At 38.6% G+C, this 72,089-nt stretch overlaps 1 protein-coding gene across 2 annotated transcripts; it reads left to right on the top strand.

The window, feature by feature from the left end:
- The first annotated feature begins 17,201 nt into the window (after positions 1–17,201).
- znhit6.S (zinc finger, HIT-type containing 6 S homeolog) lies at positions 17,202–39,949 on the top strand. Of its 2 annotated transcripts, none has more exons than XM_018260680.2 (10): positions 17,202–17,359; positions 19,330–19,395; positions 19,483–19,589; positions 21,359–21,444; positions 22,322–22,425; positions 31,055–31,123; positions 31,915–31,995; positions 34,322–34,399; positions 38,374–38,498; positions 39,705–39,949. In XM_018260680.2, the coding sequence occupies exons 1-10, from the start codon at positions 17,274–17,276 to the stop codon at positions 39,776–39,778; spliced, it is 876 nt and encodes a 291-aa protein (XP_018116169.1). In that variant the 5' UTR covers positions 17,202–17,273; the 3' UTR covers positions 39,779–39,949. The 2 variants fall into 2 exon arrangements, with proteins under 2 accessions (XP_018116169.1, XP_041417210.1); XM_041561276.1 differs by lacking the exon at positions 17,202–17,359 and adding an exon at positions 17,397–17,446.
- The last annotated feature ends 32,140 nt before the right edge of the window (positions 39,950–72,089 follow it).

Raw genomic sequence — 72,089 nt, forward strand, 5'->3', positions numbered from 1 at the left:
CAGAACAATGGGAAGGTAACCAGATAACAGCTCCCTAACATAAGATAACAGCTGCCTGGTAGATCTAAGAACAACAATAAATAATAAAATCCAGGTCCCTCTGAGACACATTCAGTTACATTTAATATGAGAAACAACAGCCTGCCAGAAAGCAGTTCCATCCTAAAGTGCTGGCTCTTTTTGAAAGCACATAACATAACCAGGCAAAATGACCTGAGATGGCTGCCTACACACCAATATTATAGATAAAAAAAATACGCTTGCTGGTTCAGGTATTACATTTTATAATGTAGAGTGAATTATTTGCAGTTTAAACAGTGTAATTTAGAAATAAAAAATACATCATAAAAATCATAACAGAATTCCCTTTAAAGGACATTAAAAATGGGTAGTTCACCTTTAACTTAACCTGTAGAATGATGAAAACAGTGATATTCAGAGACAATTGGCAATTGTTCTTATTTTTTTTTCTTTTTTGTGTTTTTGAAATATTCTGATTTTTGTTCAGTAGCTCTCCATTTTGGTATTTCAGAGTTAATATAGATAATAGAGTTAATACCAACATGAGGTACATCTCTAAAGGAGCATTCGCTAATAGTAGAGTTTTTAGAGCACATGCTCCACACTCTGGGAAGTCCACAAGGTTGTGGGTTAGATTTCCACCTCTGCTGAAAACTCAGTGTGAAAACAGCGCTGGATGATTATGCTTTAACTAACTCTGGAGAGTGATGGAAAGACAAGTGCCGGAAGTCCATCATCCGCCTTACATTTGGCTGTACCATTTTTTTTATTATGCAGATTAATATGGTTAATACCAACCTGAGGTATGCCTGTAAAGGAGCATTCCCCAAAGCAGTCGGTAGAGCACATAACCCCCCAGTCTTGGAAAACCACAAGGTCATGGGCTTGATTCCCACTTCTGCTGAAAATTCAGTGCCAAAGCAGTGCTGGTTGAATGTGCTTTAACTAACTCTGGAGAGTGATGGAAAGACAAGTGCCGGAAGTCCATCATCCTCCTTCCATTTGGCTGTACCTTTTTTTTTTATTATGTAGACTAATATAGTTAATACCAACCTGAGGTACACCTCCAAAAGAGCATTCCGCAATAGCAAAGTCGGTAGAGCACATGCCCCCCATTCTGGGAGCACCACAAGATAGTGTGCTCGATTCCCACTTCTGCTGAAAACTCAGTGCCAAGGCAGCACTGGTTGGTTGTGCTTTAAATAACTCTGGAGAGTGATGGAAAGATAAGTGCCAGAAGTCCATCATCCGCCTTCCATTTGGCTGCCCCTTTTTCCAACTGGTGTTGTCCTTATAAGCTACACTGGTATGTACTTCTACTTTGGGCCAGGGCTTCCCCATCTAACACCTTGCCCTTACCTTTGCATCAACTTGGGTATTTTTTCCCTATACAGAACTCTTTTTGGGGTTTGCCTGGCATCAGCCTGAAGTTGACCATGGCAAATTGCTTAACGAGGACAGTGTTCTGTGCCAAGCTTAAAAAAAAAAGCATTTGACAAGCTGACTAGCGAGGGCAGCTTTGGTGCGATTCTGCTAAAAAGAAAGTAGAGGTCGCTCTTGAATGCAGATTGCAGAAGATGGCACAGATGAAACTTCTTGATAGAAAGCATTTGAGAAGCTGATTAGCGAAGGAAGTTTTGGTGCTTTAACAAATGTGAAATATTGGTTACTCATTAATGTAGCCTGAAGAAAAGGCACCTTTCCCTGAAATGCACCCCGGGGACTCACATGCTGGGCCCTTTGGCGAAAGAAAACAGGTGATTTGCTGCATGCACCATAGAACAGCCATGTGGGGGTGCTGATGTTGCTGTCTCCAAAGTAGCAGTCGCTCTTGAATGCAGCATGAAGAAAATGCCATTGGTGAGCCTGCACAGAATAAATGGTTCTGTACAGGCATAAAGAAAGCTGAAGAGTCACCCAACCAGGATTTGAACTCAGGCCCCCACGGGCAAAAACAGGCGCTTTAACCATTACACCACAGGAAACTAGACCTTCAGGGAAATGTTCCGGATTACTGTAATAACCCATTGTCCCCTTGTGCCTCTGCATTGACCGGCCGGGCCGGAAGCCCATCTTCTGCTTAATAAAGTCAATACCAACCTGAGGCCCCTTATTTAAACAGCCTGCCTGAAAAGCTCAGTCGGTAGCGTGCATGGCTCTGGTTGATAACCTGGTCCAATAGGTTGTGGGTTCGATTACCACATCTGCCAAAAACTCAGCTCCAGAGCAGGTCTGCTGTGCTGTAACCAGCCTGAAGAAAAGGCACCTTTCCTTGAAAGGCAGCCCGGGGACTCGCATGCTGGGCCCTTTGGGGAAAGAAAACAGGTGATTTGCAGCATGAGCCATAGAACAGCCATGTGGGGGTGCTGACCTTCTGGGAACGGTTCCGGATGACTGTAATAACCCATTGTCCTCTTGTGCCTCTGCATTGACTGGCAGGGCCGGAAGTCCATCTTCTGCCTAATAAAGTCAATACCAACCTGAGGCCTTTTCCTAAAAGAGCCTTCTTGAATAGCTCAGTCGGTAGAGCACACGGCACTCATCAATAACCTGGTCCAAGAAGTTGTGGGTTCAATTCCAGCTCAGTCGGTAGAGCACACGGCTCTCATCGATAACCTGGTCCAATAGGTTGTGGGTTCAATTCCCACCTCTACCAAAAACGCAACTCTAGAGCAGCTCTGGACCGCTGTGCTTTAACCAACTCTCGAGAGTGATGGAAGGGCAAGTGCCACAAGTCCATCATCCGCCTTCCATTTGGCTGCCCCTTTTTCCAACTGGGGTTATCCTTCTAAGCTACGCCGGTATGTACTTCTACTTCAGGCCAGGGCTTCCCCATCTAGCAACTTGCCCTTACCTTTACATCAATTTGGGTCTAGTTTTCCCCATATAGAACCCTTTTTGGGGTTTGCCTAGCCGCAGTTGTCCTTCCAAGCTACCCAGGTATCTACTTCAGGTCAGGGTTCCCCATCTAGCACCTTGCCCGTACCTTACCATCAACTTGGGCCTTTTTTCTCTATACAGAACTCTTTTTTTTAGCATCAGCCTGAAGTTAATCTTGGCAAATTGCTTAATGAGGACAGTGTTCTGTAACAAGCATAAAAAAATAAGGATTTGAAAAGCTGATTAGCAAAAGTCAGTTAATCCTTAATGTAGCCAGAGGAAAATGGCACAGATGAACCGGCAAGCTGGGGGTGAATCTACCTTGTCTGTGATGAAAGGAGGGGTCTTGCTGAAAAACAACAGGCATTTTGAGAAACCAGGCGATTTGCTGCATGCGCCATAGTACAGCCATGTGAGGATGCTGGTTTTGCCGACTCCAAAGAAGCAGTCACTATTGAATGCAGCCTGAAGAAAATGCCACTGGAGAGCCTAGAAATGCCGGGAGCCGTTCCAGATGACTGTAATAACCAATTGTCCGATTGTGCCTGTGCATTGACTGGCAGTGCTGGAAGTCCATCTTCTGCCTTATAACGTCAATACCAACCTGAGTTCCTACCCTAAAGAATCCTTCCTGAATAGCTAAGTCATTAGTGCGCATGCCTTTGGTCCAAAACCTGGTTCAAAAGGTCATGGCTTCAATTCCCACCTCAGCTAAAAATTTGGAGCCAAAGCAGCTCTGGTTGGTTGTGCATCAACCAACTCTCAAGAGTGATGGAAGGACAAGTGCCGGAAGTCCATCATCCACCTTCCGTTTGGCTACCCCTTTTTCTTACAGGGGTTGTCCTTCTAAGCTACCCCGGTATCTACTTCAGGCCAGGGTTCCCCATCTAGCACCTTCCCCATCTTGCTGTGCACTCCGCTTCAATAAATCACTGAAAACTTCATGCAGACCTGTGTGCCGTGAGGTTCTTTCTACACTACTGCTTTGGGGGGTTGCCGAGCCTCCACCCACGTGCACCAGGCATATCTTTGCTGACCTAGAAGGTGGGTGTGCTAATCCACACTACATTGCTTGCCATTCCTAAAGGAGCCTTCCTGAAGAGCTGAGTCATTAGAGTGGGCGCATTTGGTCCAAAATGTATGGGGTTCAATTCCCACCTCTGCTCATAATTTGGTGCCAAAGCAGTCTGGTCAGTTGTGCATCAATTAACTCTCAAGAGTGATGGAAGGATAAGTGACGGAAGTCCATCATTTGGCTACCCCTTTTTCTTACAGGGGTTGTACTTCTGAGCCACCCAGGTATCTACCTCAGGCCAGGGGTTCCCCATCTAGCACCTTGCCCTTACATTACCATCAACTTGGTTAGATGGCACCTGTGAACTCCGTGGACAGGACCTGCGCAGAGGGTTGAGTAACAAGTTAGGGGCATTTGCCCGGCGGGACAGGTAGGCCGGGGGGAGGAGGGAGGGGGGGCAACACAGGGGAGGGGGGGAGGGTTTTTGCGCCCAGGGAATTTCCTTCTCCTTTAAAGGACAAGGAAAGCCAATTTACTGGTCTGCTGCCCCCCCAAAAAAAACCCGAAATGTGGCCCGGCGCCCCGGCGTTCGCGCATGCTCAGAGAGAAGTTCCCATCAGAAGCACCAGTCTGCCTGTGACAGCCTGAAAAGTAGGCAGCCTGGAAGTAGCTACACAAGGAATCTTCAACATAACTCACAGCCACAATTTTGGTAGAATGCTAGTAGGCATGTATTGATCTATTATGTGGCAGACATGACATTTTATAGCCTGCTAATTTCAATTGTCTGCTGGGTTTAGTCATGGCTATTTGCTGGCTCACAAACAATCCTGCTCTTTCTCCATGATCAGCTAATTCAGAGTTTATGTAACACAAGCATCAAGCACCTGATCACATGGATATTTGATAATTTGCTCCTAGCACACAGTATAAGAGGGGCATTTGTCGCTATATGGTCTGAAGGAAATCAGAGGTTATTGTTGGAGCTTGTTGGCAAGTTTGTATGCCAAAGATTGTTTTGGCTATTCTAAGTGGGCTCATCAGGGTATACTGGGAGTTGTTGCTGGAGGAATGAAGGTTAGACATCTATGATTTATGTAATTTTGCCACCATCAATGGTGGTCCCCAGCTTCCTTCCACTCTTTACTTGTAATGCATTTGCCATGAGGCCCCCTTCCTCACAGCTGCCATTATGCTGGAATAATGGGGCAACCCGATGCATTCTGGGTAAAAACATGGCAATTTGGCAACTTGCACTTGGAACTACACTTGTGGTTGTAAATAAGCCGTATGAGAGTTTCTCCCCACCTAAAACCATGATGTAAATTTCATGCTGCTGCCCATACCCCCCCCCAACGTAGTTTTGAGAATAACATAAAAGTGTTTTAGATGGGTAAAAACATGCTGGGCAAAACACCCAGGAATTTCTCTGTGTTAACATTTAGGGAGTTATTTACTAAATTCCAAAAAAATCTGAATCATACAATTTTTTAGGATTTGATGCCCGAAAACCATGATTTTTTTTCGAATTATTGTACGAAACTCAGCGCAGATCATGATATCTTCCAATTGTAAAAGGGACATCTGCCATTGACTTCTACATGACCTTGGCAAGTTTAAGATAGAGTACTTTTTTATTCAGACTTTTAACAGCCTCAGGGTTTAATAAATCATGAAAAATTCAAGGTTTTTTTTTTCTCTGAAAAAATTGTGTTTTTCCTTTTAAAAAACCCAACCAGTAAAAATCGAACTTTAGTAAATAACCCCCTAAATCTTATTTGCATCCTCTTCTAGATTTTTTATAGGCTTTATTCCATATCTTCTTTTTTTTTACTCTAAAAATACTAATTGTATGCATCTTACAGGCAGATATGAGACCATTTAAAACACATTAAACAACAGAAGAAGAAGAAGAAAGGGAACAGTCAAAAGAAGAACATGCAGAAAAGATGTCCACCATTACATTGGAAAATGCTAACTTCAGCACTAGTCACCACTATGAATAGAAAAAGGATATAATTTTTTGATATATACAGGGACGCCATCCCCCTTCTGTTCTGCACTTAAAACTTTAGTGCCGCAAGTATGAACACTATAGCACTCAGCGTAGCCAAATTTCTGTTTTTAAAGTTACAGGAGGTGGCTTTTTGCCACTTCCTGTTCTCACCTTGCCTCATGGCAGGAGCAGCCCTGTATATATATCACTTATTCCAGCTTAAATATTTATGTGGTACCTCTCAATAAGCCTGCTAATGAAAATTTGAAAATAATATTAATAAACAGAGACAAACATTTTATATTTTACTAAGCAACCTATCAAAGAATTCCTTGAAATTGGCAAATAACAAATATTTATTTGCCATTTTACATACTGAGTCCCAATTTTGTGCTGTCCCGTGTTTCACTCACTGAATGCCTGACTGGAAAAAAATGCAGGTTCACAGGAAAAAGATGCAAAAAAAAAATGCAATGTAATGCAATGAAGAATTTTGAGTAAATAACACACCTCTGTCCATTATTTAGGTCTGCCTTAGTTTGGGAGTGAGCATGGTAGTTCAGAAAAGCCAAAGGGAAGGAAAAATAAATAATAATAATAATATATTTAATAATATCTTAAAATAGCAGCATTTCATTTGGGATAATCCATTGGTACATAAGTCATGCCATTTCCGACATTGACAAGGTGAAAACCTTGCCTTAGGAGGCATTGTGCCCTTGATAAATTTAAGAGATTAAATTAAATTTGTTTGTTGTTTTTTTCAACAGAAATTAGGCTGTCCTAGTGCCGAGAGCTCAGTTGTGCTTGGTGGGGGGCACCATGTAATGAATAAAAAACCCTGATTATCATTATCTTTTGCAGACTACAGTGGACATTTTGTGCCTTTCTTTATGTCTGACATTCACGCCCAGTAGCCAAAACCCCACATTGGAATGACCAGAAGGGCCACTGGGTTAAATATTTAGAGTATAAACTATGAGGGAGTATACTGGCAAGGAGACTAGAAGGATGTTTGCAGAATAAGAGTTTATTTAGCCAGCATAAAGTGAATGCGTTTCATAGTATCAAAATAGGCCTAAAAAAAAAAAAATACAACTTACTGGCACAGGAATTAAAAGATAACAAAAGTCCAGGGATAGGCATACACTAGCCAACCAGGAAAACAAGAATACCAACTTGGGAGCAAATCCAGAAACAGGATCAGACCGGAACTTGGAATCCGGAACATAGACCAGGTGTTCAGCAGGTATGAAAACTTCAGGCTGTCACTGCTCCATAGGGGGCCAGCAACACCATTTGATATTAAAGTGATGCTTTATCCTTTTTTTAAAAAAAGATTTGTTTATCATGTGGTACACAATAGGTTACACAGGCCTATATTCCATTTTGTATTTTTTTTCATTTAAACTGGACATATAATACATGCTGCCATATTGTTTTTCAGTACTTTGACCTGCAATGTATCAAATGATTTTCTATGCAAAAAATGTCTGCACTTAGTTAACTAAAGTTGATCTCCCAACACAGGCATCCATTGCTGCTCTAGCAAAATAAGATTGTTAGTCAAGAGTGAATTGTCAGAGGTCCAAGAGAATGCAAGCCAGCAGAAACATTTTGCTGAACAATATGAAAATCAGATAAATGAAAACAGCTGCCACTGATTGAATGGAACAGGTTGAAAAGAAGAAACAGGTTTAAAGACCATTTAGCATGGACATTAAATGTGTGGTAAATTAGTTTACTTGCTTATAAACTTTTTAATATGTACACTTTGGAAAACTTAAAAGAGAGTTAATATAGTACAAATATTCATCCATCGGGGAAAAGCTTATTTGTACTACAAAGGAAAATCATGTGCTGAATAAAGAATCTATGTCCAGAACAGAAGAATGTGGGAGAATGGTGAGTGATATAGTAAGTTTGCAAAGACTTGTGCATCCTTCAAGAAGACTCATTAAATTTATAAAGGGGATTCTCAAACAACATGATGTACAATTTGTCCACTATAAAACTGCTCCTTTTATAATTTATGTATTGGCTGGTAACACTTTAATGTATCAGTTCTACCTAAGAGCTCAAGATGAATTTATGCTATTCGAAGTCAGAAAAAATATTTTAACGTAGATCTTATGCAAAAAGGTGCTTCCTTGGTCACTGTCCTCAGAGTTCCTCCTAGGAACAGTAACACCAAAAAAATGAAAGCATTTTAAAGTAATAAAAATAGAATGCACTGTTGCCCTGCACTTATAAATGAAACTCATTTCCACCCTGCCTTACCGTCGCTTCGTTTGTGATAACTATCATATGTGTTTATGGACAACTTTCTAATAATGTTATCTTTTTAGTTTAGAGCATGTGGTTTAACCTAATTTTTAACACATTTTTAATTTTATCAGATTACAGGTATTCTGGGTTATCCAGAATGCTCGGGACCAGGGGCTTTCCGGATAATGGATCTTTCCGTGATTTGGATCTTCATACCTTAAAGCAGTGGTCCCCAACCAGTAGCTCGTGAGCAACATGTTGCTCTCCAACCCATTGGATGTTGCTCCCAGTGGCCTCAAAGCAGGAGCCTATTTTTGAATTTCCGGCTTGGAGGCAAGTTTTGGTTGTATAAAAACTAGGTCCACTGCCAAACAGAGCCTCAATGTAGGTTGACAATCCATATAGGGGCTACCAAATGGTCAATCACAGCCCTTATTTGGCACTCCAGGAACAGTTTTAATGCTAGTGTTGCTCCCAAACTCCTTTTACTTCTGAATGTTGCTCACGGGTTCAAAAGGTTGGGGATCCCTGCCTTAAAGCATAGATACAGATCCGATTGTTCAAATCCTCGAATGATCAGACTTCCCCGTCTACAGACCTGCCACTAACCTTTTAGATCAATTAAAGTAGTAAAAGTACAGATCAGCCGATGTTCTACCGCCGATCGGCAATACATGCAAAGAAATTATCGGCAGCAAAAATCTTTTAATCTGGCCAAACGACCGATCTCCATGGGACAAAAAATGTTGGAACTCTCCACACAGGGTCCGAAAAGCGTATGAATCTAGGATTCGTACGATACGATCTTTGTGTCTATGGCCATCTTAAGAAAATCATATAAACATTAAAACCCAATAGGCTGGTTTTGCTTCCAAGAAGGATTAATTATATCTTAGTTTGGATCAAGTACAATGTACTTTTTTATTATTACAGAGGAAAAGGAAATCATTTTTAAAAATTTGGAATATTTGGATAAAATAGAGTCTATGGAAGACATGCTTTCCGTAATTCTGATCTTTCTGGATAATGGGATTCCGGATAACGGATCCCATACCTGTATTTATATCATATTTATAATGCTGTCTCAAAATTAATTTCATAATACAGGTATTTTTGAACTAAGAGTGAAAGTGTTTTACAGGTACAAAGGTTACAAGAAGAAGATCTGAAGATGTTCTCATAAAAAAGAAACAAATCCTGGAAAATAAAGCCTCTAAAAATAGGAAGGTAAGCTGCAGCTATTCTGTGGGCATTGCAACAGGCTGAAGACTTTTGCAGGTCCATATAAATCAATGCACTGGGAAAACTTAAGAAAATTAACCTTGTTAATATTGGGGAGCAAGATCTAATGTGTAAAAATATCTAAAGCTCTGTTGTAGACAACACATGATAAATAATAGTTTCCCTTTTGATCCATTCCATATCATTAAGTACAAAGCTCCAATTTCCCCATTTATGAAATGGTGCATGTCAGAGTAAAGACTTAGGGGGTCATTTTCAACAAGCAGGGGAAGTGCATTGTGCCTTTTCCTGCAACTGGCAGACTGCGTTGGATGTACTAATAAATGACCATGTTGCCGTAGTCATCAATATCAAGGGGACAACGTTTTTAAAAATGCACTGCTTGAATCATATGGCAGTTTTTTCAGGAGTACTGCTCTTTGATTTTTTCCCCATTTATAACCCCAACTCATTTACACTATGGTTTTCCTATTAGAGTTTATATGTACATGCTTAAATATATATATACAATGATGCATGTTATCAGTAGTGTAACTAGAGTGGGCGGGCCCTGGTGCGTGACGCGCAGCTGGGCCCCGCCCCCTCCGTACGGCCGCATTTTCAGTGGCGAACGGGCTGCCGGGGGCTCGTGAGGGGGTGCGGGTCCTGGCCCGCTCGCACCCCCTGCTCCCACGGTAGTTCCGCCACTGCATGTTATTCTGCAGGGCGAGCCTTATCTGTCTGCATGGTTGTGTTTCTTTAAATGAGCACAAGCTATCTTTCTGGTTGCTTTACTGTGTATATTTCAACTCATTTCAAACTCGATCAAATGAAACCTTCCTTTTTTAATAGGTTAACTTGTGACAAAACCAGAAAGAATACATGTATTCACATATGATGATATACAACACCCTAGGGTTATTTGGGAATTTTGTACAGTTTTTTTTTTTTTTCTGAATATAACAGCGGTACCCAGGTTTGAGAAATGCTGAATCCAGAATTATTGCTTAGTAACTTTATTTAACTTAATTTTCAGTGCAGTCACAGCTGGGTTTTTAGATGGTATGAAAGACCCCACTTATAAAGTAGAAAATTAAATAATGATGTTAATCCTAAAATGTTTTTTGCATGGTTACATGTGGCTATGTGAAAATTTTGGCATGTGACAGGACAGGAAATACAGCTTTTTTTTTTGTAAAAGTTCAATCAGAACCCAAACTCTTTACAGGCAGTCCCCAGGTTACATACAAGATTTGGTGTGTAGGTTTGTTCTTAAATTTCTATGTAAGATGAAACATACAGTATACATTTACTAATTAAATGCAACAAGACAGATGTTTGTCTTAACATAGTAGTTTTTTGGGACAGTGCCTAATTACCTGCAATCTTCCCCATTGCCCATTAAGGCAGTCTCCTGAAAGCACTTGCCAAGTGATTATTTGAAATGGTGCAGGGTGATTTAGAAGAGCATACTTCTCCATTCAAAACATTTTTTAAATTCAGGTGAAACGATGAAGATCTATTATAAACAATGCCTTTGCTTGTACTATTTTAAGTATTATTAAACAGGCGACAAAGCAAATGGATGCTGACTTAACCAAACTTGAACATGTTCCTGGCTTATTAAAAACAGTGAATCAGATGTAGCAAGAGTGCCAGGAAAGCATCCTGGTGAGCAAAGGAAAATGTGCTAAACAATCTGAAACCATTAAAGAGCTTCAGATTCAAGTGCTCTGCTATAACTATACCTTTATTTTGCAAACCATGTTACTATACTATAACTATACCTTTATTTTGCAAAACCATGTTACACCAGAAGATGGCACTTGTGTACTCTTCTTGTATAAGTCATCTCATGTACAGTATGTGGATGGGTTTAATGATAATTTTTCAATTCTCAAAGTGCTTAGAGAGGATTAAGTTATTTACTCAAGGCCCCAAATAGTTGAGGCTACAATAGAACCCTGAACTAGAATTTTGCTAACCCTGTTTCTTCCCTCTCCAGTGTGTGCAGGCTGAGCAGTATAGCAGCTTAAATTTTAGTTTGTGAAAGCTAAAACCAAAAGATCTTTAAACAAGATTTTAACTTGTACTATGAGCTATCTTCTGTATTCCCTCACTTGCTAAAAAGCCATCCAACCCCCTTCTTAAAGCTATCTAATATATCAGCCTGTATGACTGATTTAGAGAGAGAATTCCACATTTTTACAGCTCTCACTGTAAAAAAAAACCCCTTCCGAATATTTAGATAGAACCTCCTTTCTTCTAATCAAAATGGGTGGCCTTGTGTCAGCTGGAAAGACCTACTGGTAAATAAAGTATTAGAGAGATTATATACTCTATTTATATACACAGTATGTCCAAAGAAAACATTTTAGTTTTAGTTTAGCATTCAGTTTAGCATTTGCATAATATATATATATATATATATATATATATATATATATATTTATATATATACGTATATATATATATATTTATATTATGTATGTTTACTATAAATGTGTGCTTTCAAAACCAGACTCTGAATAATAGTTGCATTTTCTCAGAACAGTTGACTTAAAGGAAAACTTAACCCTCAAAATGAATATGGCTATAAATGTCATTTTATATGCTGAACTTATTGCCCCAGTCTAAAGTTTTAGCTTGTCAATAGCAGCAACGAAACAGGACTTCAAACTTGTCACAGGGGGTCACCATCTTGGAAAGTGTCTGCAACACTCACATGCTCAGTGGGCTCTGAGCAGCTGTTGAGAAGCTAAGCTTAGGGGTTGTCACAAATCATCAAACAGAAAATGAGGTTTGTCTGTACTATAAGCTGGTGACATTTATATTCTATGTGTACTGTATATTTTGACAGCAGCACAGAGCATGTGCAGTGAATCAGCAGAAAAGCAGATGGGGAGTTACTTGGGCATCTTCAGAGACACATATCTTCCCTGCTAAAGGGCTGTGGTTGCCTTGGGCTGGTGCAGAAGCCCAAAACATAATGTACAACATTTCTAGCATACTTCTTTAGTTAGGCTTTAGTTCTCCTTTAAAGGTTTCAACTTAACCTCAATGAATCAGGCTTGTGCTAAACATACCTTTTGCATACTCTTTTAATTATGAAATATTATAGAAAACATTTGATATTAAATATCTATTGCTTTTATCTCTTGCACCAAACTGGAACATGAAACCACTTTGACAGCAACAATTATTTTAATAAAACAATAGGCAATACATTTTCCAACACAAATCCTATTAATTGAGCATGTTTATATAGGTGTATATTTTCCCTTTAAGTATATGACAGTAAGTCAGCTACCACAGCCTACTTGTATTTTGAATGTTTTATATGCCTCCAGGTGCTCCCTGTGGAGCAAGCAGGCCCAAATTCATTAAACAGGTTCATGTTTAATTAGTCTTTGGATGATGCCCCCTAATACAAGAATTTAAGGCTGTTCATACAAATAACCACAAATCTGCAGATACTGTGAGTATAGAATATTCTGTGTTAGTATTTTTAAAAGAATATAAAGTGAATTGAAAACTTGTTCTATAATTGTGTGTTTCCCCTTATTCAGAATTCAGCCCTAAAGTAAAAAAAACCCTACCCTACTTAGACCCCCTCCCTCCTCCCCCCAGCCTAAGTGTTATCCTAGGCAAATGCCCCTAACCTTTTACTTAACCCTCGGTGTAGATTCAGGCATTGGAGTTCACAGCAGCCATCTTATTCTCTACGGAAATCTTCGGAATGAGACCAGCAAGGCGGCGCATATGCAGTTGGAGCAATTTTCTGGTTTGCGACAACTGCGCATGTGCAGAAACTCACGAAAATTGCCAAAGCAACGGTCTCATTACGAAGTTTACCAAAGCGGCTGAAGATGGCACCAGTGAACTCTGATGCTTGAATCTGCACCGAGGTTTAAGGAAAACGTTAGGGGCATTTGCCTTGGGTAACATTTATGCTGTGGGGAGGAGGTCTATGTCGAGTAGGGGGATAGGGTTTTTTTAACTTTAGAATTCTCCTTTAAAGTGGACCTGTCTCCCAGACATAAAAAGCTGTATAATAAATGTAATTTTCAAATTATACATGAAACCCAAATCCTTTTTTTATTTAAGCATTCATATCTGTTATAAACTCATTTAAAAATCTCAGCTGTCAATCAAATATTGCCTACCCTTCCTCTATGCCTTAGGCATAAAGGCGGGGCAGGCAATTACTTCCACTTTCCATTCAGCCCTTACTAGATGTAACTGCACTCGCCACATTCCCCTTGTTCTCTTCACCATTTAATTATGTAGCCAGGGCATGGGGATGGACATCAGGTCCACAATTCTGGTGCACAAACACGATTCTGAGATGATGAAATGGCTCCTGCTAATAATAATTCTTTTAAACCTTTTATCATAATGCTCTCCAAACTGTTTCATAGTTAAAAAAACAGGTTTAATACACATTTGCCTCAAATGTGACAAAAATTGAGATGGGATTTGATCCCCTTGTTATCACTGCTTTACTTGAACATTAGTTAAATAGGAAGGGCTTTCTGGTTCTGGTCATTTTTACGTTTGCATTTTCTCCTCTATTTCATTCTTAGTATGACCTAATGCCGACCTAATGCCTATTTTAAAATGCAAACAGATATGCAACTACTGTATGTGTAAACAGCAACAAACACTTTGGGGCAAATTCACTAAGATCCGAAGTTGCGCCAGCGACAGCTTTGCGCACTTCGCCAGGCATAGTTTCGCCAGCGCTACGCACTAAAATGCGAAGTTGCGCTCAGGGAGGCGAACGGTAGCGAAGTTGCGCTACCGTTACTTCATCAGGCAAAGTGTAGTTATGCTAGCGATGCCTAATTTGCATACGGCACGAAGTTAAAATATAATGGACGTAAATGCTGCAGCAACTACATTACACTACACAAGCCCAGGAAACCTTTAAAAAATAAAGGTGTTCTATTGCCCTACACATGTGCCCACTGTATGATTGAGTTGCCATATGTTAGGAAATGTAGGGGGGAAGGAGGGTACCCCCAAAAAAATGTATGCTATTTTTCATAATATCACCCTTAAAAAAGTAAAAGACACCAGCATTTTTTGGGAATTTTTCAACTATTTTTGGACAAACTCCATACAATCTATTGTATTGAACTTCAACTGGTCTGACCTGGCGAAGTAAAGTCTGGCACAATAGGTAACGTTCAGCGAATTCACTCCAGCACCGGTTAGTAAATCGGCGAAGTAACGAAATGACATCAAGCTGGCGAATTTGCTCTAGCGTTAGCCACTTTGCGCTTTTGTAAATTTGCCCCTTTGGCTCCAAAAATTCCATTGGCATGATAAAATGCTTTTGTTGTAAAATAAAGCCCCTCCTGGAATAGTACCTATTTTTTACTCCAAAGAAGAGGAGATGTCCATGTGAAAGTTTTGCTCGGCCAGTAAGAGCAAGTTAGGCCAGAAGTGGTTCTTATTATGTGTTACTAGGGTGTAAGGATTCAGCGCGTATGGACGCCAATGTAGACGCACGGAATTGCACCGAATCACGCACTAATGTGAACATTTTTTTTTTTTTTTTTAAATTGTTTTTATTGAAAGTTTGTTGGCAAGCATGTCATACAACAGTGGACCAAAGAAGTCCATGTAGTAGTCATCAATGTTAAAGAAAATGCAAGCCATATAAGATATGATGCATTCAAAGAGAAAGAAAAAAAAGAAAGCAGAAACATAGAACAGAAAAGAAAATAGAAATATAAAACAAAGCTAGCATAACATTACTTTCTATGGATTTGCAGCCTGTATATATCAATATTCCGAGGTTGAACACAGATTTCCGAATTTAAAGAAACAGGTTAGGTGTATTTACCTTAAGTAAGACGTCAAAAGCCTATTAGTACGGTGGCTCCTGGGGGGTGAACTCGTGGGTGGTCTAGTTTCTTCAAGTGAGTTTTGGATATAATCATTTGTTTCTTGTAGCAAAGAATTGCCTTTCAAGATTTCCACGTCATACCATGTAGTGTTTATGAAGGTGTGAGTGGTTAAGAATCGAAGTGGTGAGGGAAGACTAGTGATGTAAGTGGTCCAAGTGGAGAAAAATTTCTCTGCATGTAAATCTTTTTTCGTCATGGCCTCTAGCCAATCCATATGAAAGATATGGTGCAGCTTCTGTTTCATAAGTGTGGTTGATGGGATTTCCGTAGACAGCCATTGGTGTAAAATTGTTTGTCGAGACGCTGCCGCCAGCCTAGCTGCCAAATGTTTCTCCCCTCTATTTAAAGTAGGGTATTGTTGAGTGATGCTAAATAGGGCCCATTCTATTGTTGGTTGGATTGGTTTGTTCGTCATTTGTATCCAATAGGAGATTATCTCCAGCCAGAAGCTTTGTATTTGAGGGCAAGACCAGAGCATGTGGAGAAGATCCGCTTTAGGGGCCGTGCATCGAGTGCAATTATCCGAGGGGGCATTTCCCATCTTATATCGTTTTTCTGGAGTGAGGTATGCGTTGTGAAGAATTTGCAGTGTCATTTCCTGGTACCTACTAGATGATAACAACTGAGTGGTGCGTGTATATGCCGCTAAAATATCCGTGATGGGGACAACAAAAATAAATTCTATTGTATTTGTTTTAGTGCAATAATAATGTAATTTTCCACCCTAATTAGTTGCGTCTCTTTGATTATGTTTGCATGTGGTATACACCAGGCAAAGGCTCTGTTAAATAGAAAATTATATTGGGGTAGACACATAAATGGAAACACCACCAAAGGACATCAGGCCTCATAAAACACACAATACAATCAGCACCTCTATGACTGTCTTAAGAAACAAAACATCCCAAAGGTGAAATTTACGGTATGTCTAACCACTTGTAGCAAAGGCCAAGTGTAAGCAAAGCAAACCCTTAAAGGCATACTTTCACAGGAAAACGTTTTGCACTGAAATCCATTTTTCATAAGAGCAAACAGATTTTTTTTTTTTATATATTTAACTTTGAAATCTGACTTGGGGCTTGACATATCGTCAGTTTCCTAGGTGCCCCCAGTCATGTGACTTGTGCTCTGATAACTTCAGTTACTTTTTACTGCAAGTTGGAGTGATATCAACCCAGAGCCGGGCCAGGCCGGCCAGGTGTCCTAAGCAACCTAGGTGCGCTCGTCAAAAAGGACGTGGACGTGTGTATCAAAAAGGGCACACGCGTTCGAGAAAAGGACTCATTCACCGGCCAAAGGGGACCAGACTAGGGGGATGAGGAAGAGAAGGTACGTGCCTCCCCCCAGTTTTGCGCCCTAGGCACATGCCTATTCTGCCTCATACCCCTAGTTCTGGCCCTGATGGTTGGGCTTCATGCCGCCTCCTACTATCCTGCCGCTCTAGGACAGGGCTATGGTGGCCTTTCCACAAATTTGGGCCTGCTGTGGAGAGGACTGTATCAACAAGCCAATGCAGTCCTCATCCGTTTGGTTTTCACCTAGACAGCCTGGTTTTTCAAAGGACCTGCCTGGGTCGAAGCCATCTGCCCAGTTTTCAGCATTCTGAAAACCATGTAACAGTCATCTGCACTGCCTCTGGATACAATAATCCCACCCTTGACGTCATTACTTTACATCAGACATAATGCAATACGATACAGAGTCCAGTCCAGGTTCAAAATCTTTTAACACTACAATATTGTTTTTCGAAAAGCCTCATTAGTGCGTACGCAGATTTGCATTTGAAATAAAACAATTTGAACTGCGAAAGCTAGCGACTGCACCCCCGCCATCCACAATATGTCGTCCATCAACTTTAGCATATTGCCAACCACCCCGCCTACTACGGGAGCTGTAGCTGACCAAGCCGGAAATAATTCTCACGTGTGGAAGCGGAGACGCGTGTGTGTCTGCAATGGATTCGACGAAGGTTTTTAACATAGTTGGTGGCGAAGATGTTCAGGAGCCTGTATCCCTTAAAAGAAAAATGTCTTTATTCAGGTAAGAAGTAGGAGTAAAATCGAGTGTGAGCTGGGAGAGCCTATAAATACCGTCTCCGATTGGTCCCGTCTATACAGAGCGTGTTGTGTGAGTAGGACCCGCATTGCAATATAAACAGATTTGTTTTCTTCTTACCTACAGCAATTAGAATTCGTGCCTATTACTTACACTCCACAATTAAAACTATCCAAACATAACTCTTAAGTAACTTTCCAATGTCAATTTATTTAAAAAAAAACTTCAGTGTTTGTAAATGTAATTGCAATTCAAACGAATTTAACAAGTTGCATACAAATCCCTGTTTTTGAGTAGAAGTTCCTTTTTATAGTTTTATGTTTGTTTTTGGGTGTTAAAGGGTTGGTAACAGCAATAAATTAAAGTAAAATGCATTAAATGTAATGGACTGGTGTACATGGTGTGTTTGTTTCAGACGCACGTAGAATCCTCGGCTTCATACACACCAACCAGAAAATGCTGAAAAAGAAAGCGAGCGCACAAGGAAAAACTCCCATAGTGTATCACTAGAGACGGACTGGCCTGCTGGGACACTGGGAATAAACCTGGTGGGCCCTTGGTTTAGTTAATTTGGCCGGGCATAATAAATTAATTAAATTTGTACCTTGGGGTCTGTCTGGGTTCTATGCAGGTGTTGGGCCACACAAAGATTAGAATCGCTATGGTTACTGGTAAGTGATTAGATTGGAGTAGACCCTCGCACACCCGTTATGCAGCTGTATAGATTAGCTCGGTGCTCAATGGATGGAGGATACGGTGACCTCCCAGTAACTGGAACGAAAAAACACAACAGCACACGAGACTTGTATCTGCAGGGCAAGCCCTTGCAAAAGTTTTTACTGCTGAGTAAAAACTTTTGCAAGGGCTTGCCCTGCAGATACAAGTCTCATGTGCTGGTGTGTTTTTTTGTTCCAGTTACTGGTAAGTGATTGACAGTGGGCCAACCACCTGCTTCTGATTCTTCTCCCCATAGCTGCTTGCAGTACTTTCGAGCTGAGGACCCTGCTATGTTGCTATGGTAAATTATACGTTTCAGGCATTGAGGCAGCCAACCCGGAGACCCGAATGCGCAATCTATTAGGTGCAGCCAGGGTTGGACTGGGCCGGCGGGTTAACGGCTCATTTGGGCCCTGCCAGCCCAGACCCGCTACATGCAGTCCCGCTTACCTCCTTCCCTGATAGCCGCGATGCAAAGGAAACTGCGGCGCGGGGGGATTGGTGGGCTGAATGGGGGGGTTTAGGGCTGGGGGAGGATGGTGTGGGTGGCCCCTGTGCTGCAGGCCTGGTGTGTCCTGCCCCCCCCAGTCCAATGCTGTGTATCACCAATGGTATAGTTGCAAGGTTTCAAAATCATGTTACCACTTAGCAGCGAATTTGAGTAATATGTATCAGGTAGGCGTCCACCACAATCCTCCCACCTATGTATTCACAGGCACAATATTGAGTCGCTTTTCAAAATATGCCCCTTTAACTTTTTCCAAATAATTGCTCTGGAATTCGAATTTTTTAATTTTTTTTGGGGGGGGGAATGCTTTCATATTGCCGTCTCTCATTGATCCTCTCTCTGGCTTCCAGGGTAAAGTGGACCCTAGCAAGCAGAGCTGCTTAATATAAAGCTTCTAATATGCTTTAAAAAAATTTAAAAATGAAGACCGATTGCAATTTGTCTGAGCATGTTGCTGTCTGTATCATACATTGAAAGGGAAACTACCCCACCTGAAGAATCCCAGAAAAGATATCCGCAAGCTACTGTTAGAGCTGCTTGAGGCAGGGACATACAATTCTATGCATACATATTTAGTCTGCAGCCTGGCCATTGATGCATAAGCTGCACAAGCACATAATTAGGTCTGCTAATTTTACTGATTATCAATCAATTCAGATACAGACAAAGTATCTGTACTGTAGCTGCTATGACTTGTAACTTAGTGTTTTGTTTTTTTTTGTTTGTGTAGTTGTGAGATTTGTGGTGGTGAAGAAGCCAAATACAAATGTCCCCGATGCATGAAATATTCCTGCAGGTAACACGGAGTTTAAGTAATTTCTCAGAAGTTCAATAATAATTGGTTGCTTGTTTGTTTGTAAATTTTTTTTTTTCCTTTTCAAAGTCTACCGTGTGTGAAGAAGCACAAAACCGAGGTCAACTGCAGTGGCATGCGGGACAAGGCAGCTTTTGTGCCAATGAGCAAATTTGATGAAATAAATCTATTGAGTGGTAAGTACATGATTAGTACAGACACACCCATGATCACACGAAAAATGAAACAAGGCACAGATATGCAACACATCTGCTTCCATAATGTTTTTGGTTTGATGCAACAGGGTACTGTACCAACATCCAAGAGTAAAGCATCCTAATAGCAGGTTCAGAGCTTCAGAATGGGCTGGGGGGAGCCTGGATGAGCAGTACATGTGGTACCATCTGATAATTGAAATTATGCACTGTTTAGTAGTAATTAATATAGCAAGTGAATTACGTCTATATTCATGTGCATGGTTTTAGGTAGGGATGCACCGAATCCGGGATTCGGTCCAGGATTCGGCCAGGATTCGGCCTTTTTCAGCAGGACTTGGCCGAATCCTTCTGCCCGGCCCAACCAAATCCTAATTTGCATATGCTAATTAGGGGCGGGGAGGAACATTGCGTGACTTTTTGTCACAAAACAAGGAAGTAAAAAATGTTTTCCCCTTCCCACCCCTAATTTGCATGCAAATTAGGATTTGGTTCAGTATTCGGCCGAATCTTTCGCAAAGGATTCGGAGGTTCGGGCGCATCCAAAATAATAGATTCAGTGCATCCCTAGTTTTAGGGTGCTATGTCTAATGACACGATTTGAATTATGTAGCTTCATGCTTCAAGATCAAAAAATTCCCCCTTTCGCCTTGAATGGAAATCATCTGGTGCAGTTTTGTGAGGATGATTTTTTGTTTTAAAATGCTGACTGACACCTTCTTGAGTGCTGCTCATTAACAGGAAATTGCATTCTTTTTGAAGCGAATGGCTGCCTCTGCACTGGGAGTTGCCTCCTGGTGTGGACAGCATAACGATCACGCCACCAGCATTATTTGCAAAAAATAAAATTGTTTCCTTAAGCCAGTGTATGGGGCTCTATTGGTCTGCACCTCCGGTGGGGAAAACAAATTTCCCCAGATAGGTGCCTTTTAAAGGAGAAGGAAAGATACAGAAGCAGTTTATTGATAGTAGATTAGCCACAATAGCACAAGCTATAACACTATATTTATTCTGCTGAATGCTTTATCATACCTGAGTAAACAGCTCTAGAAGCTCTCTTTGTTTAGGATAGCAGCTGCCATATTAGCTTGGTGTGACATCTCTTCCTGCCTGAGTCTCTCCCTGCTCACTCAGATTACAGCAGAGAGGGAAGGCGCGAGAGAGGAGCAAACTGAGCATGCTCAAGCCACAGCCCTGGAGGTTTATGCTGAAAACAGGAAGTCTGATACAGAAGCCAATGTATACACAATATAAAGAAAGAAATGTGGTGTTTCGTTTGACAGAGGATTCGGAGCAGCATTACTTTGATGGTTTACTTGTGTGTTTATATAGACCCTGATAAAGCTTACTTAATTTTAGCCTTTCCTTCTCCTTTAAGGAAATATCATTGTGCAATGATTTAAACAGTTGGGTTTTGGGATAGGATCTCTTACGTTATTGAGACAAAATATATTTAAGTATAAGTAGAATCTCTGCCATAAATCAAATAAGATGGCTGATTAAAGCTAATTAATTTCTGTACCCCTGCCCCCATTATTGTGGGGTTTTTTTTCAATTTATCTCTCTCTCTATGTATGTATATATATATATATATATATATATATATATATATATATATATATATATATATATATATATATATATATATATATATATATCTCTCTCAAGTTTTGATTGCTTAATTTTAAAATTGTCCTGAAGTGCTGCCCATAAACCATCTATTCTCTCTTTCTCTCTCTTCCCATTCTAAGATTATCGTTTCTTGGAAGATTCTTCAAGATTGGTTGATTGTGGAGCTAGAGATCGTTTGTTCCCCCGGCACACAAGTAGTAAATATGTACGTTTTAAGGTTTTCTGTACATTCTACAAACATAATTGTTTTTTAAGGACCAAAAGCCATAATGGTTTTTGGTCTCCATTCCAGACTTTCAGTTCTGTTGAGTAGATTTTTCACTGTATATAGGGACACCCATATTTTCAACCAGACCCCACAAATGAAGCTGCACTTTCTTGATATACATAATGTTAAACAAAGACTTTGTCTAAATATAAAACCTATATATTATATTTAAGGATATATTTTGGTATCAGGAGAGAAGTGGCAGGCAGTCCACCAATTGTGATAAATGGATGTATATATGATTTTATCAGCATAATGCAATGAAGATAATGCTAGTAAAGAAGATATTTTATACATGGTCAAAGCTTCAGTATATTGTCAACTATATATAAAAAGGGAAACTTAGAAAAAATTGGGCAAGCATAATATCCAATGCTATAGTAATCTTACAATCTACAGTTAGTTCAGTATAGATGTGTTTATAAATGTAAGTGTACTGATAAGTATGTATGTATAATATGTACTATGGGTCATTTGGAGGAGTTAAACTTGCTGGACTTTTGTCTGTTTTCAACCCAAAACTACATTTTTGGTATTATTCACATATCGGTGGAGACATACAATGATTCAACTGTAGTGGAATTAACGCAAAAAAATACATTTGCCTACTTTGGCAGGCACAGTGATGGTGACAGTCTAAGCAAACATCTCTAGGAAATATCAAGTTCTTATGAAATATTGATGGTTTATTTTAAAAATGAAGGAACTGGTTACCCTTAATCCTTACCATATGGAAGTTACCCACTTAGTAGGTTCTATAAATAAACCCTTGAATGCGCTATACTGAATGATGTTTTGTTTTTCTCATCTTTAGTTAAACCTTTTGAAAAACAGAGCTCGAAGACAAAATATTGACCTCAAAATCCTGCCTGTTGGTTTCACAAAGAGAAGAATAAATTCAACCTTCTTCCACAAAAAGTACGTTTAAATCAGGTGCACAATGTTATGGAAATGATACTTTCGCAATGTTCGATCGTTAAACTCTGTAGTGTAAACCTTCTGCAAAGTGGTATTTCTGTGTTTGCTGCCACTGAACTGCATTTCTACACATATCTGGTTAATACTAGATTTGAATGTGTGATGAAACATCACTAATGAAATTCCAGTAGGCCCGTTGTTATTGGCTACTCATCTAAACCCGCCAATATTAATTGGAATACTGAACTTACACACAGTGATCCTCTAAGGAATTTTTCATTTTTTTTTTTTAAATTTTCTATTTGTTTTATAAATGTACCGTAATTGATGTTGAAATCGGTATTTGTTTGTAAAGTCTGCACTTGTGGCCCTGGCTCCTTAAACAATGTACGAGATGCCAGCTCATGAAATAATAGGAGGATAACTAACTTCTTTTACAAGGAATAAACAAACACTGCTTTGAACTACAATTTACATTTACACATAACAACACTTGCTGTGGTTTTAATGTGTTATGTATGAAAACACATTTTTGATTAGTTATTCCCTTTATTATTAATAATAATAATCATCATAATCAAAATTCCTTTTTAATTCTATAATGCAGGTAATAAAATTGGCATACTGTTCTTTGCATTCATATATCTGCATACTGATTTGGAGGTAGCGAAAATGGAAAGCATTTTATCCAAAATTCTGAATTTTAGAAAAGTCTCCCATAAACTCCATTTTAATCAAACAATTTAAATTTTTTAAAAGTATTTCCTTTTTCTTTATAAGATCAAAACACTATCTTTGTACTTGATCTCAACTAAAATAGAAATAATCCTTATTGGAGTCAGCAGACCTAGACTGCTGCTAAGGATCCTACGTCTCATTGGCGTATGCTAACAGTGGCTTTCTGCTGACCGAGTCAGTGTGGGCTGCAAATAGAGTGGCCCTGGGTTATGCTGGAGGGGATTTACAGGTAACTGAAGCTGTGTAGGGCTGCTTATTTAGATAAGCAATACAGTAAGTGCAAGTAAAATAGAGAAAGTTATTAATGGACTTGTGACTTCTGTGTTTGCCTTCATTATACTGAATGGCTATAGAAAGGTGATGCCCTGTGCGTGAGAATACCATGTTAGATCTATGCAGTGAGTGTCTGTCTAAAGTAAGCTAAGAAGATATATCCGCTTACTTAAGCGTGCTCATGGCAGTAATGCGTAGCACTGTTGCTTTGTCCTATTCAGTCCTATAGAAACCTTATTAAGAGTGTAAGCAGTGGAAAAGTTTCGTACTGGGAGCTACCACTTGGTGTCTCTCTTGTCATGACAGATAACTAGTTGGCCAGCTTAAATATATTGCAATATATGGACAAACAATCCCTGTTTTGTTTAAAGGCTAAGGCATTTTTTAGTAGCTGTATGCACAAAATGTCTTAAAAAAAAAAAAAAAAAAAGTGTTAAATATATTGATAATGGGTGCAGAGGACCTGTTGTATTTGTCTATTTGTACAAAAGTTGAAACCGATAGTAGTATGAATCTGACAGTGGGCTTTAATGTCAGATATCGGGACAATCAGGAAATATATGCATCTTCTTGCATATGGATTAGCTCTTACTAAATAAAGCAACCAAAGTGATCAGATAGGGTATTTTTTGTTTTTGTCCTGAGATTGATACGTTTGTACCTCTTATGGTTGGACTTGGAGTGTGTGGGGGAGGGGGTGGTAGGGTCCAGTCACCCAGACAGCATAATAAAAGTCCTTTTCAGATTAAACATGTAATGAAAATTATATATATTTTTTTAAATTATATGTTATATAGTCATATAAAATCTTGGCTTTCATCATATATTGCCCAATTTAAATAATTTATTTAGTGTAAGTAAAGTTAATATTGCTGGACTACATTATAAGAGTTTGCCAATATGTTTTTAGGGTGACTGGTTCCCTTTAAAAATAAATTTCTACGGACCCAGTAACTCCAGGTTAAATAACTGATTTAATTCCAAAAGCTTGTACAGGTATGGAACCAGTTATCCAGTTATGCTCTGGACCCAGGTTTTGTCCAGAGCCGTATTTATATATAGGCCCCCGAGGGCCTGTGCCTAGGGCGGCACGGTTTTGGTTTCGGGTGCCTATTTTTTTTCAGTTCTGTGTTTTGTTTTTTTGTTTTTTTAAAAAAACAACAAAAAAAACCCCTCCCCAACCTCCGCCATGGATTTCCATAGGAAATCCGGTGACTGAGCTGAGGGGTAGGGGGGCTTCCTCTTCTCCTGCGCTGGCTGTAATGAGAGTGGTCTGAGAATTTTCCGAAGTTGCTCGAAGTTTCCTTTTGTGGCAACTTTGGAAAACTAAGCGACGTGTGTGTCATAACGCAGGCGACTCTCATTACAGCCGGCGCAGGAGAAGAGGAAGCGGTTCGGGGAGATTATTCCCTCAAAGAAGAAGCGATTAGTCGCCAGGGTGGACTAAGCCTAAAGGTGCAAAGTCTGTCACGGATCTATCCACCTATAGCAACGATTCCACCGGTAACATTTACTACTCACCTGTTTAAATGCAAACATCTTATTGGTTGTTATGGGTTATTGCACTTGAGCAAACTGTATTTTTATATAGTTTAACATTAAAGATAACTCTGTCAAGTAGCAGTATGCATGTTGATGTGTTTGGAGGGGCAACAAGTGAGAATGGCTAGTCTGAATAAGTGGCTTATTTAACTCCTTGCAGTTGTTTATGGCATTCAGACATTGAATATACAATCGGTACATTATAGTAGGTACTTTCCTGCCTTTTTTTTTTTTTTTTTAAACCTGAAGCTTTAAATGTGTCCCATATCCATGGTATCAAAACCGTCACTACATCAAGCTGCACGTTTAATTCAGTATTGATAAAGCGACATTGGGCATAGTTCTTATTTATAGCAACCTTTTTATCTGATGGCCACACATTTGTGTGCAGATGTGTTCCATTCATGTACCTAATTTTTGTTTTAATGTAATTTAATACATTTTGGAATTTCAGTGCATATTTAAGTCTTGTCTCATCCTGCCCAAGTAATTGTGAAGGATTATGGCATCCTAGTTGCCTAAGGTGTTACCCATAATTCAAATAGAGGAACTGTGGCTAAATGTATATATTCAAGTACAGAACAACTCTTTTTATACCTATAAGTAGCATCCTGTACTTTTTAAAAGTGGTTAATAAACTGTCAGAATATACTGACAGAGGCCAACAGGGTTTGCAAAGTAAAAAAAAAAAGTTCTATGAATATGCCTGAATTATTGACTATTTTTATATAGATGCTCTGTGTGTGAGTTGTGTGATATCCAAGGCTTAATTTGACCTCACACATCCTGTGGAACATGTGGATGGATATTCATGCAAGTTAGGCACACACCTGGATGCCCCCATTGTGATGCGATCTATCTATATATCTATCAAAAGGGACAACCTGCGGAAGAATTGGTTGGATCATTTTGAATGTGGGCTAGTAATGTATCAAACCGTAAGCCAATTTATACTCTGAAACAATTCACCATTTGGCTCATGATTTCAATCACACCTAAAAACAAAAAGTATTATAGATATATATATAGATAGATCGCATCACAGACACATGCAGTGCTTTTCAAAGCATAAACGCACAAGGTTATAGTTATTATATATTAGACTGTGAAATAGCTTGGGGTTTCAGTACACAGGTGGAAAGAGGTCAGTGTCCTGAAGAGCTTCCAATCTATTAAGGGGCTAAGATCCCACATGCAGCGTGGTCACAGATGTCCCAAATAATACAGAAAAAGTGTCCAGCTTTTTATATTTATAAAATGTCAGTCTTCTGTTGTGATGTTCATGATGTACCTCATTCTGTCTAAAAACACATGCAAAATTATATTTTCAACAATTGTTGATTTGGGAGGAGAAAAAATCTTTTAGGTCCCCAATAACAAGGTTACATGTGCATCATTACTTATATTTAGGCAACCAAGCCACTGAAATTAAAGTAACAAACCAAAATTAATAGTAGGATATCTTTTGCATAGATATACAGTACCTGTACCTTTTCACACTCCTTTCATGTGCACAATATCAGCAGAAAACTTTTTAGATTGCCAAATAATGTACCTTTTTGTATAATCTGGCTGATATCAAAAATAACTGATCTGTTTTGCAGTCTGAAGTAATGGTAGTCCCGCTGCTGTGTCTGCTGTATAATTCTGAATGCAATTCTGCAAGGTATTGGTAGTTTCAGTGGGGGTGGTAAGTTGTTCAAGCTAAGGAGCTCTGTATTGCCACCTGCCTATTTTCAGACTAGCACAGCTCTGTGGATTGCATCCCCAAAGGCCCAAGCACGTGGGGTATTTAATTGAGCTCCCTCTACCTAAGGGTCATTAATTAATTGTTGCTCTGAATAATGGCAGAAAGGGTGGAGTATGGATTCAGTGATGGTGCTATAGATACGCTCTTGAAGAACCCCACTAGACATTGGCAGGGCAGGAGTTAAGTACAGGGTTCCCCAACACAGTGCAGCATCCTGAGCTCCCAAGCTTGAATGACATACAGTACAAGGTGTTCCAGAGGACACTAGATGCTGCACACCTCTTTGAGGCACTCCTCTCAGAGGGGCCAAGTGCAAGCAACATTGCATCTTTGTAAATGAGTCCCGAGATCTTCCCTGCATTTATTTTAATAGTTAACATAAAAACCTTCTTTTTTGCAGACAAATGCAACACAGACTTAATGTGTGAGAAACAATAGCTTTTTGACGCCTGTGAATTTTCATACTTGCCTTGTTTTTAACACAATGTCTACTGCGGTGTACTGACGTTGTAAACTTGCTGCCTGCATTTAAATGTGCTGATGGAAACGCATGAATTTGGCATAATTGCCACTCCATGACAAAATGAGACGTAGACACTTTAGTTATGTGTCAGTAAGTTTCTGGTTTGTTACTCAAGCTGTTTTTTTTTTATTATGTACTTGTCTAAAATATTATTAGCCTTTTCCCATGAAACCATAAACGTGTTTTTCCTATTACACACAGTTTATTGAATAGGAAACTAATGTTTTGGGTAAGGCACTTGGAAAAGTCTGATTAAGCTTAACATTTCACAAAGTTATGTATTCTATGAGCCTAATTAGGATGGTGGAAAAACTGCACAAAAGAACAGATATAACAATCACTGCCTTGTGATAGGACATTCGGAAAATATATATATATAATTTTTTTTATTTTTTTTTTCAACTGTGTAGAAAAGGTCACGTGCACTCAGGCCCTTCACAACTGGTTCTGCTTGGTGCACAAGGATTAAGGGAGACGACACTCCCAATATTTATATTTTATATTTAAAATATAAAATATTTTTTTTTTTTTTTCAAAACACAACCAAGCTGTGATCATGAATCAGAGCAGTATCTGCTGCAGAAATACAGTAGTTCTTGTAGTTGCCTGTCAGGATCACAGGGTTATGAACTTTATTTTATAAGCTGCCATTTTCAAATTCATTATTGATATCGTTAAAGAGGAGAAATGCCTTGCTATAATAAAATGTAATGCTGGAGCATTCTCATCGTTTTGTTAAATCTTTATCAGGACCCTGTCACAATAACTTATATTGTGGCTGAATCTGCTTTATTGGACGGTGTGAATGGCAGCTGATTCCTTCACCATCCAAATGGTTAAATGTACCGCCAAATTGAAACTGGTTAGTTTAAAACAGTTTAAGTTGGTATGCATTAATCACATTGCAACAGGCTCTTTATAAAACACATCCCATGTATCTAGCTTGTTAATTCTTTCTTGTACTTTTTACTACAAACAAATGCCCTTTTAGATGATCTTCTTTGAAAAATTTGGTACCGAATGGTCATCTTGAACACTGGAATTCGTTCTATGGAGAATCTCCCAAATGTGTGTATATATATTTAGACATGCAACAGACCAAGCTGACAGCTTCAAACGATCGTTGAGGGTTTAGATGTGTTTGTACATTCCAAGAGGAGGAAACCAAATGCAAATCAGTGAGATGTTTTCTGGTTTGGGAGGCTCCCAATTATTGCTTAAGAAACATTACAGATTTCAAAAGGAATCCAAGACTTGCTCTTTATTCGGCCACATTCTTCACTTGTACCGTGCCCAGCAGCTTGCTAAATTGAACCTGGAGAAAGCTCATACAAATGAATCCTGTGTGCTCTCCCAACAGTAAATGTTTGTTCAGGGAAACAGCCCTGGAATTAAAAACACTAGATCAAATGTTCAAACCATATTTTGGTTGAAAAAAAATTCATTGGTTTTAGTTAATATTTGCAGGACAGTTTGTCACTGGCAAAGCTGTCCTGCCTTTTCAGTCATAAACATGCAGCTGTGTATTTCACAGATGTCCAGTTAACAGACACCAATGGTTTTAGTCTGTTTTCAAGTGGTGGGGTTATTTCATATTCAGGCAATGAGTATTTTAGCAGGACTTGTGGTGAATAAAAAATATGCGAGGGATTTGCTGTGTGCAAGACCACATTCAGCTGCTGGTATAAATGACTATAGCAGAGAAAATATAATGTTCTTGTCCGTTAAATACAAAATAGGAGTACTGTATATTAATAGTGTTGCATGTTTAACCAAACACTTTCCTGTGCATGTGCAAACAAAAGAGGCAGCGATAACCCATTTTTCCTTTGAGCTTTTAGATTTAACAATACACCTGGTAAAGCAGGGTGTGGCTCATTAATAAACACTAGCATCTCTCTTTATACAGGCTGTGTGAAATCTATGGAAAGAGCCCAATTAAGTGGAATGCAACTTCCCTGGATGACTCAAATACAGTGATCCTTTGATATATTGCCTTCTTTAAATACAGGTCTTTTGGTTTTCTTATGACCTACTCATCTGTTCTACTGAAAAACTTCCTTCTGTAGAACCATGTGCATGTCACAAAACGCTTAGCCAGAGGGCACATGATTCTGTGGAAGGAAAACCTTACCCTGTGAAACAATTTGTGCATTATCGGTAGAACAAGTGGCGGCAAACAGCACAAATATTGTTATATTATGTCTTCATTTGAACAGGGAAACAGAGAACTGAAGCTGCTTATGTTTCTAACGTAATGTTTTTTTGTGAAGTAGATAAATCAGAATAGCAATCTGTAAGCCAAATGTTGAAGAGGGGGTTGTTCATACAGAGCTCATTGTGTTTAGTTCAATTAATTTAGCGCCATTGCTGGATTTTTTTTTAGTATATGTTCTGTTTATTTTGCTCATGTTGGATTGGTGTATACTGCCCCTTTACCTAAAGAAACACCAGTTATCTGAAGAAGTGGTTTGTCAATCAAAGGACAAACCATTTGTCCCTTTTACAAGGCTGTAAGGAACTCTGATATTAGCAGTATTAATTATGTAAAACATTTAAATATGGTTAATCTGTCACTAGTCTTCTATAAATTCTTGTATGATTTTTGTCATGTTGCCTTTAAAAAAAGAGAGAAATTACCAGGTTTCCCATCACTGAATATGGATTGAAAACATTTTGTATCAACTCATTTGATATGCAGGTGAATAGGAAATATTTAATGCTTGCCTGGCAAAAGAAATGCAGAGTTCTTATAAGATTTCCACAGGCATACATTGTCCAGGGGTGAACTTACAAACCAGTCTAGAGAGGCAGCAATAGAGTTGCTTTAGTGTCGGGTGTGGTCTAATACATGCACTAAATATATGAGTAACTGCAAGTATTTCGTTCACAATGACGCAGGCAATATAGGATATCACTCCAGCCTGAAGCCAGGATTTAAGGCATATTTAACAAATCATTACCTCAATAAAAGCTGTTAGCTGGCTCTAAATACAGACTTGTTCCAATAAAAGAACCTTTTATAACCCTCAAGTGTGAAAGAAGTGGCAAACCTAATGTAAATAACATACTGTAGTCACCAAATGTTGTTCTGTGTTGGGCTGCCCCCCCCCCCCAGTATTTTTCAGCTTTTTAGTTCTTATTTGTCTTAACTTATTGTTGCAGAAAGCACATACTTGATTTCATCACGTTGAACACATCCCTTTATTGTTACTTGACTATGTAAATCAGATCGAATACCAGTTCTTCAAGTCAGAGGGTCTTTGCAAAGAATTAGCGGCAAGTTAGGGTGCAGTGCAAACTGTATATGTACCGACAACTTTGCAGTGAGCATCGCAGCTCCTTGCATATGTATGACCAGCTACAGCTGTGAGATGCATTCATTTAGAAGCAATGGCACACAGGGTGAATGCCAGCACTTTGTCAAATGCAGGGTTTAGAACCTGGCAGCTGGGTGGCACAATGCTCATATTTACCCCTATATTGACCTAAATGCCATTCACCTTGGCCCTGCGAGTGCGCAAGTGGCTCTTTTGAATCTTGTATTCTGGCTGTAAGATGGCTGCCCACAGCAAAATGAATTGTGGGGTCCAAATCAGGTTTTGGGAGTGCTACTTTCCAGAGAACATATTGGTGCTACCAAAAGAAACATGTACTTCACATATAAAGAGAAGTCTGTAAAAAGAAATGCTTCATGTACTGTTTATTTTTACAAAAAATTTTAATGAGGAAATCGTAATGAAGCGAAAGCTTCTATAATCACGTGACTTCTCATATATGTTGTTTTCCCTCTTTGTTTGCAGAGAGCAACGATTTTACTGGCACGTGAAGCTCATATTTCCTCAAAGTCATGCCGAGTACATCGAGAAAAGGTAACCAGTCTTGAGATATTTAAGCCAATGTGTGTATTCTGCAGCCATTTTATACAAATGAGCATGAATGTTGTTTTTGAGAATTCAAAGCGCCATATTTTTTATGCTGTGTAAAATGAAATTCGCCGAAAAAAAACGGTGTGAAAAGCTGTGTAAAATAAATGAATTTTATTAAGGTGTGTGTGATTTTACACCATGCGAAAGCCAGATTTGCCACCATTATTTTACATTGCTTCTGGCAGAAGTCGCTCTTAAGAAAAAAAAATGTTGTGCTGTTTTTTTACACAGAATAATAAATAAATGATCATTTCTGTTGGTTGACATACAAGTAGGGGCAGATTTATCAAAAATCGAATTTGATATTTTCCACGATTCAAATTCTTGTTTTGCACCTAACCCACACATACAAGTTCGATTTTCGAAAAGTCGAATGTCTGGTATTTATTGAGCAAAAAAAAAAAACCCTTGAAAATTCGAATGTAAAAATGTGTCATCTAAAAGCTGGCGTGGTTATATAGAAGTCAGTGGGAGTTGTCCTGGGCAAAGCTCAAGTTATTTGGTTAATTTGAGGGTTTTTATCCTACAACTCGATCAATTTGAGTTTTTGGGACATAACCCCGATCAATTTGAGCAATTCATGTTTTTTGGGACATGAACTCGATCACTTTAGTATTTTTTCCCTATTGTTTTTACGAGTTAGAAAAACCCTCACGCAACTCACAAATTAAATTCTTGATAAATTTGCCCCTTAATGTTTCAAATCTAATGGATTGTCTTGTTTTAAACTGAAGGGTACCCGATAATAGAATACTCCACAAAATACTGGAGACCTACGTCGATCCTGAAAAGTCAGACCCAGTAATTCGCCAAAGGTATCTTGATACTACTTACTGTTATTTTTTCATGCAATATGAAGCTTTCAAAAGATTTAATATTTGCGTCCTTGAAAATGACTTCTAATGGTATATATTTAAAGAACGCTTTTTGTGAAAGCTTCTTTCATTTTGTACTTTCCTTGCTTGGACATCCACTTAATTGTGAAGTACATTGCTCTTCTTTTGCTTTGGCAAGAGAATGTGTCCCAAAAATCTTGTTAAAGAGGTTCTTCTACTAAATGTGTTTCTTATTACTGTAACTTTGTGCATTAGCAGAACATAAAGCAAGAGTGACAATATTTAAAATGGTTCTGTATAAAGTAAATGTACTACTCGTGTTTACGCTAGAGCCTTGCTCTCCCTGTACATAAGCAGGAGCCATGTCAAAGTAATTCTGCCTGTTGGCCTGTGAACATAAATCTTTAGTCATAGAATCAGACTTCACAACTACTTTGTCACCATCGTTGCTGCTAATCATTATGGAATCCTTAAACCACTCATGTTGCAAACCTGTCCTCTTTTCAATGACTTCTCTTTTTGTCAGTAGTTTTTACATTTCAGCAATATGGTACCGTAGCAAATTAGCCCTTCTAGATTAGCGCTGCTTAACTTTATATTGTTGGTGTCATAATGATGTCACTAACATGCTGGAATTGATGCAATCTTGGAAACCCTCCATGGTCTGGGACATAGTAACTTTTGTAAGGTAGTGAAGTTATTAATAGTTAAAGGAGTGGGTCAACTTGAAGTTTAATGTACCGTAAGGCAACAAATGTATTGATGTTGCTTCTTTTTATTACTCCTCTTTCTATTCAGGCCCACTCCTATTCATAATTTAGTCTCTTCAAATCCAGCAAAAAACACCTTCTTTGAAGCAGTTGGAATAGCATTGTTGAAACCTTGCTTTAATTCTTCTAGAGGTGCAACTTCAACACGTCTAGTAGGTAACAAGCATCCCATTATGAAGGTATCTTCCACTGCTATTTTAGAGCTATACAGCCCACTGTTAGCTTCCCAATGAATACCTCCAGTTGCTCCTTCCTCGTTTTCGATTACTGAGGCTCCTACAATACCTTTTCAGTATTCTTGTCTACTGCCCCACCTCAGCCACTTAGAGTGCAACCTGGTTGGTTGCTTGGCAGTAGAACACAATTGTTGGTACAACATGAGGCTACATAGCTGGTACCATCCATAATACTATACAAATTTTTTTTCTAGTTTACTGAAAGCTTTGTGTCCCATTCCAATAACTTTCCTTTTTCTCTTTGCTCCCTTGCACCGGAGCACTCTGTGTTTTGTAGATTGCCCCTCATGCAACAAAGTAGGCGTAACTGACAGTTTGGCACGTGGTGCTATGATAAATGAGCGCAAGTAGACATCTTGTGTATGGCATTTTAATGGTTGAGGTTCTGTGCCCTTTTTTGAACCAAGTGATTATAAATTGCTTCTGTGTCTTTGACTTATACTGCATCTGGCTCTTTTTTGTTGGGTATATTCTCTATACCAGTAGAAAATGTATAGCTTTAGAGCAGGGCTCTCCAACTTTTGTGGTACCAAGGGCCAGACTTTTTCTGGCCTACTTGGTGGAGGGCCAATAATAGAAGCCAGTGTTGACCGCTCCCTGTTTTTAAACAACGCCCATTTTAAACCACACCCATGTTACAACAAGAACTTTTAAGACCATGTTCACATTAATGGTGGTAGCACACCAAAAAAACAAATGGTTGGTGCTCACTGCAGGGATATCGCTCCTGTGTGAAAAATGTAAGTCATATCAAAACATACCCATAAATCCATATGCCTCCTCCTCCATTGTGGATAACACTGCACACACAGGGGTCATAGGGCAGGGGAGTAGGGCACACACTAGGATCAAATGGTAGGCGGAGTAGGGCACATACATAAAGCAGAGGGCAGGCAGAATAGAGCAGGAAACAGGGAAACCTATCCGGACCACTCTAAAAAGAACAGTTCATACTTTGCTACATACAGTATCATAATGCTTGTGTCCCTCCAGCAGTTTGTCTGAGGTGTGAACAATGTGGACATTTACAGTCTGAGTCTGAGGTGTGAACAGTCCCGAGCTTTACAGGTGTAAACGATGCAGGCATTTACCGTCTAAATTTGAGGTGTAGACAATGCAGGGGTCAGTTAATCTCTGTAGTGATATATTTTAAAGCTTGCACAAGGAAAGCAGTCACAGCAGGCAGACTTTCATGTGGGTGGCCACACAAGAGGGATCGCAGGCCAGATGTGGACCCTGGGCCGCCAGTGCTATAGAGCAAAATGAAAAATATTTATTGTTGTTTATTTTCATTTTCAGATTGAAAGCATATGTCACGTCTCAGTCTGGCATTAAAGTCTATATGAAGATGGAGCAGGGAAAGTGTAATCCAGCCAGGTATACTGCTGATTTTAATTCCATTTTTGGTATGTGTTTGCACATGCTATTAATTGTTTGGTCTCAAAGCTAGTTTAGATGTGTCTGCGTGTAAAAAGAAAAAAGTCCATGTGAAGGAGCAGAATTCTTCATGTTCAGAACTGGTTCTTAGACTCTGGTCCTTTATATGTTTTACATTTAAAGTTCATCTAGCACCTAGAAATGTCATATTATATCAGGGAAAAGTTTTTTTATTATATCTGTGGAAATCCATGGATGATATTTGTCCCCTCATCAACACTGGACGAAAGGCATGCACTCTACGGGACTCCAGGCAGCGGTAAAATCCAAATTGCTTTATTTACACAAACATGTTTTGTCCTAAAGTGCTTTGTGTGTTTCCACACATAATCATAGGCCAATGATTACGTGTGGAAACACACAAAACACTTCTTTAAAATCGGCAGAGGGGGGTTGAAGCGCTCTATTTTTGTGGGTGTTCTTAGGATATTTATCCCCTCTTTATCTTCCTGGCTAAGTACTAAATCCCTTGTATTCTATACAGATATTTATTTGTAAATATGTGCCCTATAGCCCCTTTCAGCCCAAATGGCTGCCCTCTGGTTTAAACAGGAGCATATTTATGTAACTGTAATAAATACAGTCAAAGGTCTGATGCCAACACCAAGTTTTTACTGGTGTAGAGTAACCATACATTTTGTGTTTTATATTTAGGGGCTTAACCTATTGCCTATATCAAAGAAGTAGAGTAGTTTAAGCATTGCCACAATGCCACAACCCTAATGAGCTACTGTAATGACCCTGCGCTGGCACGAAGATGAAAGTTCCTTTTTAAGAATATGTTCCCTATGGTTTATTTTTTCAACTTTTTCCCTGTTATTCTAAGATTTAAACCCATTGGTTGCTGCCTTCTGTGACACCAAACCTATGTATCCTTTCACACCTAGAGGTGGCAGTCATTTGCCTTTACATAATGTTACTCTGCTGTTAAGTTGTCTATTAAATGATCACACAGAGCCAGTGTGTCAGACTCAAGCAAAACATTAAAAACTCCCAAAAAATGTAGGCGTCCGCGAGCATGGAAAGGGAAATTGCATCAGATTACAGAAATGGCAAAATATTTTTCTAAGCTTTTACTTTACTTTGCACGGAGGACACCACGTAGTGTGATATTTTACTGAACAATGGGACCATTATTTAAAATATCTTCTGAATGTATCCTTATGAGCTTTTCATAGACACTGAGAGTTTATAGGAAAAAAGTCTGTTAGTAACTGGTAACATCTCTCAAGTTTGTGTAGCCTGTTCTAATTAATTTATTTGAAAAGAAACTCATCTGAGAATATAGTTAATTAATTAGGATCTTAAACTGAAAAATTGTCAAATGTGCAGTAATACAAAGATTATATGAAAGTCATATAATTCTACTGCCTTAAAGACATTTTTGAGCAAATATAGACACAGATATAAGATCTGTTATCCGGAATGATTGGGACCTGGGTTTTATGGATAAATGGTCTTTCTGTAATTTGGCTCATCTGACCTTTAAGTCTGCTAAAAAGCATTTAAACATATAATAGACCCAATAAGATTGTTTTATCACCAATATGGATTTATGCAACTTATTTAGCGTCAAGTACATGGTACTGTTTTATTATTACAGAGGAAGTAGTAAGGAAATTAGTTTGAAAAATTAGAATTGTTTGCTTAAAGTCGACTCTACAGGAGATGGCCTTCCTGTAATTCTGAGTTTCCAGTTTAAGTGATCACATACCTCTAAAGATGCATTGGCAAACTGTTTACTGGCTAGCCATCAGGATCCTATCAAAAAAGTCAAAGGGGTATGTGTATGAGCACTGTGCTGGGCTGGAACAAGGCCAACACAGCAAGGAATACTGTGTGAGGGGACACAGTGTGGTATACTGATTATACTTCTGAACAGTTGCAGACATGAACCATAATTAATTCTGCAACATTGACGTTTACCTTCAACAATTTTGATACTGTATCATGAAATACCATTCCCTATACAGTGCATTGAAATAAGATGTTCAACAATCTGCATGGGCAAAAAATGTCACTGTTCACTGAATTTCCATTTCCTATAGAAATTATATTATATAGTGAATAAAGTACCCCCTCTTGTAAAATATAAGGATATTATAAGTTACCGAGGAGTTTCATGACCATATAAAAAAACGAGGCCGAAGGTCATGGAACTCAGAGGTAACTTCTAATATCCTCATATTTTGCAACTGGGGGTACTTTATTTATTATAATACACAAGTTTCAGTGAGTCATGTGACAGAAATGACATCAGAACTCACCGTTTATAACTGATGACATCAGAACTCACCGTTTATAAGGATACAATTTACAAGATATACATATAATACACAAGAGCCATGAATATCTTGTAAATTATGTCCTTATAAATGGTGACTAGTGATGTCATCAGTTATAAATGGTGAGTAGTGATGTAATTTTTGTCACATGACTCCTAAAACTTGTGTATTATCAAAAATAAAGTACCCCTTGTTGGAAAATTTGAGACTATTAGAAGCAGTCTCGGAGTTCGATGACCTGTATAAAAGCACTTGGCCTTGTGCTTTTATATGGTCATGAAACTCCTCTGTGACTTATAATATCCTTATATTTTACAGTAGGGGGTACTTTATTCACTATATAATTTACTAGTAGGTGTAGTAGAGTAATAGCAAACCAACAGTCATTACATGCATGCAGCTGATTCTGTGTAATTAGAGTTCAATTAGTGAGTTTATTCATTCTATGAAAAACAGGTGTCAATTACAGCGCTTATTTAAGGGGAAAACATTTAATGAAGTGCAGAAAATGATAGGCTGCTCAGCTAATATGATCTCAAAAGCTTTAAATGGCAACAAAAACCTGGGCAATGGCAAAGAACACTGCACATACTATCCCAAATCAAAACATGAAAGAACATTTATCATATTTTAGATATTCCTTTACAGAAAGTGAAGAAAATGGACTTCAACAGTGATCCCACCAAGATCAAAATGTGTAATAATCCATGAGATTTCAAAGCACCCCAGGCTTAACATCTAAAGATCAAAAGGCCTATCATGGATTGGCAACATCAGTGTTGATTAGTCCACTATCATGAGAACAAAGAACCACAATGGTGTTCATGATATTGTTGCAATGAGATCACACAAATGCTAGAACAATGTGCAGTAGACAGAACAAAATACTCTCCTGGCTTTGAAAGCATTCTGTTTGACAAAAGCAAACACTTCATTCTAGCATCAGAATCTTATTTAATCTCTGAAACATCGGTGGCATTTCTAATATCAGTAATTCTAAAACTCTCAAAACTCTGTTTTGATGCCTCTGGACCTGGATGGCTTGCCATCATTGATGGAACTAAGAATTCTGAATTGTACCATCAGATTCTGAAGGAAAATAACAGGGTATTCGTCCATGAACTGAGACGCAGGAGAAAATGGAGCAATGTAGCAATACAACACTAAAAACACAGGTCCATCTACCAAAGAATGGTTAAAGCAGAAGAAAGCTGATGTTTTGGAATGGCTGGGTCAAACTTTAATTGTATCGAAATTTTGTTTAAGGACCTGAAGTGGGTAGGTAGTTAATTTGAAGAAACCCACCAAACATCCCTGAGCTGAATCTGTTCTGTAAGGAAGAATGGGCTAAAATTCCTCCAATTCAATTTGCAGGACTGATCAACAATTAACAGAAATGGTTTGTTGCAAAACATGATTGTCAATGCAATGGCCCCTATTTGTACATATTCAAATGACTAACCCTTCACATATTCTGGGACTGGATTATCTTTCTGATCTGTTAGAAGTAAATGTTATTTTCCAGTAATGCGCTGTTTGTATAGAATTCATGGTTATTTTATTTTTTTGAAATTGCGGATGCTTTGTGGTCATGTGCAAAGTAAAACAGATTTGGCTGTGTATTTTTAGGTTCTATGAGTTGGATCCAAGTGAAAGTCTCCTAAAGAACTTAGAAAATAAAACAGTAATAGAGTATCCTACGCTGTATGTTGTGTTGATGGAATTTACCAGTGATGATGTTCTGTTTGTCAAAGGTAAGTGCAATTAAGCCAGTGACTAAATATTTGGTTTTCATTTAGTTTAGAGTATTGTAAACTTCAGTAGCATATATGTTTGCTGTGAAACTGCCCTCACTTCTTTGTTACAAGGCTACATGCTTTAAACCTGCTTTTTTACACTGTGGCATAACGAACCCTTAAAACAAGTTCATGTAAAATTGCTCTTGTAAGCACTTCAAATATGTGTATTTATTATTTTCTTCTAGTTATAAAGATATTCGCAGTTTTCACATTTTAATGAAATTCAAAGAGATTCTGTCAGGATTTTTATGGTTTACTTTTTATTGCTAAATGACATGGTTTACATTGCAAAGAATTCACTGTGCCATTTACATTTTATTCTTGAACCAACAAATGCATTAATATTTGTGTGAAGGCAACGATCTTAGTGCATTGTGCCTGATTCTGAGCTTTGAGAAGGAGCCAGCACTTCTGGAGTGAACTGCTTTGAGACAGATGTTGTTTCTCCCCTTCTCATTGTACTTCAATGGGATCCAAGTCATGCTCCTTAGTTTTTCCAGCTTGGGTGCTATTCTCATGTCTACCACTAGATGGGACTAGGGAGCACTTTTAGCAATTCAAACAAATTCTTTAGCAGATATGTCAGGTAGCTGCTATCTGGTTATCTGCCCATTTTTTCTGTTGATAGGCTGCTGATGGGTTTCGAGGGGGGCAGGGAGGGGGTGATATCACTCCAACTTGCAGTGTAGCAGAAAAGAGTGACTGAAGTTTATCTGAGTACAAGTCACATGATTGGGGACACCTGGGACATGGACATGATGTCTATCCCAATGCCAAATTTCAAAATTAAATATAAAAAAAACTATTTGCTCTTTAAGCAAAATTATTACAGTGCAGAATTGTGCTGGAGCAGCACTATTAACTCGTGTGTTTTGAAAAAAAAAAAAAAAAGTTTCCCGTGGCAGTATCCCTTGAAACAACGGCACAGTTTGGCACAGTCGGCCTGACAGGCAGTAAAAAGTTTCAGGAGAAAAATGCAGAGGAGTCTGAGGTCTGAGAGTTCTCTGCTCTTATAAACATAGCAGCATCACGTAACCTTCCACGTCTTTTTTTTTTTTTTTTTGAAATGTAATTACTTTCCCCCTTCCAGATATTATCTCTTGAAAAGTAAAAATAATGTAAAACTGATTATAAAACAATTTTATATCTCTTATTTTTTAGAGCCAGTGCAGGCTTTGCATCCAAATCAAGACCAAGAAGAAAAGGCAGCCTCATGTAAATCCCACAAAAGATAAATACATATTTATTTGATAAATAATTTGTTTATAGCTGTTTTTCTCTACTTTTATTTTCTCTATTGTTTTACACATGTGTTAATAAGTGTATTCTGTACATTTTGTGGAATAAATGTACACTGGTTTTCTAACATCTTTCCTTCTAGGAATATAATAAATATAACACTTAAATATTTTGTAGATCTGATTTCTTATAATATTCCAATCAATATATAACTGATGATGATTGTATAGTATGGATGTACTTCCAATGCATATGTTGCAAATGGATAGTCTGTTAACTCACATAATTTTTAAAGATTCAATGTGATCTTCTCATGTTGTATTCAAGTAGTGGTGAAATTAGAACTCCTTGTCCATATATTGTCCCCTATTTCTATACTCACTTTGATGCAATAACTAAAAAGGCATTTATAAGTGGGAAACTGTTTTTCCTACCAGAGTTGCAACTAATGGATCCCGCACTCTGGTTGGGGGCAAGAAATACTATTTTGGGCGAACAAGCATTTTATCACCCACAGGGGAATAGGAGCTCTCTGGAGTCCATTTTGGCACACACGGATACAAATGATGCTTAGTCCCCACTTGCTTATGTACATGAATGTGATGTAACACACGTGCACATAGTGAGCAGGCCCAGAGGCTTTCATTAAGCACATGCATGTGACTAAACATAGTGGCCCACATCTCGATAAAGAGTTTTTGCTAACCCGACATATTTGTTATTAAAGCACTAACGCAGTTTTCCTGCTTGGGTCCAACTTCCTTTTCTTCATATGTTTAAAGGAGAACTAAACCCCCAATGAGAAAAGTCCCATCCACTTCCCCCCCAGAGTTCCCCCCCCCTCTGCTTCCTCCCCACTTAGTGCAAATACTTACCAAACGTCAGAGTAGCGCATCAGAGCTCCAGGGCGCCATCTTCCGCATCTTTGGTTTTTTTATAGATCTTCTTCCTTCCCTACAGCAATTTACGGCTTGTTGGCGAATACCGGACTGTCACAAATAGCTTCGCTCAAAGAGTCCAAGCCCCCCACGCAGGAGTCTTTATGCACTAGAGCAGAGAAACTTCACTTTTACATAACAATAGCACATGGTAGTTCATTTTGGGTTATGTTCAGGGAAGGTGATGGGTAGACAGTTTGCACTATGTAACATGAGCTTATACTAAACATTTTTGCATTGTTTGGATTCAAGCCTTAGCAGTTCAGTGTTTGTTTTGATCCTCTTAGTTAAAAACAAGGTAAGATACATATAAAATAAATGGCCCAACACACTAGGTTGGGCAGGATGGACTTATATTTCTGTAAAACATTTATCATTTGAGAGGCCAAGACAAATCCGTATATAAGGCTAGAGGTTTAAATAATATGTGATGACAGTAAGGACCGGTGGGAAAGACCAGATCAATAGAAGGTATGGCCATGTAAACTGGACTGGAATACCCAAGAGTTTGAAGTAACAAGGTCGGTATTCAAAAAGTATTTAAGAAAGATTTTTTTTTTTTAGAGAGCAGGTGATTAATGATTTTTGTCTCAGGGTTGTGTTATGGCTACACCCAGAGTAAATGTGTCAAGTAAAGAGTGTGAGGTTAGAAGCTGGTTAGACAGTTGTATACAAGCCTTTCAGTGATGTGGGGGTAGATTAGAGGTGTTCTTTAAAAAATGCTTTTAAGGGTAAGATTTCTTAGGCAAGAAAAAAATACTGGAGTGGAAAGCGGAACTAGAAAGCCACATGGATGGTATGTAGTTTAAAAGGGATCATTTCTTTAGCAACTAAACACTGGTTTGGATGATTGTTTTGGGGAAGTAAAATATGTGTATAATATGGTAAGAGCACAGCCTTTACAGAGTGAATCTAGAATGAAGAATATGTGATTGCGAAATTTTTCAAAATCTTCAGATGCTTTTCACGGTAAAGCTCTTTGCCAGCTGCAATGCCTACTTTTTACTTTCCATTTGTTAGGTGTACCAGAATATAGCAAGCTCTTAAAGGAGAAGGAAAGGTTAAAACTAAGTAAGCCTTATCAGAAAGGTCTATATAAATATACCAGTAAACCCCCAAAGTAATATTGCTCTGAGTCCCCTGTCAAAAGAAACAGCATTTCTTTCCTTCTATTGTGTACTCATGGGCTTCTGTATCAGACTTCCTGCCTTCATCTTAAACCTCATTGCCCTGGGCAAGAGCATGCTCAGTTTGCTCCTCTCCCCCCCCACCCCTCCCTTCTCTACTGTAATCTGAGCCAAGAGCAGGGAGAGACTCAGGCAGGAAGTGATGTCACACCACATTAATACTGCAGCTCCTATTCTAAACAAACAGAGAGTTTCTAGAGCTTTTTACTCAGGTATGGTAAAACATTCTACAGCATAAATATAGCATTCTAGCTTGCACTATTGCAGCTAATCAATTGGCAATAAAATGCCTCCGTAACTTTCCTTCTCCTTTAACTTTATTCTCAACCACAGCTTTGTGTTTGAATAGTTGAGCATGTTCTTATTTATTTTTTGCTGCTGCATGGGAACCCAGAAATTAAGTAATGTTGGTGGCTTGCAGTTTGTACAAGATCCTATTCCATAGAAATGTATGAGCATTTAATAGAATTACTGCTTCACCTTGGAACGTGTCATATCTACTCAAGTATTGAACATTTAGTATTTCTTTCACTTTAAATGGAATGTCAACCAACAAACAAAATGTGTCTGTTCATGGGATTGTTCCCTTTGAGTTAAGTTTTAGTGTGATGTAGATAGAGAATGATGTTCTGATGCAATTTGCAGGTGGTTTTCAGTTTTTATTATTTGTTAGCTTTTGCAATTTCAGCAGTCTGGATGCTAGGTTCCAAATTACCCTAGGGACCATGCATTGGTTTGAATAGGAGAGGGTCAAATAGAAATATGGCTAATCTAAAGCAGCATAATCAATTCACAGAGAAACGGTTTAGGAATTTAGCGGAGTTCACCCATGCAGCAGCTCAGCGTCTTCCCTTCCAGTAGCAGCTCTCGCGGGATCCCGGTCACTTCAGTCCAGACTTACACTTGCAGTAAGATTCACACACTGTACGGCGCTCACCGAAGGATTCACATGAGAGGTATGTTGCTTAGTAGAAATGTGGCTTTATTGTGCACACCAGGTGAACATAGGCAGTGGGTTGGAGAATCTAAAGCAGCAATAACTATATATTTGTAGTCTTAGAGCTTTTGTTTTTTAGGTGACCCCCATTTCAAAGGAGTCGGAAGAAGAATGCAAAAATAATTAATTAGATAATCAAGACCAATTGAAAGGTTGTTTAAAATTGGCCACTGTATAACATACTAAAAGTATGTAAGTAACTTAAAGGTGAACTGGCTTTTTAAAAGAAAACCTAATTCTAAGCTGCTTTGCAATATAGATCCATTACACATTTTTAATGTTTTTAAAGTTATTTAATCTGTAAATATCTGTATTGGGGGGGGTAGTCTTTCAGGTGTTGTGCTTCACCCTACTGTGTCTGTAGGCCATGGTTATATTCCAGGACTCATAGACCTCTATTCTCGCCATGATTGCAGAGTCTCCACTGCTTCTTTTTTAGTTTCCAATATCTGAAAAGTAATTAGTCTTTTTCTCAATTACCCAGGTTCTAAGTCGAATTCTAGAGTGAAAGAACAATTTTAATGAAATCTAGAAGCAAAGTTTATTTCCGGGATTATAGTTTCCAGGATCTAGATTCACTAAACTAGCAAAACTCTTTTCTCCCAGATATAAGTTCTCGGTAATTCAGGTCTGATTAGGTGCAGCATGTATACATCAATTACTTTGCATTCACATTGGTTTGTGCATAACATGTGATCCAGCTGTGAGTTATAGCTCTCAAAAGCTTCACACCAGTTGCATATCCTTTCATCTGAGACGTAAAACATTATTCATGCTAATTACAAACTGATGCATGCCCTGCTAATACATACAGAACAAGCCACTGCTGTGGGACTTTGTTCCCATAACATAGAATATGCCATTAATTCCAAAAAAAATGATAGCATATTCTTTTACATGATAATGACAACAAGTCTGCTGAAAATTAATTTAAACTAATTAAACCCAATGGAATTGTTTTGACTCAAATAAGGATTAATTATATCTTAGTTTGGATCAAGGTATGGGATCCATTATTCAGAAACTAATCCAGAAAGCTCCAAATTACAGAAAGGCAGTCTCCCATAGACTCCATCTTATCAAAGTCCAAATTTTTAGAAATTACCTTTTTCTCTGTAATAATAAAACAGAACCTTATATTTGGTCCAAACTAAGATATAATTAATCCTTATTGGAAGCAAAATCAGCCTTTTGAGTTTATGTAATGTTTATATGATTGTCTAGTTCTGTTGTTAGGCTGCTGGTATGGCCAGGGAGAAGGGTGATAGTAAAGAGTGACTAAAGTTTATCAGAGCACAAGTCACATGATTGGGGCACCTGGGAAATATACTAAGTCTAGCCCATGTCAGGTTTCAAAATTAAATCTAAAAATATCTGTTTTGCTCTTTTGAAAAACGGATTTCAGTTCAGAAGTCTGCTGGAGTAGCACTATTGACTGATGCATTTTGATTAAAACATGTTTTCCCATGACGGGATGTAGCTCTGCGCACTCCAAGATATACACATATCGCTTGAGCCCTTGTAACTAAGACCTGAGTGCTCCCAGTTTCCCAGTCGAGCCCATTCATGATACAAATATTTTTGCCCATTCGCTTTAGGCACATCTCTGTTACATAACCACCCCCTCTGGGCGCTCATGTATATTACAGCTCCAAGAACACCGTGCCTTAGTGTACACGGCACTGGGCGCACTTCTGATCTTGCTTCTTCACCAGAACAGCACGACCAGCAGCAACATCACTACTGTTCAGCAGAGAGCTATCAAGCCATTCAGACAGCTTGACGCAGCTGCACTAAGGTACAGTACTATTATCTTACTGGCAACATGGTGTCACCAGATGATGATCTTTTTTTCACTCATTGAGGAGATAGACCTGCCTGATATGCAGCGCAAGAGAGTGCTTCAGAGAGTGCTTCTCATCTACTCACTCAGACCAAGCCCAGAAGGCAACCACTTCTACTGCTTCCATGAGTATCACTGCCATTATTTATGGATTCGGTCCACAATTATTACTTCTGTAAAAAAAGCAGTTGCAGCATCGTCAGGGCCCATTCCTTCCACTTCCAAATCCTCACTTCAAAAAATGAAAAGATCTCCTTCTGGGGAGGATTACTCAGATTCCGGTTCATGACATAGAGGCAGGGTACACATCAGATTCCCAGTTCACCAGTTCAGAGGAAATATCAAAGCAACCATAGTTAGTAAAACAAACCCTATTAAGTGCGATATTTGCTACTTTAGCTACTTTGGAAGTTTCACTTTCCAAGGCAGACAAGGTTTTAGATAAGACTATCAAAAAACCCAAGATCTTTCCATTCTGCAAAATAATCGACAAGATAGTTGATGCAGAATGGCAACAGTCAGACAAATAATTTTTGTGGAATTGGTGTCTTTTTAACACATACCCAATTCAGGAGTAACATAAACACTGGGGCAAAGTACCTAAGGTTGATCCATCCATTGTTAGGTCATCACGCATGACAACCTTATCAGCTGAAGATGCTGGATCCCTGAAGGATTTCATGGAAAATAGATGGCTTTGCCCAGAGGTTTCCCTCTGATTTGCTGCCATTTTATGACCTGCGACGGCCTCTGCTACAGTAGCCAAGACAGCAAAATTTGGTATCATCAAACATCCCAAGACCAGTTTAAGTCACAGGATGCAAATGAGCGTTCCTTTCTCACGGTAAAAAAATCAAGGAGAGACTTTTACAAAATAAATTACAACCACAGATCATGGTCCTTCATCAGCAGACAGTCCAGGTCTTCAAGACCCCAATCTCAAAGCAACAACAGATGCTTTAAATCCTCCTGGCAACCACAAACCAAGACAGCACGTACAAGCATGTCATCCAAAGGTTAGGACTGTCCAAGTATGGGCCAGACTATTTGTTCCAGCTTGGCAAGAGTCCATATCAGACCCCTGGGTCCTAGATATCATTCACCTGGGATACAAAATCCACTTCACCCAAAAGCCCCCACAAACAGGTTTGTTTTGTTATCCACGCCATCCGACCCAGCAAAACTTAATGCCCTTCTTTCCATAAGATCTCCTAGAGTTATAGCCCCCATAACCGACAAATTTTCATTCAAAGGATTTTTGATTTTCTAAAGACATCGGCAAGTTCTAAATCTTTTTCCATTGAACAAACGTGAAGTGTGAAAGCTTAAAGATAGTCCATTCCTTCCATTGTCAAAGCCTTAAAAACCGAACATTAACATGTCAAAGATTGACATTCAAGATGCGTATTTATACATCCCAATCTGGCATGACCATCAGCAATTCCTATGTTTTGATGGTCCAGAAACACTTTTTGTTCCAGGCACTACCCTTCAGCCTCACTTCCACGCCAAAGGTGTTCACAAAAGTCTTGGGGGCTATGTTAGCCACACTACTGCTATGTGGTATTCACATCAAGGCTTACTTAGACAACCTAATCATCACGGCAACATCAGAAGCAGACGCTTCCCAACATACGCAAGATATTGGAAGCTGTGCCTCCACCGCTGGTTAATCAGTCACAAAAAAGTTCTCCTTGTGCCAACTCCCGTACTGGAATTCCTGGACATGACCCTTGATTCCAGGGAGCAGAAGTTTTTTCTACCTCAACCAAAAGGGCTTACATTAAAGCAGACTGCAGACTGCAGAGAACACAATTTTACAAACTCAATCCTCCACGAAAGATGTGCTCATGTCAGGAGACGTTCCAGCGGTTTCATTTGCAAAATCCCACCTATGCCCAGTCAAGTAGGAATTCCTAAAGCAATGCAACAGAGATCATTAGAACCTTTCACAGCTCAGTGAAAGTGGTGGACACTTCTACCACACCTCATGAGGGCAACTCATGGGACCACCCAATCCAAGCAGTCATCACCACAGAAGCTAGTCATCTGGGCTGAGGGATGCCCTGGCTCCCAAAATTTTGCCATGGACAGTGGATACCAAGCGAAACTAGACTCCATAGCTACTGTCTAGAGCTCAAGGCCATCTTCTATGCGGTTCTGGCAAGATTCTGTCAAACAGCAACACTGCAGTCGGACAATGGTACGACAGCGGCATACCTGAATCAGCAATTAGGAACATTGAAGAAAGTCATTCCAATTATGAATTGGGTATAGGCACGACATGGTTCTCACCAACAAGTTAATCCCCAATGTCTTCAATTGGCAAGACAACTATTTAAGCCATTACACACTAGACCTCGGAGAATGGAAGCTCATGTACAGCATAATTCATATGATAGTAAACAGATAATACAAACCTTGCTGGCAGCATGCAAATCCTCCACTCATGCAACTTATCACAGAACCTGGAGATGGTTCATTAATTAGAGCTCTTGCAACAAAAAATTCTGGTAACACACATATTCTCGACTTCAAGAAGGATTACAAAAAGGATTGAGTCCATCGGCTCTTCTCTCCTTCAAGAAGGATTACAAAAAGGATTGAGTCCATCGGCTCTTAAAGTTATGGTCACCACACAAATATCCCATTCCTCTGTGGGACCTCAACCTGGTTTACAGTTAACAGGCCCACGTTTGTTCAGTGGACTTACAATTCCTGTCGTGGAAGACTGCGTTCCGGAGAGTTTTGGATCTTGCTGCCCTTTTTCACAAACAGCCATAGACTGTATTTCATCAAGACAAGGTTGACATGAGGACAGTCCTATCTCATCCCCCAAAGGTCACATCGGAGTTTCATAGGACATTGCGATTCTCATTCTGCCTTTCTCAACTGTATAAGTTGGATGCAATACGGGCCCTCAAGTTTTATGTCTACAGAACGCCTGTTCAATGAGTTGAGAAAATCAGAGTCTTTGTTATATTTGGAGACAACAAAAAAGGATTACCAACATCTAAGAGATCGCTAGCTAGATGAATAGTCAAGGCCATTTCTCAAGCCTACAAAGTCCTCCACTGTCAGTTACAGCCCACTCCATTCCGAAGATCAGTTCTTCCTGGGCATTTTACAACTTGGCTTCTCCTGAGATGTTGTACAAGGCTGCTACCTGCTCTTTACACACGTTTCCACATTTTATAAGTTGATTGTCCTGGCCTCATCAGAGGCATCTTTTGGCAGGAAAGTGCTACAAGCAGCTGTAGCACGTACAGTAGTTAATTCCTGCACAAAAAACCTACATAACATCACTTTCAGATCAGGGTCACCTAGTTTGCCCACCCTTTTGAAAGGCAAAGGGACTTCCACAGTCACCTGCACTGACAGAGCCGTCCTAGAAAAAGAGATGTTATTACTTGAAAAATCTTTTTCTAGTAGGCCCGTACTGTCAGTGCAGCATCCCACCAAATTTTTTGGGTGCTGGTTTTTGTTGCTTGTCACTAGTTAGTAAGGTTAGTCAGGTTGTATTTGTTCTCCACCTGCAGGCTTGTGACAAAACTGGAGAAATAAGTGGAGACTCAAAGAGTAAGAAAAAAGGCTCCAAGACTAAGAAAATCTAATTTTTATTTCATTTTCATTTAAATTGTTTTATTTAAATGGGATCTATGCTAGATGGCCTTCTCATAATTCAGGGCTTTCTGGATAATGGGTTTCCACATAGTGGATCCCATACCTGTACTACTAATTACTGGCCAGCACAGAGCACATTCAGGTGCAGATTTATCAAGGGTCCAAGTGAAAATTCTAATTAGAATTTTCGAGGTTTTTTTTATGGCCAAACTGTCAAATTTGACTAGGGAATTGTTAAAATTCGATTTGACTTTTTTTTTTAAAAAAAAAAAAAATTCGATTACGATTTTCGAAATTTGGAGTTGTTTGCTGCCTTCCTAAAAATCAAGGTTTTTTCGGAAAAAAACTCTTATCCAATTCGATTCGAATTTGATTTCAATTAGATTTGAGTTTGCGGGTCGATTCTATTCACCTGAGTACAAATAAATTTGATTATTATTTTTTAAATTGCAGTTGGTCGAATTTTGAGTTCATGGGTGTTTAAAATAACTCCCATGAACTCGAAATTTGAACCTTAATAAATCTGCCCCTCAGTGTCGGGCTGGGCCAATGTGACACCGGGAAAATACCCAGTGGGCCCTGGTCTTCATGGGCCCCTCAGGCCCAGACCTGCTCTCCTACTCAGACCATCCCCCTTTTCCCCTCGGCCGGGAGGTCTGGGAGCGATGCAAGGTTCGGCACTGGTAGGAAGGCCCTAGGGCTAGGGCTTGGGGGCTCAGAATGGATGCATGCACAGAACCGATTGAAAGATTCTGACTAGTATTTCATGGGGCCATCCTATATGTATATCACCCACTTTTAACAGCAAAAATAAAAAAAAATTGAAACAACAAAATAAAATCCTTGATAATCCTTTCTCTTGCTCATACAATGCCCTGCAGAGGTGGTTTCCAAAAATAGCATGACAATGTGCCTTTCATCAGCGTAAGGGGGGGGGGAGAAATGATTCACCCTTGAGACTATGATGCAAGGGGGCAATAAAATAAACATTTCTTGTCCGGAAGGAGAGGGGTTGGATCTTTCCATGGCTATGATAATTACCCTCGGATGTACGCTTGCATATTTTCATAGTATTACACTCTTGTATAATACAACATCTGTTCCCCATTAGAATGACTGCATATTTGGAGGCTATTCAGAAGGGAGCAGCCTACGTGACTGCGTGGAAGTATTAACATTTCATTAAGTGCAGTTGTCATCACATATTCCAACTTCTCATTACATATTTGAGAAACTGCATGTGTGTTTTGTAAGCAAGAGAGCTGGGAGATTTTCACTCCCCTTCAGTTTACCCAGGGCCATTTTAACGGTTGGGCTAGAAAGGGTGTTTATCATCGATTCTCATAGGTTCCCTCTTGGGGGATAAAAAGTAGCTAAACCACATCAGATGTGTCAACCCTCCAGCCATTGATGACTGCAATTCCCAGCATCCCAATGTCAGCCAAGTGCTGCTTGAATTTGAGCAGGCTGGAAATACTTCGTCTATGTAATTTCCAACTTTTCAGATTGGGTCTCCCACCTTTCTGCTGTGCCAAGAGTCCCTCTTTTCTAACTGTGTCCCTGATTTAAAATAATGTAGGCTAAAATCTAAGTATTACAGGTTCAGTGCCATTTATGCAAAACATTTCTTTTTCACTCACAAGCTCACATTCCCCAAGAAAAGTGTATATTTTAGTGTTCTTTATTTAACTGCCCCAAAGACTGTAGAAAGCATATTTCTACAGGGATAAACTGAATACATATATTATGAATATACAGGCAGGTATTTTTTGTAAATGATTTTGAAAGCAATATCTGTCTAGCTGTTTACATTTTCTGCACTACTGGTTTTTAATTAGGGATGCACCAAATTCACTATTCTGGATTCGGCCGAACCACCAAATCCTTCATGACAGATGAAGCCGAATACCGAACTGAATCTGAATACTAATTTGCATGTTCAAATAAGGGCTGGGAAGGGGAAAACTTTTTATTTCCTTGTTTTGTGACAAAAAGTCACACAATTTCCCTCCCTGCCCCTAATTTGCATATGCAAATTCGGACTTGGTTCGGCCGGGCAGAAGGATCGGAACCAAATCCGAATCCTGCTGAAAATGGCCGAATCCTGCCCGAATCTCGAACCGAATCCTGGATTCCGTGCATCAATATTTTTAATAGGCTGACACTGAAAGAAGCAGCCCAGACACCCGGTGTGCCCTTGGCTTAAAGGGCTTTGGTTGCTTTGCACTGGTACATAATGTGCAGTATATCTCCCCTACTTCTTTTTGAAACTAGTTTTTCTTTAAGGCAAAAAGCACACGGGGTGCTTGCCGCCTGCAGGAGAAAATACTGCTGCTCTAAGATGAATGTAAATCTACAAGTGTAAAATAGATATGAGAATAGCACAGTCCCACTGACTCCTCTAGTTACACTTAGTAGGAGAAACAATAGCTTATCTGAAACCAGTTCCGTTGTTCAGTGCTGGCTCTTTCAGAAATCACAGGATCAGGAACAATGACCTGAGGTGGCTGTCTACACATTAATATTACAGCTAAAGAAAAAATACACTTGTTGCTTTAGGAATACAATTTTAAATTATAGAGTGAATTATTTGTAATGTAAACAGCATAATGAAGTAATAAAGATTATACCATAAAAATCATGACAAAATCCCTTTTAAAAGGTGTATTGGAACTAGTTTTAAAGCGAACAGGGATGATTAAGGACATGCTGCTTCCCGCTATTACATTCAAGGGGGTTAAAGGGGCTTCTATGTCACTATTGCACTAAAAGAGGCACTTTTTCTGTTTAAAATAATAGAAATGTATTAAACGCAAAGTTTGTTAGATTCATCCATAAGCATATACAGTTGTGTCCAGAATAATAGCAGTTCAACATCACTAACCTGATCAATCACTGTTTTTGGTAGAAATTATATTTCTATGTCGCAAATAATTTACTAGTAGGTGTAGTAGAGTAATAGAAAACCAACAGACCGAACAGTCATGACATGCATGCTGCTGATTCTGTGTAATTGAGTCATTAATTGAGGCTTGTTCCAAATAATAGCAGTGTGGAGTTCAATTGGTGGGGGTCATTCATTCTGTGAAAAAAACAGGTGTCAATTACAGCCCTTATTTAAGGAAGGAAGGCAGCAAATGTTATATAGTGTCAGAGTAAAATGGGTCGTTCCAGACATTGCTGAGAAGAACATTGTTCTTTGGTTAAAAAGTTAATTGGAGAGGGGAACAAGAGAAGAGACACAATTGACAGAGAACATGGGCATCAGCTACAAAACATAAGTGTATGTTACATTTTGTATATTACATTTATGTAATTAATCAATTTACTCACTGATGAACAGGTTTTATGGGGTTTGTTTTTGGAAGCATTTGGTTAGGCACTCAGCATTAGACATGAATTTGTGGTTGGTGCTGACACACCAACTACTGAGTAAAATATTTCCCATCCTTTATTTTAGTGAGATAATTGTTTTGACAGCCATTGCCTACCTGCCTATATTAAGCAGTAACATGAAAGGAAAACTCTAGCCCGAAAATGAATACTTAAGCAAAAGATAATATTGGCTTATTAAAGTAGCTTATCAAACTAGTATATATACTGTATTTAAGAAAATAAATAAAATCTGTCTCTATATCTCTGTACATAGCATTCCATCTGTAACCTTTAATCCTTATTGAAAAAAATTGCATACTGTATCAACTCTCCCAAGGTAAATCTGCCTTTGTTCTTACTCTCTATATATTAAAGCAAAAACCCCACCTTTATCCCAATACCCAATTCTCACCCTATAGGACTTTCTCGTCTCTTCCATGTCTTGTTTCTCTTCGCCCTTCCCCTCTACATGTACACATTCTTCCCTCTCTCAACCCATCCTTGTAAATACAGTATGCTCACCACAAGATGACATGATGAAGATGATGAAGAGCTCTTGTAACATTCAGCACTTCCCTTCTCTGAGTGTAGCTTGTTCTCAGCAGAACTTGATACATTTAAAATGACCACTAACGTCTGGTAACTTTGTATTTAGGGAATTTTAAGAGCAAGTATGAGTATTATTAAGTATTATTAAGATTATATATTGTACCTATGTGAATATTATCAGTAATAGTGTCAGGTATTGCCTTTCTCCAGTTGTATCCTATCAGCAAGATGTTGGATTCTTTTTCCATAGGCAGAAGAGGTAAAGGGTTTGAAAGATCTAGTTTCTAGTGTAGGAAATCTGTAGCTGTGGCCAAATCAGTTGCTCTTATACTATAGTGTGACTATGTTTTATGCTTTATTAAGCTTGTGAGTCCCACAAACCCTACCCACCCTATGTTTCTGTTTAGGATAAGCCTAGTGTTTGTGACCACATTATATCCGCATAGTCCTGTAGGTGAGGTTTTGATCCCAATATAACTCTGCTTATATAAATAATATTGATTCCCTTTGTGAATCCAAGAGTAAGGTGTTTAACGTATGTAAATAATTCAGTACCTCACCTAGGCAAGGACCAGTTGGCCTTACACAAATGGGTCACTGCACCACAGAAAAGCTCAGCAGGAATGTCAGGGGAAAAGGGATACTAACCTGTGAATGTTCTGCACATCGTTGCAGGAGCTGTGAAAGCAATTGCATTGTGAAGAGTTCCAAAAACTGAGTTCAAACAGAAGTGTATGTGGGAAGTGTACTCAGTGTATTACACATTACTGAGTATTTCTCATAAATAATTTGGTAGGAATAAATGAGTTCACCACTGTGAAAATTGTAAGCTACATTCCTTAGGTATAGAAACCGAGGTGGAGAGCTTAAAGCCTTGAACACATACTTTTGCGGTACCAGGTGCTGTACTGAAGGACCCACGCCTGTTACAGGGTCAAGTTATCCAGTCAAAGCAGTTATCAGCAGCACACCGTAGATTTGAATAAACATGAAATTCATTGTATCAAAACATTTCAAACAGGGCAACGGGGCAACGTTTCGGGCCACCCGGGCCCTTTATCATGCTTGATAAAGGGCCCGGGTGGCCCGAAACGTTGCCCTGTTTGAAATGTTTTGATACAATAAATTTCACATTTATTCAAATCTACGGTGTGCTGCTGATAACTGCTTTGACGACATTCCTTAGGTATGTCCATCAGCATAAATAATGGTAGAAGGTGCCACAAACCACCCCTTCTGACATGTTTATACTGTAAGTATGTATAGTCAAGCCCCCCATGAGTCCTGTCTCTCAGTACAGATCAACCTGTATACAATCATATTGCCTCTATTAATCGTGCATACACTACCCTGAGACATTCAACCCACACGCAATGTCTAATTGTTTTTTGTCTATAGATCTATCAGTATAATGAAATAATCATGCAAAGCCACTTGTAAATGTTACTGCCATACATAAGGCACCATCTCCCCCTTGCAGCCCTTTGCTCGCCTCCAACCTGAAATATAAGCAGATGTACCAGTACCTTTGTGTAACCATGAAGGCCTTTACGTACCAGTAGCATTACTTTGTTGGGGGTGTTAGTGTATTGTCTTTATTTTATGTGGCTTTGGAAGTGAGCTGCAGATCAGCTGCTTGAGTGTTATATATAATGCTGTGTGTAATGTTTCAATTTTAAAATGAGGACAAATATGCAACCCATTTGATCAAAGGTTACATTTCTGAGAGGGTTAGTGGTAAGGTTTACATTTTGGGATATAGGTATTTAAGTTGACACAAATGTTTTCATTTACTCATTCCTGACTTTTTCCATCACTTTTTTTTTTGGCGAGGCTTAATTTGAAACATAAAGTACAGAGGTCTACAGAAGAAACATTTGCTTCCATAATTAAGAATGATCTCCATTATTTTTCTCTTTGATCTTAACTAAACTGTGCGTTACTGCATTACCGCATTTGCAGATGGAAAACCACCTCAATAGCCCTGCACTCAATGCACTTTCTTTGCCTTTTTCTCAGTACACATAATTTGAATAAGCTGTAGCGGAGTTTAATATAAAGAGGCATTTGTTTGAAAAAAAGCTATGGAAAAAAACTTCCATTGATTGCCTCTGGCTTTTACACTGCATTGTGCAAACTTTTCAGGCCTGAAATGCTATGCAACCTGAAAATGTCCAATTAACTTTAGTAGGTTACACCAGGTCTAGATAGGTGTAAAATAATGGGGTCATTTTAGTTGACAGACAGATGTTAAACAATGGCAACACTTTTAGATATGCTGATTAGCTCTTTGTAATATGTTGCATCATCAAAGCTTTTATGTACACCATTAATGTTAATCAACTTCTTGAGTGATTTTTTGGATGTGAAATATTTTACATGCCCATGTATATATATATATATATATATATATATATATATATATATATATACACTTCCAAATGAGTATCCGCACTCCAAAGCAAACAGCTTTCAGCAAAGGGAGCTTTCAGCAGTGTAATTATGTATACTTCAATTATTCTCAGACCAGCACTCCCAATTTTGAGAATCAATCATTTTATTTTACATCGTATCAATGCCCGATATATATTTATATATATATATATATATATATATATATATATATATATATATATATATCTATCTATCTATCTATCTATATATATATATATATATATATATATATATATATATATATATACAAAGCAATCTTGAAAAAAACCGCACTCACAGGGCTTGTAAAGATGAAAAAAAGAAAAATTTTATTACGACGTTTCGGCTCTAATACTAGAGCCTTCCTCAGGTGAGGAAGGCTCTAGTATTAGAGCCGAAACGTCGTAATAAAATTTTTCTTTTTTTCATCTTTACAAGCCCTGTGAGTGCGGTTTTTTTCAAGATTGCTTTGTACTTACCATTTGTAATCTGCACCCAGGCAGTCGGCCTTGATTGGTTGAGTGCTCCAGAGTTTATATATATATATATATATATATATATATATATATATATATATATATATATATATATATATATATATATATATATATATATATATATATATATATATATATATATATATATATATATATAGGGGACTGTCAAATTAGTCTCCCATTACTATTTGGCAGGCAGTCACTTAGTATTACAGACTCCTAAACTGGGTCCTGTAGTTCAACCAGTGTCCAGTAGATATAAAGTACTGAGCAGCCATGTTCTCAGGGCAGAGTTGGTGGTTTTCCAGTCAAATTGGGCTACTTATTTAATGCCCAAGTGGGTTTTGACACTACAAACTAGCCAAGGTACCATTTGGACTACCTTTTGGGCCTTTGGCTGGTTTGTTTGTACCAGCCAAAGTTTTTTCTTGTCCTAATGTGCCAAGACTGATTCTCCCAGTGCATGTTGGGGTAATGTAATTTTTGTTTAACAATTTGCTAACTGCCAAGTTTAATCTAAGACTACAATACCCAGCATGCTATGGGACTGATTGTGTACAAGTTGAGAATTATTAGATTTTGGACTCTATACCCTAGTCTCCTGTCACGCTTAAACATTCCCGTGTTTTCCAGTGACTTTCCTAAATTTTAGACAATTTTTGGGGCAAAAATCAGCTGGCCACCAAAATGTCTATATTTATTGAAATTGTATATGTATTAGGGCCTTATGGGGCCGCTATACTTACTGGGCCCCCCTCTGTAGTTACACCCCTGGTAGTGGGCGAATCTATACCATCTTGCTTCATGCAAAAATGTGTGATACAGTGGAAATTGGAAAAAAACATGCTACTTTTGAAGTGCCTCTTGGCTAGTTTTGGGCTGATTTTGTAGCTGACTTTGGCTGGTTTTGAAAATTAGACCTGGCAACCCTGGCTCCATTTTTTTCAGCCCTTGCCTGAGCAGGCAGAAAGGGTAAAGTAAAACCTAGGCAGGTCAGGTCTAGTCATAATAGGCTTCTCACCTGAAGAAGTCACTAGGATTGACAGATAGTCAGGCTATTTAGCTGAGCAGCCTGAGGCTCCGACGGAGTGTGAGTGGAATTAAGATCCAGGATACTAATTGCCGAGAGTAGGGACTAAAGGTGGTAGATCGGCTCATTTGGCGATGTTGTGGGACTATATACACGAATAGATGCGGCCGTGGTCCAACAGGATTTTTTAACCTGCCCGATCGAGATCTGGCTGACTTTTTGGAAGCCTGTTGGATGGCCCCACATACGGGCCAATAAATTGCTGACTCAGTATCTCGGCATGGCCCGTGTATGGGGGCCTTAAGTGAACAGACTTAGATAAGACAGTTTTCCTGCAATTCAGAGATTTTCCGGAAAATGTTTTATGGAGAAGGAATCCTATACATGTATTACACTGCTATTGGATTCACAAAAAGTGGTGCCCTGGTCCCTGGTTTCTCAGTAAACTTCAACAGCCATTATAGTTTTATGAAGCAGGTAGTAAGAGAACTGTCTGAGTGATTTGTTAACATTTTACAGCACTAATATCACCCTTGTAACCTGACAATTAAGGAAGCTTTCTTTGCTTTCTTTTGGCCCCCCCATGAATGACCCATGTCAGTGGTCTCCGAAAAAAAATCCCCTAAAGCTGTGTAAGATGGCACCCATCTCACCTAGTATGCTTCTCTGCATTTTTCAGCAGCAGTTGGTTTACTTATGAGAGTCCCCTGTGATGTGTTCAAGAGGGGGGACGGAAGTATTTAGAGGGGCTTAGGGTTATAAATACACTTTTTCTTGTTCTTAAACAAAATCAGGCCAAGCTGTAAACCTTAGATTAATTACAAACCGCTGATCTTTGCTAATAACTGTGTTGCATAATACAATTTTAAAACATTTGAATGTATGATATTTTGGGACAGGTAATAATTTCTGCTTGTTGTAAAACTCTGTGGAATGTGTTTTTAGCCCAAGGTAACAGTGCTTATACCATTTCACAAATGCTTGTGCTGTCCTGTTCCCAGTGATACTTTATTTTATGACTTTAGGTTCAGTGTTCAGTAGAGATATCTCACTATCATCCTATAAATTCATCTTCCTCCAGGCTGGTAAATCATGTATTTCTCTGCAGACAGATTAAAGAGAAAGTAATTCTTAGCTTTCTCAGTGTTTATCTAATATTTATTCTCTTCTAAAGGTTTAGACAAGAAGACACAGTTTATTGCATGGCCATCAAGTACGTTTTACATGCTTTCATTAAAAATATATTTATATGTTGGGTACATTATATTAACAGTAGGGATGCACCGAATCCACTATTTTGGATTCGGCAAAACCCTCGAATCCTTTGCGAAAGATTCGGCCAAATACCGAATCCGAATTGGCATCTTCAAATAAGGGGTGGGAAGGGGAAAACATTTTTTAGTTCCTTGTTTTGTCACAAAAAGTTACAAAATTTTCCTCCCCAAACCTAATTTGCATATGCAAATTAGGATTTGGATTCGGTTCGGCCGGGCAGAAGTATTCGGCCGAATCCTCCTGCAAAATGCCGAATCCTGGTCGATTCCGGAACCGAATCCTGGATTCGGTGCATCCCTAATTAACAGTGCAGAACTGTAAATCTGAAAGCACTTTTAATTTACACTTTTAAGCACCTGTGGTGTTATGCCATATATATACCTCTATAATAAACTCCTCCATATCTGTAGACTAGAATCACAGAGAGTAAGTAATGTTTCTAATGAAAACTGAAATAGGCAAAATATATTTTAATACAAATTGAAAATCAGTTTAAACATAGACATATAGTGCCCCTTTAGGTAAGCGCAGGTGGGAGCTGGAACAGACTTACTCATAAGTATAAATGCAAATACAATTATAAAGAATGTTCCATGAAAACAATAAGATATGTATGCCTTAAAACTCTTTTAAAGGGCTATTATACCTTATTTTTAATTTTACCTATATATATATGCCTTATGGAAATATTATGAGATGAGCTTCTTAGAAGGTGTAGCAGGTGGGTGGATTTCAGTTCTAATACTTTATTCTCAGGGTGGCTTATTACAACTTTCTGTTAATTTCCATAACCACGTGTAATATTTTGTATAATCCCTAACAAAAAGCCAGCTGTGGTTGCTATCAAGACTCCCACGAGGGGTGGCCTAATGTTATTGTGGGCATGGCCAACGCAGAAATCTATACTAACCTAGCTATCCACTGTAGCATGCACAAGTTGTAGGGTATAGTATAGTACCCCTTCCATTCTAAAAAATAGAATATAGAGTGCCTGCATAAAAAGATCATGGTGCTGGCACTGTAGATTGTGCTTTTTGTGTTGGCTACACCACTCCAATGTGTATTTGGAAACTCATACTATGGATCAAACAGCTGACTTTAAAGGTTTAAAATAAATATGCTTAGGGTATACTGAGTCATTGTGCTAGAACTACAATGATACACAGTTGTACCATGAGAGTTCAGATTGGGGGGGTGGGTTATCAGTTTTCTATCTGAAATTGAACTTAACAGAGAAAGCTGTATCTATAAATAAAAGTATTTCACATCTGCTTATAAGGATCCTTCACATCTGTTGACCTAGAAAAGCAAGAAAATGTGGACATCCGCCAACATAAAATGAGCTCGCTGGAAAAATATTTGGAGGCTTACGAAGTTTCCATTTTCACATGGAAAAGTGATAGTTTGATCCCTCTTGTTGGTACACAAAACAGCACAATGTACTAACCATGTTATTTCCATCAAGATAAAAGGCATGTGCAAGCTACAACGTCCATGGCTTTGTCTTGTGGATGAACAATGGTTAACTGCAAGTGCCATTCTCTGAATGCTCCACTTAAGGGGTTTGAGAGGTTGCAATAAGCCACCGTAAAATGGGGATGAAGATATTTTGGGAAATTAAAGCTATCAACTTTGTGAGTGATTCAACTAATAAAAGGACACATGGATGCTATTTTCATCCTATGGTTTTGAGTGGAATCAGCAAAATCAGTGACATGCCAAAGTATGTTACTGAGTATATGGTAGAACCAGTGACAACTTAGGGGGTTATTTATTAAAGTCGAATGCCAAAAACTCAAAAAATTCTTTTTACTAGAAAATCAGTTTCATTATAACCCTAGAATGGAAAAAGTCAGAATCCGAAAATCTGGAGATTTTGTGGTTTTCTGGAAAAAAATCTGAAACAATCCGAAAAATACTTACGGTTCAAATTTTTGTGGTTGTTTCAAATAAAACACCAGAACACAGGCAGCTGCATGTGGTATCTTTACCCCCAGAGTCCTCCACCAGTTAGTGGCCTAACATATCCCGCAACTTACACCATGTACATTATTTAATTAAATACAGATATGGGAAACGCTCCAAATTACAGGAAGGCTGTCTGCCATAGACTCCGTTATAATCAAATAATTCAGATTTTTAAAAATATATGTTATATATTATTTTATATATTATTATATATTATTTTTGCTGTAATAATAAAATAGTACCTTGTACTTGATCACAACTAAGATATTATTAATCCTTACTGGAAGCAAAACCAGCCTATTGAGCTTAATTAATGTTTTAATGATTTTATAGAAGACTTATGGGCGCAAATTTACTAACTTCGCCAGTGTTCGCAAAGTGAAGTTGCACTAGTGTTGCCTTATTTGCATACGACGGGAAGTTAAAGTTGAATGGACGTATATGTTGCAGCAAATACATTACACTACACAAGCCCGGGAAACCTTAATAAAATAAAGTTTTATATTGCCCTACACATGAGCCCAGTGTATAGTTTATGTGCCATATGTTAGGAAATATAGGGAGGAAGTGGGTTACCCCAAAACAATTTAACTCTATTTTTCAGCCTATTACCCTGAAAAAAGGAAAAGACTAAAGTCTATCGCCTTCGCTAGCAAAGTTACGCCGGTGACCCTTTTGCCCGCGTTAGTCACTTCGCCCTTTAGTAAATTTGACCCATGGTATAGAGATCCAAACTGTGGAAAGATCTCTTATCTGGAAAACGTCAGGTCCTGAGCATTTTCAAAAACAGGTCCTATACAATATAAATGTCTTTTCTATGCTTAATAAATAACATAGTGTACATTAATATTCTTAGTACCCCTGATTTGTCTGTTTGATAGAACAAATGCCTTCCTTAGCAAACACAGAAATTCTGTTACTGCTCCAAAAATCAGATGCAGGCCCTTTTGTGTTAAAGTCCAGGGAGCTGAACCACCCCATCCCCTTTAAGTATGTATATCTACATATAAAACCTACATAAAACAAGCACATACTTTTGGGCTTTAACTGATTCTCCTTTACATAGATTTGCAGTGAAAACAGAATTTGTTATTATGAATACCTATGAAACAGTTTAACCATGACCAGTGTACTGCACTGGAATGAAAGCCTGGTTGTTTTACATTTCTGCCGATTTTTTTTTTAACTTACAGTAAATGAAATCTAGTCTGGGGTTGGATGCCAGACATTGAATGAAGAAACCTGCAGGACAGAATCAGCCAAAAGCAAAGATTTTTAAGATTCCTTCCAGGGTTACTTCTATTTAACCAGTTAATTCAGCTGCTTAATAGATGTATGCATAGTGCAGCAATATTACGTTTAATATTCAAAACAGTCATTTATGGGTTTATTATTTGATCTTCTGGTATTTAATGACATGTTTATGCAAACTGTGCTTCATACGAGGGAGTACCTCTTGTCATTATTTTAGGGTATGGAGAAGCAGCAGATTGAAGGCACAACTGGACCTTATGTCAGGAGGTAAGGACTCATTTGCTGAGCTGCATCAGGTGTGAGGCACAGAGACCCAGAGAAACAGTACTAACCGAACTTCTTCCCCAGGTCTCCAAGTAAATGACCCTTTGTAATACTACAGGAGGTGATGGCACGAGCCAACCCATACTGGGGTACATAGGAGGCCTGGAAGTCAGGTTCTCTAATGGGCCCCTGGTACCCCATTCTGACACTGCAGAACATGAAGGCAAATCCATACTGAAGAATATGAATTAATTTAAACGAATTCTACAGTCCAAAGAGAAAATGTATCTGTCAGCATCAATAAAGGAAAGGCAGTAAAAAGAGAAATGGCCATCAAGATGTTATCTTGTAATAAAATGCTTAAAGGAAAACTATACCCCTGTAGGTCTCTATAAAAAAATATATTGAATAAAACAGCTCATATCTAATACTCTGCTTCATGTAAATAAACCATTTTCACTATAATATTCTTTTAGTAGTATGTGCCATTGGGTATCCCTAAATAGAAAGCTGCCATTTTAAGAACTAAAGGCCACCCTCTGGGATCCTACGATTCACTGTGCATACATCCAAACAAACCAACCATGTTAGGTGACATGAGCAGAGTTCTGTCTTTTGCTTCCACACTTCTTCCTGTTACAGGGGTTATTTACTAAACAGCGAATGCCAAAAACCAGAAAAATGTGTGTTTTTTAAATTATAAAATCCGAATCTTTTGTATTTTTTGACCTCCCGAGGTTGCATATAAGTTTTTTGATCTGCGCTGGGTTTCAGGCAATAATCTTTGATAAATAACCCCCTTAGAGTTGTATTATTTCTGGTCAGGTGATTTCTGAGGCAGCACAGAGACCATCATGAAAAGGAGGTTCAAGACAAAAGATGTAAAAGGGCAATATTTAATTAAATATATATATATATCAGTTTGGTAAGATTCTTTAAAATGCCACTTAATATGATATAAACCATCTGTTGCTTAAGTGTTCATTTTGGGAGTATAGTTTTCCTTTAATTCTATCCCTTTACAAAGTACTAGTATGGCCCTTCTAGAATATTCAGTGCAGTTTTGATTTATTGTACTCAAAAGAACATTATTGAAATTAAGTCAATACAAGAGCTTATAAAGGGTATGAATTGTATCAATCAAGATTACTACCGTATATACTCGAGTATAAGCCGAGTTTTTCAGTCCCCAAAATATGCTGAAAAACTCTACCTCGGCTTATACTTGGGTCAAGCGCAAAAACGGTCGCCGGCGTCTAAGAATATTCACGGGCGGCTAAAAATAGTCGCCGGCGTCCAAGAATAGTCGCCAACGTCCAAGAATAGTTGCCAGCGTCCAAAAATAGTCTCCAAGAATAGTCGCCGGCATCCAAAAACGAGAAGCCGGCACCTCCAATGGGAGCAGAAACACTAAATTTTTGATTGAAACTTACCAGAAGCTGCTGCATTTCTCACCCTAGGCTTATACTCGAGTCAATAAGCTTTCCTAGTTTTTGAAGGTAAAATTAGGTACCTCGGCTTATACTCGGGACGGCTTATACTCGAGTATATACGGTATATACATATAGAGATACTATATTATATTTTTCCCAGGTGCCATTTCCAAAGGCCACAAGGGTATCCTTTGATAGGTTGTATCTTATGGAACCAAAAACGTTGTCAAATGAAGATTTATGTGGTTGTGCATTTTTATCCATGACGTAATTGTACTGGCAGTTGTATTATGTCCAGGGGCGTAACTATAGAGGAAGCAGACCCTGCGGTTGCAGGGGGGCCCAGGAGTGTAGGGGGCCCAGTGAGACCCTAATTAATTAGCAATTTTAATATATCTTGGTAAAATAGGCCAACTTATAAATATTTTGGGGCCCTAAATTGAATTTGCTATGGGGCCCAGTAACAACTAGTTACGCCACTGATTATGTCGCTTTAAGATAAGGTTGGACACTATTTGAGAAAGTGATAATATACAAGATTGACACTCTTAGTACAGAGTTAATTCAGGAACTGGTGTGATAACCCTTTTGCAGTCCCACTGTTGTCTTGGGATGTGGTTGACGAATTTAGGTAAGAGAGCTCTGGCAGAGACAGGACAAACAAAACCACAAAACTGTAAAATGCATAAATCTGATTCATGTATAATAGCCCTATTATTGCTTCTAAAAAATGAAATGGAACTATAAAACACCATAATTATATGACAATAGTATCCATGTGACCTCAGTGGTGAATCATGGGAAGTCTGTAATGGCATAAAGTACTTATTAACAAAAAGGGTAGTGGAAGCTTAGAATAATATTGAAACAGACATAGTTAGACATAGAACTAAAATTCCACAAACAATTCATTTCAATAGCTAATTAGAACTAAATAAACATATCTCATCCTTAGAATAGATGAATCTGCTGCCTTGTGTCTGATGTTTGATATTTTTAAATATCTCTATTAAGTAGCAATGAATAAGGTATGATTCTTGGTTCATCTTAGTTCCCTTATTTTTTTCGTTTTAGTTACCAGATTTTGGCTTCCTTCTCCTGGTCTCCCGATTTCTGGCATTTTTCCACAATTTCAGCTGATTTTTGTGCAAAAATCAGCTGACGCGCACTGCAGGATCCCACTAATGAAAATATTCCAAGGTTGACCACTCTGTATAAGAGTTAAGTCATGGCCACACTGGGCTGATTCTAAGCTCAGAATCAACCAAGTATAGCGAACACTGTGTGCAAAGACTTCCTAGCAGTAGAACTTGAAATGTATTGCTACTAGCAAATTACCATGTACTCTTCTGTGATCTTAATGAAGACAATTTAGGTATTTAAACTGTAAGCCTAAAAGGCAACCATGACAGATCTTTTGAACTGGGATTATGAAGAGACCCCATGATCATTTTTCATCTGTGTTTTCTCTCTGAAGCTATGTCTGTGAATAAACAAGCACTGTGCAGAAATGTCTCTGGACATTCAGCAAATCAACACCGGAAAGTCACCATGTCCACGCCATTTATTTAATCTCAAGCCAGAGGAAAATAAAAATAAATACTTTCAATACTTCCCCTGTTTTCTGTGGAAAACAGGAAGGCCCACAGCATTGCTGACATCTTTCAGTAATAAATATAGGCAAACTAAACTAAAAATTCTTTCAGTTGCAGCCACGAGTTTCGCTCTCAGTACTTACGCACTGGAATGCTTCATTTACATAAATGTATATTTGAATTCAGTCTAAATAACACATATAAATGCTAGACTAGATAAGATGCAAGATTTCATAGGCCATAAAGAAAAGAAGTTGCAGTTATTTAAATGGGAAAATAACATAAGCACAAGAAGACTGTTAAAAAAAACAAAAACGTAATCATATTTCTCCTAGAAGTAAAGCCAGTCTGCTGTCCTAGGCCATAAATCCAGATTTTTGACTCTATTGGGCTGTGAAGAACTGTAACAATTATTGCTATTTCTTATAACTGTTTTATTAAGATTATTTTGAATGCTAATGCCATGAGTTGCAGTCTCCTTCATCTGATAATTAACACCCTACATCAACATGCTTGTTACAAGTCACTTGATCATATTGCAGGTCAGAGTTTCTGGCACCAACACCAAGAAGACCCTAAGGATATGGATTCCTTAGTCACTAGCGACTAGACTTCACTTGCTGACAGGAGTACAGTACTTATGTGCAATGTGTCATATAGCAGGGGCTAAAATGTCACTGAGCATGGGACTGTAATGAGTATTTACAGTAAGAAGCACAAAGCCATCATTGATACTGAGTGGTACTATTGCCTAAATGCGTAATAAGACGTGCAGAAAAGTGTCATAAAGGAAAAGTAAGGCACAATTTCTGGTAAACGACTTTAGAAAGGGAAAAAAGAACCATGTCCAAAATTCCTTCATCACATCATGTTACATCATGTGAAATGGAAAACTAAAGTTTCTGTAAATTAAAATATAGGTGTGGTAAGCATAAGAATGCTTTAGTAAGATATGCGTGTGTGTGTGTGTATGTATATATATATATATATATATATATATATATATATATATATATAGGTAAAGGATCCCTTATCCGGAAACCCGATATCCAGAAAGCTCCGAATTACGGAATGGATGTCTCCCATAGACTCCATTTTATCCAAATAATCCAAATTTTTAAAAAGTATTTCCATTTTCTCTGTAGTAATAAAACAGTAGCTTGTACTAATCCCAATTTAGATATAATTAATCCTTATTGGAAGAAAAACCAACCTATTGGGTTTATTTAATGTTTAAATGAATTTCTAGTAGACTTAAGGCATGAAGACCCAAATTACGGAAAGATCCGTTATCTGGAAAACCCCAGGTCCCGAGCATTCTGGATAACAGGTCCCATACCTGTATATATATGTGTGTGTATATATATATATATATATATATATATATATATATATATATATATATATATATAAATAGCAACCAAAAAACCGCACTCACAGGACTTGATTTGTGCAAACAAAAGTGGTTTTTTATTCCGACGTTTCGGCTCTAACACTCGAGCCTTCCTGAAGAAGGCTCGAGTGTTAGAGCCGAAACGTCGGAATAAAAAACCACTTTTGTTTGCACAAATCAAGTCCTGTGACTGCTAGGGATGTAGCGAACTGCCGTTTATGTGTTCGCGAACACCGGCAAAAAATGCGAACAGTTCGCGAACTTCGAACATCCGAAAATCGTTCGATTCGAACGATCGAAGGATTTTAATCGTTCGATCGAACGATTTTCGTTCGAATCGAACGATCGAAGCTATTCGATCGAATGATTTCATTCAATCCAATGGCTTCGATCGTTCGATTCGAACGAAAATCCTTCGATTTAGCGATCGAATGGTCGAACGATTTTTGACGCGAACGCCTATTGGCGAACGTCGCGCGACGTTCGCGAACATTCGGCGGACGCGAACAGTCGAAGTTCGCGCGAACTAGTTCGCTGGCGAACAGTTCGCTACATCCCTAGTGACTGCGGTTTTTTGGTTGCTATTTATACTATTATGTAACCAGCACCCAGGCAGTTGCCTATTTTGCATGTGAGTGCTCCAGCTTGCTTGTTATTTATATATATATATATATATATATATATATATATATATATATATATATATATATATATATATATATATATAAAATGTTTCCTTGTTTAAGGCTGTGAACGAAATATGTACATACTTTGCCAAATACTGCTGTATATTTGTTGTATGTATGTATGTGTATATATATATATATACAAAAAACAGCAGCACTCCAAGGATTTTAAACAAAGTTCAAAGGTGAAGAAAGAGCATGTTTATTAGAATCAGGGAATTCCCTGATGAAAGTTCCAGATAGGAACTGAAACGTTGGATGCTAATAAACCGGCTTTCTTCACCTTTTTGAACTTTGTTTAAAATCCTTGGAGTGCTGCCGTTTTTGCCTATATATCCTCATTTTGGTTCAAGCACCCAGGTTTTGTTTCCAGCTCATGATGTGCGCTCTATTTGTATTTTATATATATATATATATATATATATATATATATATATATATATATATATATATATATATCCCAAGACAAATCTGTTGGCACTCATGTACTCACATCTGTAAGAATGTAGGATGCCTGGGTGCAGTCTAGTGTGAAGGTAACAAATCCAACAAGCCAAGCCTTTTTCAAAGTGAACAAACACAAACAACTTTTATTTAATAAACATGTGGAGGGGGAGGTGCTAGTTGTGAGATCATATTAAATCACCAGTGTGATGCAAGGTGAGCAAGAAACATTTGTACATAACCTTTGTATAATGAAAACTGGACCCACTGCAAAAACCCAGCAAAATTAGCTCAGTGTATCAACCTGTTTTATCATCAATAACAAAAAATAAACAACTCTATAACAATAAAGAAACTTTAAGGAGTTAGCTGAAGATTGTCCATGGAACTAGATTAATAATGGTATTTGGTATTGGTATTATACCTGAACAAAGCATAAGGCAACATTGTGAGCTCCACACCAAAAAGAACGAAAAGATGCAGCATGATAAAGAATGCAGTCAGGGAGATCAAAACAAGAATATAAAAAAGAACCACAAGCCCCACCTGTACTAGCCATGGTATCAGTAATGTCAGGAGCCATTATCAAAGCAGCAGCTGTGTTGCCTCTGGTATAACACCAGTATTCGATTTAAGCACATACGTTTTGGGTTTATATATATTTCTGCTGCTTGGGTACAAACATGTCTGTTGCTTATATTCCGATATGTCATACACACATTACAAATGAGTCTCCTCTGAATGACTCCTCTCTATAAAACCTTGCTTTAAGGGTATGCAGCATTCTGCTGTACATAAAAAAGAAAAGCCTCAGTTCATTTTTCTTGGTACACTGTGACATTGAGAAGCTTTGACCTCTTGAACATGAGGAAGGTGGAATGCATAAATTTATTTGTGCCTTTTGCACCACTGTACAGTAAAAACCTCCTTAAAGGAGAAGGAAAGTTCCAAGACAGTTTATTGCCAACAGATCAGCCACAATAGTGCAAGCTAGAACGCTATATTTATTCTGCAGAATGCTTTACCATACCTGAGTAAACGGCTCTAGACACTGTCTCTGTTTGTTTAGGATAAAAGCTGCCATATAAGCTTGGTGTGACATCACTTCCTGCCTGAGTCTCTCCCTGCTCACTTACAGCTTTGAGCTCAGTTTACAGCAGAGATGGGAGGAGGGAGGGGAGAGGAGCAAACTGAGCATGCTCAAGCCCTGCCCTGGAGGTTTATGCTGAAAACAGGAAGTCTGATACAGAAGCTCATGTGTACACAATAAAAGGAAAGTAATGCTGTGTTTATTTTGACAGAGGACTCAGAGCAGCATTACTTTGAGGGTTTACTGGTGTATTTATATAGACCTTTCTGATAAAGCTTACTTAATTTTAGCCTTTCCTTCTCCTTTAAAACAGAAAATATTTACATGCTACATGCATAGCATTGTCTTATTATTAAGAATGTGAAAATATATCTCCTTACTTTATCATTTGTGGGAGGACATACATTAGTTACATAATTGATGAGGCTTAAAAAACAGACATGCTCATCAAAGTCAACATTTAGCCCAATTTAATCATACCTTCTAGTTGATCCAGGGAAATGTTATTAGAGTTAATCTGAAGTTGTCTTAGGGTGGTGACACACGGTAAGATTCGGGTTTCATTTCAGAAACCTTGTATTTTGTCACTCACTTGACAGACAGAATTCCATATTGTCACTGTAAAAAAAACCTAACATTTACTATGCACTACCTATACTAACTAACACTAACATATGCACATATATAGTACACATACCTATACTATACCTATACTAACTGTGCATCTTAAAATCCCTGTAGCCTTGGTATGCTTGTTCAAGAAGTCATCCAAGCATTAATAGACTCTGCCATTACAATATCATCCTTAAGATTGTGAAAAACCATTTTGAGATTCTTCAGAACTCATCTGTCTGGGGTTTAAATGGCTGCCCCCATGGCTACATACCAGCATGTTTATATAATCCATAGTTGTGTTTCTGAAGCATATACATCAGTTTTAACAATGCAGGGCAACCTTAATTATGGTGATCCAAAGTACTGAAAGATCTGTTATCCAGAAAACCTCAGGTCCTGAGAATTCTGGATACCACGTTCCATACCTGTACTGGGACTGGGATTAAAAATTTCTGTGAACCCATATGACTTTAACCTTATCACATATTCACACTACAACTATTTCTCATGCACATGTGTAATCCTGATGCACCCTTTGCGCTGTGAAGTCACTTTGGATCCAAGTTTGTCTTTAAAATGTCCTTTCTCGTTATACTCCTTGGCCAAGCTCTGTGGCCAAGCTCTGCCTAACTATTTTGTTCCTGTTTGCTCTTCTGGTTTTGTGACATATGATTGTTCGCTGCCTGCCTTGACTCATAGAGGCAAATTTATTAACCTCTGAAAATTCGCCACCGAAGGCTTTGCTCACATCGCAACACTTCGCCATGCGTATATTCGCCAGGACAATGCTAATTCACTAAAATCCGAACTCTGGTGAAGTTGCGCAAGCATTACCGTGCCAAGCGAAGCGAAGTTGCGCTAGCGTTGGCTTATTTGCATACGGCGGGAAGTTCAATTGACGTATATGTTGCAGCAAATACATTACATTACACAAGCCTGGGAAACCTTAATAAAATAAAATAAAGTTGTTATAATGCCCTACACATGTGCCCAGTGTATAATTTATGTGCCATATGGTAGGAAATGTCAGGGGTAAGCCTAAAACATTTTTTACAGACTTTTGCAGCCTATCACCCTGAAAAAACTAAGACATCAGCTTTTTTTGGGACTTGGAAAAATTTCCAACTAAAAATTGAAGGAGCCCTATACATTCCATTGCACTTCGTCTGGTCGGAGGTGTGAAGGCAAGTCTGGCAGGACAGGTAACGTTCAGTAAAATGCGCATCTTAGTGAATTTGCAAGTACCGCTCTTTTGCCAGACCAAAACTTCGCCCGGCATAAGAATACGAAGCGCTAGAGTCTATCTCCTTCGCTAGCGAATTATCGCTAACGTGAGTCACTTCGCCCTTTAGTAAATTTGCCCCATGTTTTTAACCATGATTCTCTCTCACCCTGTTCTGTACCACACTTTTGGATGAGAGGGTTCTCCTGCTCACTGAAGAGTGTGAACTAAGTAATCCCAGGGTTCCTGCTTTATAGATAGTGATACTAAATGTCAGAAAGCTTGGATGGGAATTGGCTATAGTCCACAAGGACCTGTACCAATAGAAAAACCCTCTGGTACAATGGCAGGTAAGTCTGAATCCAACAGTGGATTGGGTTTTTTCAAAGTGGATTGGGCTGTAAGGCTTCTAGCACCCCACAACAACTGCAGCAATGTCACAAGTCAGTCAGTGCAGGTACATTTGTTCTAAATCTATTTACTTTCCTCACATGGACCAAACATGGTTGTAACTCAAGAAAAAATACAGCTTTTTCATAATTAACAACAGGCATAAGTTATGTTCACTGTGACACAATTCCCTTGCAGCACGCACTCAATGGAACAGCCGACATCGGTGTGATTAAAACACTTTTATTCACCGGACAATCCTCCTAACGCGTTTCATGTGAACACACGTACTCTGCTGTTCTGTTGAGTGCGCACTGTAAAGTCTCCCCAAGCTGCGGGTTCGGGGCATAGCACTCGGACCAGAGACGTGTAGCGGTGAGTGACCTGTTCACATCAAATGCTTACTGAACTTACTGAACTGTGAAGTTGAATTTTAAGCGAAATGTCCTGGCCAGCTGCACCCGGACCCACTCACATACAGTACAGGGTGAGCGTCACATGATTTATGCCTGTTTATCTTAAAGGGCTTGGAATGTAGTAGGGTTGGAGCACTCCCTAATTGGAATATTGAAAAAGGTATGTTCAGCCAAGACCTATTCATTGAGCTTCTGTTGAATAAAGAGTGTACTGCCCCTTCAAGATGGAAGGAAAGCAATGTAAAGAATCCTTCATTATTATTGGGATGAGGCTACTGAAAGCTCTGCCTGGTTTAGTTTTAAAGACAGATCCCTTGAGGGACTTGGATATTTTTAAACAGGCCAGCACTACGGGTAGTAGTTTTTTTTGTTTCTTAAAGCAGTAGCATGTTGATCCAGGAAAATATACTGCTTGGCAACATGGATTTGGGATATATTTTCAATTTTCCTGCTCTAGAGGCACAGTTGCCAAAAGCTGCAGCAGTTTCTTTGCGGTTTATTTGCCTTTCTCTCAGTCAGCAGTGTCGACTGATATATTGAATGCTTTTAGTATACAAGAAATGAGGAGAGCACTCAATAAGCATAAATGCTGTGGTTACTTTATTCAATGCCGACCACCAGTACACTGGTGGTCGGCATTGAATAAAGTAACCACAGCATTTATGCTTATTGAGTGCTCTCCTCATTTCTTGTATACTAAAAGCATAAATATCAGGAAAGTGGTGACCTGTAAGAGGAAAGTTGCACTAGTATCCTGCACTGAACAGGCAGAGCGTTTTTGGACATCTTCAGCATTATTGATATATTGAATGGTTGAACTTGATGACAGGTCTTTTTATTCAACAAAAGTTAACTTTGTAACTGTAACGATTCTTTACAATTAAGCTGCCATTATGCAACAAAACCTATGTGGTAAAATGCATCTTTTTTTTAGTACTGCAAAGAAAGGGCAACAGTGAAATATAAATATCCTGAAAGCATTAGATCATCTAAAGTCACCAGTTAGAACAAACCAACTAAATATTAAATTTATAATGTGCCTACCTATTCCTAGTGGTAGGCAGGGTTGCCTTTACTGTGATGGTGAGGGAGGTTCAGATCTGCCTTGTGCCTTCTACGTGCAACTCTTTTAAACCCTAAACATACATACACGCCTAGTCGAATTCTGAAAAAGTGTGTGCCAGTTCCAGTGTGAAGCAAACGGTTTTATATGTATAATGATAATTTATTATTTTAGAATTTCATGAAATGAATGCTAATTTATTAACTGTAACAGGGCTAATACAGGTGACATAGTAAAATGGCAAAAAATGGATATTTATAATTCTAGCACTTGGGATCCAACAATAGCTGTTACGGGGCAACTCCTGAGTGGTCCAAATATGCTGAGATCCTATAATTGTGGATTGATCATCCAAGTTATAAAGCTTCTTCCTCACTAGTTAGTATAGTTAGTATAGATATGGGTATATGTAATTTATGTGAAAGTAGGGAGGGGTGTGTGTATGGATGCTGGGTTTTCATTTGGAGGGGTTGAACTTAATGGACTTTGTCTTTTTTCAACCCGATGTAACTATGTAACTTGAGGCAAAGATGCACAGATAGCTCTTACTATGTCCCTCACCCCCACAACATCAGATTAAGCAGGTATGGCCCACCAGCAGAGAGTTTTCCTGTCTAGTAGAAAGCCAGAGTCTTTGTACAGTACAGTATAGGTGACTGTCTGCTATCTGCATATACAGCTGAATCCTTCTTGCTTTTTGACAGGATGTTGCCTAATCCCTGGCAG

Source organism: Xenopus laevis, chromosome 4S (genome assembly GCF_017654675.1).
Source record: "Xenopus laevis strain J_2021 chromosome 4S, Xenopus_laevis_v10.1, whole genome shotgun sequence".
In the NCBI taxonomy this organism is placed as follows: domain Eukaryota; kingdom Metazoa; phylum Chordata; class Amphibia; order Anura; family Pipidae; genus Xenopus; species Xenopus laevis.

Bases quoted from the DNA above. Each gene is read 5' to 3' on its own strand.
- znhit6.S (XM_018260680.2), top strand. From the start codon at position 17,274: ATGGATTCGACGAAGGTTTTTAACATAGTTGGTGGCGAAGATGTTCAG. The intron at 19,396-19,482 runs GTAACACGGAGT...TCCTTTTCAAAG, and splicing joins TGCATGAAATATTCCTGCAG to TCTACCGTGTGTGAAGAAGC. The intron at 38,499-39,704 runs GTAAGTGCAATT...CTTATTTTTTAG, and splicing joins TGATGTTCTGTTTGTCAAAG to AGCCAGTGCAGGCTTTGCAT.